This window comes from Lactuca saligna, chromosome 8, assembly GCF_052625555.1.
Source record: "Lactuca saligna cultivar CGN05327 chromosome 8, ASM5262555v1, whole genome shotgun sequence".
NCBI classification, from domain to species: Eukaryota; Viridiplantae; Streptophyta; class Magnoliopsida; order Asterales; family Asteraceae; genus Lactuca; species Lactuca saligna.
Genome location: NC_136424.1, coordinates 31,839,137 through 31,911,225, shown reverse-complemented (window position 1 = coordinate 31,911,225; position 72,089 = coordinate 31,839,137). Strand labels below are relative to the sequence as shown.

The window sequence follows — 72,089 nt, the reverse complement described above, 5'->3', positions numbered from 1 at the left end:
AACACCTTGGGGTTAAGGTGTTTAAATAAGGTGCAAACCTCGAAAATTAAGGTTTCATATCTACCAGCCTACTCGTCGAGTTTAGGCCTCCCAACTCGTTGAGTAGCTCACTTAAAATATGTGGCCCTTGTTATCTCTACTCGTTGAGTTTGGGGCTCCCAACTCGTCGATTTGCTCTATGAAATAGAATAAATTATAAGTTAAATACATACTAGAAACCATGCGTTACAACTTGAGTGTAACGCCCGTGTTTCTAGGCTTGCCATTTTTAGCAATGTAATAGTCTAGGTTAACCTTGTAACTCAACTTGAAATAATAAGAATGTATTATTTGTGAATTATTTGAATTATGTGATTTATGTGTGTATTTTCTTAATTTTTATAATTTAATGAATTAAGAATAAAATAAGCATCAAAATTAAAGTGTGAGATAAGCCCGATATCTTTGCATAAAGTTGTAGTGGTTGAAACAAGGATTCCGGAGATATAAGGAATGCCAAAATCCGAGTTATAACGAAGAAGTTATGACCTGTCGAAGTTTCGCGACAGAACCGACACGACGCCGAGTGACGTAAAATATGAATTTAAGATAGAGCGATATTTAGCCTTAGCGATCTAAACGAAAGTTGTAGATTTCGTTAAACCGAGAGCGTGCATAAAAGGAATGCCCAAACCTAACTTCGTATGAGGAAGTTATGATTTTATGAAGTTTCGACTTAGTAGTATACAGCCCGAATACTCGATTTGAGATCGAGCGGTTTTTAGCCGAAACAATCTAAATGAGAATCGAAGATCTTGTTGTTAGTAGCGAAACGATGAAAAGTTAGGCGAGAACGGACGTCAGACGAAGAAGTTATGAATTTATAACGAAGTTTTTCTGTCCCGGCCTTCTAAAAATAAATAATAAAAATAAAAGTCAAAATTAGCCGACGGAGTCTAAATGAAAGTTGTAGAGTATGGTCTGACCTTCGCGTGGATATAAAGAACGTCGAAAACGGAGCTCGTATACGAAAGTTACGCAATTTAGAAGTTTGACAAGTCAATTACGCCCCGCGTAATTTGAGTACGCCCCGCGTACTCAGTCGGATGCAACTTGTCTGACCAATACTCGAGTGCCACCAGTCGACGCACGCAGTGACGTCAAAGTACGCCCCGCGTAACCCAAGTACGCCCCGCGTACTGAGTACGCCCCGCGTAATCCCAGACCCAGCAGCCTATAAATAGAACTCGAATTCAGTTATTTTCTCTTGTTCAAACTCTTCCCTCTCTCTAAGTTTTGCCTCGATTTGCGTGTCGTTTATACCCCAAAGCCCCGGTAATATTCCCGAGCCCCGAAGTAAGATCCGAAGCCCCGAGGATCCCGAAGAGCGTTATTCCCGAGCCGAAACGCTGCCCGCGAGGAGCCCGGTTTTTGTGAAGATCTTCCAGATCTACGGAGAAACACCTCTTCTGCAAGCCGTAGTGCGGCCCGATCATCTTTTGATCAAGTGAGTGTGTAGTTATTTTCATTCCAACGCAATATTATGAAGTATTTTCTATAAAATACGTGTTATGTGTATATATTTGGTTGTTATACGTGTGAGTGTATATTCACTCTCTTCTATCTTATAGATATGATGTATTCTCTATGAAATACGTGTTATGTGTGTATGCCTCATCTATTATGTGGAATATGTATTGCTTAAAGCATGTTATACAGGTTTTTAAACTATGTATAAAAACGTATATTTTTATCTACTAATATGTTGGGTAGAACATGGGTAGATAATTGGTGTATAATAAACAGATGAGAGGCCTCAGTGTTATTGGTGTTATTCTAGTCATTCAGCAGAGTATGGATGACGACCACGGACTATTCTAGACTGTCCTGTGTAACACTAGTAGGCTCATTACCTGTAGGTGTTGTGAACGACGTGTTCACCGGTGTACTCTATCCCCCACATGGTTGCCTTTAGGACACTTATTGTTGAGGAAGCCCCTCTGCAGTGATGTCCATCCCGATGAAAAATCCTGAAATAGGTTCCTTATAATAGACGTTATTTTTAGGAACGTAAGGTGAGGATAACGGGAATGGGTAATCGGGTTTATTGTTGATTGTTGAAATTAAATATAATTATTGTGGGTTGAAAACCCTATATGCTCACCAGGCTCCCAAGCCTGACCCACTCAGTTGATTTATTTTACAGGAAGTGGCGCAAGATGGGCGAACATCAAGTTGTTTTTGTTTACAAGTCTGTATATGTATATAATTGTTGAACGACTTGTAATGTTATCGTTTATGCTTTATGACCTGTATCGGAACATGACATCCCGACTTTTGATTATGAAATGAAATCATATTTCTTTATGAAATGTTTTGATAAATATCTATTTTATCATGTTTTGTTTTTGGGAACAAATTCCGCATCTCTTTTAAAATTAAAAGGGTTTACTCTGAAAATTATTTTAAAAAGCATAAATGAAATCGGTCTTTTCTGGCCGAGATTTTGGGGATGTCACATTGAGGGAGGTATTAGAGACTTTAAGGAGGGTGAGATTTTATGCGATGTTCTCTGAGTGTTAGTTTTGGTTGCACGGGGTGCAATTTCTGAGGCACCTTGTCAACCAGAACGGTATTTTGGTCAATCCGGACAAGGTCGAGGTCGTGATGAGGTGGGAGGTTGTTAGGCGTGACAAAACCAAAAAATGATAGGGGTAAAGTATACTCCAAAAGAACATTGCTATATTGCACTAAAAGGTAGTACAAGGCAAGCAGGGTCTAACCACAGAGACACGGGATAATCAGTCTATACCTCTTTGTGTAAGGTACTTTGATCACCAAAACTAAAAGGTGGGGGGGAGGATTGTATGTAACAATTCAAATAAGTAATATAATGGACAAACAAACGATTAGCTGATTAAAGTAAATTCATAATTTTTAAGGACTCCAACTCTATGTGTAATGACTTAGTAATGTGATTCCAAGATGAAATGATATTTGTTCAATTCTACCCAAATTGGTACTTGAAAACATTAACAAGCTCTAACATTTTCCGTTCACCACATTAATTAACCAAAATAAGTTGTTTGACTAACCCTAACCTCACCAATCTAATCTAAATAAGCTCTTAGAATTAGGTTGAAAGATTGCATTAAGCTTTATGTGAATGTTCCCAAAAACATTCAATACTCCTCACAAGCTCAGGAGCATAAGAAATGTGTGAATATGATTTACACTACATTTATTCAAAAGAATTCAATTTAGTGCTAGTTACTTGCTCTATTTCACAAAACAATTACGAATTTTGAAAAACAGATAACTTGAATGACCTAACCCTAATTCAAATGGCCAATAAGAATTGCAATTAGAATCAAACATTCGATTAAGGCAAAATCAAATTCACTAGATAGAAATTAGAAACATACATCAAATCACATGATTGAAAACACAACTAAAAGTTAAGACATAAAGTTGAAGAAACTAGGGTTCTAGCCACACATGGCTAGAACAGGATTACACGTCAAAAGATGGAAATAATGTGCAATTACAACTTACAAATAAGAGAAATAATGTTTCCAGATGACAAATGATCAAACCCTTGCAAAAACCTTCGAAATCCTCTCACCAATAGTGCTCTGATATCATGTGTGTGTTTGTGTGTGTAAAAATGATGCTAATCATGTAATATGAAAGATAGGAAAAACTGTCAAAAGGCAGTTTTTGGGTCGAACACGGCCCGTATCAAAATAGGCTAAACTGACACGGGTCATGTTCAGCATGGTCAACACGGCCTATGTTAAAATAGGCTAAACTGACACGGGTCTTGTTCAACATGTTCACCAACTTCTTCTTGGTCAAACACGCCACGTGTCCATTTTTCAATGCAAATCGAACACACCCGGTGTACTCCTCTACCTCCAAAACCAAACTTGATTTTTCCAACTTTTCCGTTCTTCGCCCGATCATCATGAAATCTTCACCAATGCTTCCCGGCACCTCCCAAAGCGTGTTCTAACCTCCGGTTTACCTAAAAAGAACATGAAAGCGTGCAAATAAGGTTGTTCTAAAGACTAGCATGAATTGGATGAAATGCACGAAAATTTAGTAACAACTATGCTAAATAGATGCATAAAAGGGACTAAAAGGTGTGCCAAAAGGTGCACAAAATGCACATAACAGAGGTTTTGTGGTCTCCGTCTATGATTCAGAGTTTCCTTGGTTTAGCAGGTTACTATCGGAGATTCATCCAGGATTTCTCCAAGATAGTTGTTCCTTCTACTCGGTTGAAAAACAAGATGGTCACATTTTGTTGGGGGCCTAAGCAACAGGCAACTTTTGATACCATGAGGCAGAGATTATGCGAGGCACCGATTTTTACCCTGCCAGAGGGTGTTGAGGACTTTGTGGTTTATTGTGATGCTTCTATCATGGGTTTGGGGCAGTTTTGATGCATAGGGGTCACGTGATCGCTTACACTTTGAGGCAGCTGAACCCTCATGAGGCAAATTATCCGACACACGATTCGGAGTTGGGGGCTGGGTTTTCGCCCTCAAGATTTGGCAACATTACCTCTATGGGTTCCGCTGTACTATTTACAAGGATCAAAAGAGCCTGAGGTATCTGATGGATCAACCCAATCTGAATATGAGGCAACGTCAGTGGTTGGATGTGGTGAAGGATTATGATTGTGAGATCCTTTAGCATTCGGGAAAGGCTAATGTGGTGGCCGATGCTCTAAGCTGCAAGGCGGTCTCGACTCCGATCAGAGATATTTGTTTGAGGATGACCATGATTACTCCATTGTTGGAGCGGATTCGTGAGGCTCAGATTGAGGCTATGGAGGAAGAGCATCGGAAGAGTGAGCATATTTTGGGTCAGGTGGCTTCATTTGATTATGATATTGGGGGTTGTTGACTCTTCATCGGAGGGTATGGGTTCCGTACTGGGGAGGTGTGCATCAGGTTTTTATGGAGGGGGCACACAAATCAAGACTCTCTATTCATCCCGAGGCGACAAAGATGTATCGAGATCTTCATCCTAATTATTGGTGTCCCTGCATGAAGCGAGATGTAGCCTAGTACGCGAAGCAGTGATTGACTTGCAGGAAAGTCAAGGTCGGGCATCATCGACCTCACAGCAAGATGCAGCCGTTAGATATTCCTATTTGGAAATGGGATGATTTTACCTTGGATTTCATTACAAAGTTGCCTCAGACTGCGCACGAAGTGGATTTGATTTTGGTTCATTATGGATCGATCAACCAAGAGCGTGCATTTTGTTTCGATTCAAGAGAGTATTTCTGTAGAGAAGTTGGTGGAGGTATACATCAGGGAGGTTGTAGCGCGGCATAGGGTGCCGGTTTTGATGGTTTCAGATAGAGATATTCGGTTTACGTCCAGATATTAGAAGAGGTTCCATGAAGAGTTGGGTACTTGTCTCCATTTCAGCACATCATTCCATCTACAAACCAATGGTTAGAGTGAGCGGGATATTCAGACCTTAGAGGATATGCTTTGGGCGTGTGTTTTGGATTTCGGTGGGAGTTGGGATACATATCTTTCGTTAGTGGAATTTTCGGATAACAACAACTATTACGCTAGCATCGACCGACCTCCTTTTTTAGATGCTCTACAGGAGGAAATGCAGTACCCCAATATATTGGGGTGAGTTCGGTTAGCAATTCATGGGAAGTACCGAGGTGGTCCTCAGGACCACTGAGTTGATACGGCAGGTTCGTGGTAGAATCAAGACAGCTCAGAGTCGGAAGAAAAGTTATACCAACAGGCACCGATCAAATCTAGAGTTCCAGGTGGGGGTATGGTTCTCCTGAAGGTGTCACCTTGGAAAGGTGTCATTTGATTTAGAAAGAGGGCAACTTGGGCCCCAAGAATATCGGTCTTTTCAGGGTTTTGACCTGGGTGGGCCGGGTTGCATATTGTATGGATCTTCCCGAGGAGCTAAGTCAGATCCATAGAATGTTCCATGTCTATTAGTTTTAGAAGTGTTTAGTAGATGATTCTGCAGTGGTTCTATTGGAGGATATTCAGGTGGATAACCGCCTGAATTATATTGAGAGGTGGGTAGTGATTCTTGACCGGAAGACAAAAACCTTGAAGAACAAGATTGTTTAGTTGGTGAAAGTCCAGTGGTAGCATCACAAAGGGTCAAAATGGATGTGGGAGTTGGGGGATGAGATTAGGGAGCACTACCTGGAGTTATTTGGATCAGTGGACTTCGAGGACGAAGTCTGATTCAAATGGGGGGGGGGGGGATTGTAACATTCGTATACCAGTATGTTTCCTTTTTACCCTAAATTATAAATTCTTTACAAAAATTGGTCCTTAGTTAGTACACATGTGTACTCTATGAGTAAGCTTAGTGTGCTTACCTTAAGGTGGTCGCAGGCATCACCCATGTACATTGGGCGTACGTAGGAGTATGTAGGGCATACGCACGGATTGAGCCAAGACCTAATTTTTAGGGTTTGCATCCTATTTAAACCCCATTATAGCCTCTTTTGGACATGTTTAACCAGCCTCCACCTCCCCTTTCCCTAAAACCGAAAAATTAGAGTGATTTTGTGAGTTTTGAACCTTAAAGAGTGTTTGTTGGTGGTTTGTAAGGAGAAAAAGAAGAGGATCACTTGGAGGGGTGACTTGAGCTTGAAGATATAGGGTTAGCTTCTTATTTGCAAGCTACTGAGGTAAAAAGCTCACATCTTGATGATCCATGGTGCTAGATCTAGTTATGTTGTTATTTTATGCATTTTGAGTCCTTATAGTGAATGATGAGCTTCTTAACTTAGTCCAAAAGTATTGGTGTTAGATCTAGGATCCTTTTAGTCCCCATGTTGATAAAAATGCAACTTTATGGATGTTTTATGGTTCATACATGTATTAAGATCTTTGTTAAGTCCTTTTTGAGCTCTTGACCCCTATTAAGCCATGCATGTATGTAAAGTTTCCAACTTTACAAGAAAAGTCACCCTAAGGAAGCAAATCTGAGAGTTAGGCTTGAAGTCTCAATCGATTAAGGACTTAATGAAATAAGATGTCACCTTGGGAGTACGTTGGGTGTACCCAGTTGGTACACTGCGCATACTAGCCCCAGAAGGCGTACACTGAGCATACGAGCTGAGTACGTCTTGTGTACTCAGTAGGTGGGCTTTGGATTTGGGTTTCTCGGTTTTGGGCCCGTGTTTGGACATTAGGGGATTATGGTCTTGTTGGGCCATTAGATTTCTATTTTTGGGCTATTGCTAGTATATTGGGCTTTTTTGGATGAAGGACCACGAAGGGATTTGGGGCCAATTTGGAAGATTGGGCCATGAGTGGGCTTTAAGTGACTATTTTGGATCTTAGGCCTTTTGAGTAGTTGGATCATGCCTTGGCCTTGGGCCAAGTTAGATAAAGGGTAAAATGGTCTTTTACCATAGCTTAGACTTTTAGTTATGGGTCAGAATCCAATTATTAATTATATGTTATTTTGATGATAGAACGGTGATTTTTACGGTCCAGCAACTGGGGATTCATCGAGAGATTTAGCAGCTAGAGGCGCGTTTCCTCACTGTGTTTAGCGAGTTGAAGGCACCAATGTTGGCCCATGGTTTGATATGTTAGTAGGTTATTTGTCTTCGTGGCTCTTGCATGTGTTATGTGTATATGTTTACCGGGCGGGGCTCAATGTCGAGCGGGGCCGATGACTATTATGTATGTTATTATCTTTGTGATTATTGCATGTGTTGATTGATTATATGCTATATGTTGTATGTATACCTGGCGGGGGTAGATGTCGAGCAGGGCCCAATGATTGACAAATATGTATACCGAGTGGGGCTCGATGTCGGGCGAGGGCCTAGTATATGTTGATATATTTGATATTTGGTATTTTGGGGAACTCACTAAGCTTTGTGTTTATGGTTTTCAGTTTATGTTTCAGGTACTTATAATTCGAAAGGGAAGAGCTCGGGATGATTGTAGACCACACACCACACTATTCCACATTTATGATTTATTGTGATATTTTATGATGTATTGATACACTTTGTTCCACATTGGTTTCTTGATGATGCTTTGGGATTACGGTTTTTATTAATTTAAAAAGGAAATTTTTGGTCTTAATTTTTGGGACGTTACATATGTAGTCAACACATAATCACTCAGTTTCTCTATACACAGCCACAACCCTTGGTTTTCAAAGATCGAAAATTTATTTTAGATTGGTTCCTTTCCTGCTTCATGATCAGATCAACTAGAAAAGGGGCGATTTAGGGTCAATAGGGTATCTCGATATTTAGGTTAGGCGTGTCACGCATTTTGGCTAAGACGAAACGACTGATGCGAAGTTTCAATGTGCACGCCTAACTAAATCCCCCCATTTCATAAACCTCATGTCAGCATCCTCGATCCGACTAGGCAACAGGGGCGTATGTACATAATGTTAAGGTGGGTCCTAGGACCCACCTAATTTTGCAATTTGTATTATAAATTATACCTAGAAAATATTAAGAACTTCCTTAGAAGTTTTAAAGGACCTACCTCCAGCTTCCACCCTACAGCCCACAAGTTTGTGACGTTTGTCTATTTCCAAGTTTATACAATTAGTTGAGATTTGAGAATATTTTAATTGATAATAAAATGTATGTTGGTTCTAAAGTTCTAAACTGATATTCTCATCATTTTGCCTTCAAAATCGATGTCCCAACTCATCCATCACAAGTAAAGATAATTACAAAACATTATATTACTTAATTACTTATCTTATGAATTTGTTTATGCATTATAAGTTAAACATAAGTATATTAAATCGTTATATTGCTACCGAAATATGTTGTGTATATCAAATTAATGTTATGTTTGCTAGTTACGGTTAGTGACTATTTTGAAATCAATGTTGTTGTTAGTTACAATTAGCATGGTTAGTTCAATAGTTAATGAAAAAAATATGTTTTCGAAAGTATCGATAACGATACAATGGATATATTTCAAGATATAGGACATCATCATATATAATTGTAAGAAATTTAATATAATTATTGATATGTTTTAAAAAAAATTATTTATACGATGCGATCAGTAGGGGTGGCAATCATCGATCCAACCCGTAACCCGAAATTGACCCAACACGGAAATAAACGGGTTTGGGTTGAGATTTTTGACCCGCTAAACCGTTATATATATATATATATATATATATATATATATATATATATATATATATATATATATATATATATATATTCTCATCAGTTTTGAATATTTAATTATCGTTTAATCCTTTTCAGAATTCAAAAACTGCAAAACATCTTCGAGTCGACTTAGCGTGCCCTAGCCCTTAAGAATCCCCTAATGAAGAAGAAATTCAGTCTTTAGTCTCCAAACTCACGACTTCGCGTCTCCCGTCTTCGTCGATTGAGGCATGGAGTCATCGACTATCACCACTCGTACGCACACCACTCGTCTTCTCATCATCTGGCTGTCGCACACCACTCGTCGTCGTCACTTATGTTTATGACTCTATGTTATATATTTAAGACGTTATGGCTTCATTTTATTTGTATTTTTTAATTTCATTTTAAAATGTGTTGCTTATTAAATGGATTATACGGATTGGGTTCGTCCCACCGACCCACGAACTCATATACTTATACGAGTTATATAGATTGGATTGGGTTGATGTTTTCAACCCACCAACCCATATATTATATGGGTTAGGTTGGGTTGGGTCAATATATTATGACCCGCCAACCCGCCAACTCAAACCCAACCCTATTGTCAGGCCTAGCGATCAACCACTAGTGTTTTTTACTCTTTCATTTTTTAGGGAAACATGTGGTTTTTTAGTTTTAGATTCGTCGTTGCTAAGCTTTTAACCTCCTGTAAAGGCTTTAAAAGAATAAGTGAAGGAAAGCCTTAAAGCCTCACAAAAATGCTCTTCATCTCACCTAGAGGTGTACAATCGGTTTTTTTCCGAACCGGTTCGGTTCAAGTCAACACCGGTTCACCCTTAAACCGGTTCGGTTTCAAACTGGTTCACCATCAAATTTATCCGATCCTATACAAACCGGTTCGGTTTAGTGAAAACCGGTTCACTTCAAACCGGATCATCTTAAACCGGTTCTTCAAACATGTTAAAAAAAAACGGCAGAAATTGTATATTTTTTTGATTGTTTGTTTTATTTTTTGGGATACTATAGGTTACATAAAAAAACATCTTCAAACATCTCGAAAAACCAGTTCATAATTGGTTCAAAAACCGGTTCATAATCGGTCCAAAACCGGTTCGGAAGTCCGGTTCATTGTAAACCAGGTCGAAACCAGTCCCGTCGTTCGGAAATACAAATTGGTTCAAACCGCCGGTTCGGTTCGGCATCGGATCGGTTCTAGTTTGAACCGGTTCAGAGGTGAACCGGTTTTCGGTTCGGATCGTGAACCGGTTTTTTTGTGCACGACTAATCTCACCTATATGGGAAAAAAATTGCCAAGTTGCAATTTACCCCTTCCAGAATTTCCAACAATTAGCATAAGACATACCATCTCATATAAAGATGGTATCATTTTGATTATGATGTTGATGTTCCATAACGTGTACGAGATTCATGCACGGAAACCTTTCTCCCAAACTTTATCTTAGTTGCAAACATTCTAAAATTTCTGATCCAAGTGTCACAAAGACGTGTAAATAGCTTCTCCATGTCGTTGATACGAATATACTAAATAAAAACCAAATCGCTTCCCAATTTTAATTTGATTGAGATTGGCCGCGTATTCGACTAGTATATGAATTATCATTCGAAGTCCACTGTTTTAGTTTAAATTTTATTATTATTATCATTATTAGTTTAGCTTACCCCATAATACACATAAAAAGATTAAATAATTTGATTATATTTTAACAAATTATATCCATTATTAGAGAGAGAAGTTGGTTTTTAGAAATGTGTGAAAAATACACATCCACATTTTTTAATTGGTTCAAAAAAAGTCCAGCATTTTGTCCCTTTGTTGCCAATCACCCATCATGTAGGGTAACCTCACTACACTTCATTAACCACTCTATAAAAAATAATTTTAAAAAATCTTAAAATACTTATATAAAAAGTAAAAATCACCGATAAAGATCATACGAAAAAAAATCAATCAACCAACAAAACAGTAAAGAGTACAATCGAAATCGCATCACATAGCAAAACGACAACAAAAAGTGAGACTTTACCGGTTTACTCCTCCACGACGCCGTCGTATTCCCCCTCCTCCTCCTCCTCCTCCTCGTCCTCCACCGTAGCATCTTGGTATTGTTGATACTCCGCCACCAAATCATTCATGTTACTCTCCGCTTCAGTGAATTCCATTTCATCCATTCCTTCACCGGTGTACCAATGCAAGAACGCCTTCCGCCTAAACATCGCGGTGAACTGCTCGCTCACTCGTCTGAACATCTCCTGAATCGAAGTCGAGTTTCCGATGAACGTCGAACTCATTTTCAGTCCGGTCGGTGGAATGTCACAGACGCTGGATTTCACGTTGTTTGGAATCCATTCCACAAAGTACGATGAGTTCTTGTTTTGAACGTTCATCATCTGTTCATCCACCTCCTTCGTGCTCATCTTCCCCCTGAACATGGCGGACGCCGTCAGGTAGCGTCCGTGACGTGGATCTGCGGCGCACATCATGTTTTTGGAGTCCCACATTTGTTGAGTCAGTTCTGGAACGGTGAGTGAGGTGTATTGCTGGGACCCACGAGATGTGAGAGGTGCGAAACCGACCATGAAGAAATGGAGACGAGGGAATGGGATTAGGTTAACTGCTAGCTTCCGGAGGTCGGAGTTCAGTTGGCCGGGAAACCTCAAACAGCAAGTTACGCCGCTCATTGTTGCAGAGATCAAGTGGTTGAGATCACCGACTGAAAAGCAAAATGAACAAATAAAAGGATGTATCGTAAACGAATTGATGAAAAAACGAACTTACAACTTGGATTGCTGAGTTTCAATGTTCTGAAACAGATGTCGTAGAGTGCTTCGTTGTCGAGAACCATACATTCATCGGCATTTTCGATCAACTGGTGCACCGAGAGTGTTGCATTGTAGGGTTCAACAACTGTGTCAGAGACTTTTGGTGAAGGAAAAACTGAGAACGTAAGCATCATTCGATCGGGATATTCCTCTCTGATCTTCGAAATCAAAAGTGTTCCCATGCCGGAACCCGTACCTCCTCCGAGCGAATGGCAGACCTGAAAACCTGCAAAATTGGATCAAATAAAAATCACACAAAGCAAATTCAACATGAGATCAAACACGAACACACAACTTATGACGATTTACAGTTTTACACACAAAAATTCATATCAAAACTGATGTCGGTAAACACAAAAAATGTGTTTCGAAATGATTAGTATCTAGAGATCGGGATTCGAATTGTATACGGAGTGAAATATTATGATATATATACCTTGCAACGAATCGCAATTCTCAGCCTCCTTACGAACAACGTCGAGAACTGAATCAATCAACTCAGCGCCTTCAGTATAATGTCCTTTAGCCCAATTATTTCCGGCACCGGATTGCCCGAACACAAAGTTATCCGGCCGAAAGATCTGCCCATTGGGACCAGATCTAATACTCTCCATAGTCCCAGGCTCGAGATCCATAAGCACAGCCCGAGGAACATACCGGCCACCGGAAGCTTCATTGAAGTAAACGTTGATACGTTCAAGTTGTAGATCAGCAGTGGTTCCACTGTAACTTCCGGTGTGATCAATGCCGTGTTCATCACAGATAACTTCCCAGAACTTTGTACCGATTTGGTTGCCGCATTGTCCTCCTTGGATGTGCAAGATTTCTCTCATGATTTCTGGAGAAGATGATGCGAGAAGGAGATTGCGGTTGGATATATAGAGACGAAGGAACTGATCGATAGATCTAAAAGCGGTGGGAGAGAGAGAGAGAGAGAGAGAGAGAGAGAGAGAGAGAGAGAGAGAGAGAGAGAGAGAGAATCGGAGTTGAAAGGATCGTGGATGATGGGGGTTGACGGTGGTAGGAAATTGAGGGCCCAAATGGCGCCAGGGTATTGATATTGAAAATGCTTTTCAGGTTTAAAACTTTCCCTAATTGCAACTCTCACCCCTCAACTATTGTTTTCTCCACAAAAGATCATGTTTGAAAAAATATATTTATAGAATGATTGATAAATTGGGAATATTATAAAGATCCAATTCCCGTTAATAGAATAAAAATATTTATAGAATGAATAAACTGAGAAAATATGTAATAATAGTAAAATCGTTTTTTATTTATAAAGATCACACTCAATCTCGTGAATGTAGGAGACCAATAGGGATGATCCAACTACTTGAATGGTAAAAGTAAAACAAATGAAGAACTAAAGTTAGTAATATGTAAAGTCGGTGGAATCATACTGAACATGTCATAAATACAAGGTGTCATCAACGTGTGTTGATTGTTCACTCTAATATTAAATTATAAAAAGCTTAGTGAAATTAATCAATCATTGTGGATAAAATAAATAAAAGAAGATTTACTATTTCTAAAGATTATAAAGACAGTATGAAAGTAAAATATAAAGACGGTATATATTTAATATATACATATAAAATCAATTTCTAATTAAAGAAACCATATGATAAAATAAATTCGTATTGGCAATTTGACCCATGGCCTGCCGCCTGCAGCCTGCCTTTGAACTTATTCGGTGGCTAGTTTGTAAATAAACAATAAACAAAATGCTTCATATTCGAATTGCTAGATTATATAAAAAAGTTATTTACTAATATTAACATGCCATTTTTATAAATGTGTCATTTTTATGTTAAAGTTAAACGACTTAAATCTACAATTCATCATACAAATGAAAAAGCATATTTACCAAATTCTGTTCAAGTCTTTAACTACTTGATTCAACATTACAAACATATCATCACGAATAAAATCTGGAAATAAAAGACAATTTTTAAAAACAAATATTATTTATACGAATAATACAAGAAACTGAAGTAAATATTGAATATCACTAACGCTGCTGAAGAAGTACTTCATTGCAATACTTCTTGAAATTTAAACATTCTTCCATAAGATACTCACTGTTAGAATCAGCAAACTTCATGAGATCATATCGTTGTATAAATTATATAAAAAAAAAAAAAAATAAGTTTTATAAAAAAATAAAAAAACTTACAAGATTCTCTCTGTCATTTCTGCCACATCCCACCTTGGACTCCATGGATAATCTTGTAAAATAGCTGACTTTATAGGTTCATTACCAGGGGGAGAGTGAAAATGCTTCAAAAAAAAATAAAAAATAAAAATAAAAATAAAAAACATGTCGATAATACATTCCTATTTTTAAAGGGATATGGAACCTGAGAACTTTGAAGAATGAGAGCAGGTTGTTGCCTAGGGAACTGAAGTGGAAGTGAGAAGTGCACCTATAAAAACATAAAATATGAAATTTATTTAAAAAAAATTATGACTTTATAAAATTATAACACCAGAAATTTTATAACTTTATAAAACTGTCAAAATTGATAATACCAGAAATGTGAATACGCCAGAGCAAGCTAGAAATGTTGCCTTCCTGCAAAATACCTGGTAAAACAAATATAAAATATAAGATTTTTAATCGAATAAAAAAAAGTTTATTAAATTCAAAATGAAAAAATTTACATACTGGATCAGCTTCTAGTGGCCTTCCAAAAGGAATAGCTAATGCTGTGATGAACTTTCTTCTAACTTCAATTGATGAAATAGCATCTCTTATCTATAAAATTAATAAAAAAAAAATTAAAAAAACAAAAACAAGTAATGAAAGTATGTTGATATTTCTTGAATGTACAATGCTGTAATAGAATTGGTAAATTGAAATAGAAGAGAATAAAATATTAACTTGCGATTGAAGAATCTCCTCTAAATTTGGAAGATATTCAGCCATGCACCTTTTAAACAAAATCAAAAAACAATATTTCAAATGTCTTAGCCTCTTAGGTGTTGTTTCTTTTTGGGTAAAATAGTCATTTAAGAAAATAGAAACATGGGCTTACATTCCTTCCAACCAAGGAGGAAGTCTGAAGTCATCAATGGAGAATAAAGTCTTCAACTCAGGGGTAGATACTAATTTTAAACGTGGAGCTGAAGTCATTGCTGAATACTTTCTACCCACAGGATATATAACCTGAATTGATTCAACACAAAAAGAGAAATGATAATAAAAATATATATATATATATATAAATATAAAAACATAAAAAAGATTTTACCTGTAAGTATATTTTCTGTTGATGACGCCAGGTGGACCCTGAAACCATTTTGTTCAAATCCATCTCCAACAAAGGCACTGCGAATTTTACCTCTTCTGGCTACACTACAGTTGAATGATAACATCATTACAAAGTTAAAAATTTTGATAATGAAATAAAAGTATATATAACTCATATGAAAATCAAAATACCTTGTCAAAACCAGAGCTCATATACATTTCGATTCCCTCTTGAGAATAAATGGTGTTGATTTCAAACTTTAGTCTTTCATCATCAACATTTCCAACACGTTTTTTCTGGTATGCCATGTATAAATTTCTGCAGTGGAGAAGATAATCATTTGCATATACTAAATGGGAAATTATCCATAATGCAAATACCTAAGTTCATGAATCAGAGACAATAGCTTAGTTGGATCTTTGCAATTCCAATCGGATAAACTGTTCTTGGGTTTCAGGTCTCCTTCTCCACCAGCGTGGTATGGTCTGAAGCTTTCATCTTCAGGTCCAAAAATGATATCTGGTGCCAACAATGGGAATTGTGCATTGTAGATAACATCCCCTGTAATTACAACACCAAATCTGAATACAAAATCCGCATGAATGTGAGGATATTTCTGATCACAAAACAAAACATGTTTTTTTCTGTTCTAAATGCAGAGGGTACATCAACGAGCAAAAGAATCGGTTTCTACTGAATAACAAATCAGTTGAAAATGCAAAAAGGAAACTAGTAAACTGACATTTGATGTAATCGAGACAAAAAGGAATTGCCAAGGTAAATCGATCAAGGAAACCAGGATTTTTGGAACCAGACCACATTTGCTCGACCTGCAGAAAACGAGACAAGAAATCAAATGAGAAACACGAACCTTTGATTCTGATTTAGGGTTTTTCAAGTTCAGTTGTAGAGCTTGATGTAACCCTAAATGCGGAAATCGCGTACCTTGATGGAGTGAGGAGAATGAGTGAGGAGGTAATTGAGTTGTGCGTAGATGATCGGAGGCATACTATCAACCGCCATGGTCTCCAGATGGTGTGTGATTTTGATCCGTCGTCGAATTCCACCGATCAATTTTGGGTTTAGCTCTGCTTCACCAGAGGAGCTTCAACGGTGTAATTAATCCACCGTATGACGTAATCGTAGAAAACCAAAAAAAAAAAAAAAAAAAACGTGGTTTGATTTAAGAGCTGTTTGGTACTTTGTACTTTGTAGCCATCATTGGGAAATACGGGGTATAGTCCTTTTTTAGGATCTTTTTAAAATTTTGTCATGAAAAGAGACATTTACGTTTATAGACACGCATTCTGCGAAGGACCCTCTACAAAGCTCCATGGAAAGTGGTATTTTCGTAATTTCACTCCTCTCGACTTTGACAAAAATGGTCCCCCGATTCCTCTTCCACTTCGACAGTCTCTCCGCATCGATATGCCATTCTGATTTTCCGGCGAGAAGGAGTTTAAAGACGGCGACAACGACATCATTTTTCGGCCTAATCGATTTGAACCAGCAAAATCTGGCACCGATGGAGGGCAATTTCCCTAATATTTTCGCTGATAGATACGGCTTTCGGGTATATCACATTTCCCTCTTTGGATTAATGTCGTATCGTATTTATTTAAGATTCAAATGTTACGAAAATCCAATTCATAACCGTCAATACGTACAGATTTAGATTTGTTAGGTTTTAGGATTAACAAGCAATCAGATTTGGGAAGATCCATTCCGCGGAGGGGTATGTCACTCCGCATAGGGACCTCCGCGGATTGATGTATTGCCTCCGCAGAATGAACCAAAAAGAGGAAAATGTGTCTCAGCGGAGGTGTAGGTCACTCCGTAGAGGGGTCTCCGCGGAATGACCTGAAATTGTTTCCCCTCTTTTTTCCTACCCTTTTATATCAACTATTTATTATATAAAAAGTATGTTGCTATTTATATCATAAACCAAATTAGAAAAGTAATTTTGAAACCTTGTTTTTTATTTTTAATTATTAACGTTTTAAATTAAATGTGTATGTTTTGTAGCACGATTATCTCAATCAAAAAACATATTTAACTTTGAAATGCGTGGTAGGTACGATCATTTAATACCATTTTTTGCGACTAACACAATCACAACGAGTATTATTTGAAGCTTCGTCGTTTGGAATATTCATAGGAATGAATGTCCCCAAAGCCGGTCCAATGATTTTTCATGCCCAATAAAATAATGCCCCTATGCTACCAAATCACATATATAACAAAGATGTTCTTTAAGGTTGTTAAATGAATGTGTTGAATAAAAAATGATCATTTTAACTTTTCTTTTTACGACAAATCATCGAGAAGTTGAAAAAATCATAAAATTATATTTTTTTTTTATAATTCATGATATATCAAATAACTTGTTTAACAAATCACTCTTTTCAAAGAAGTCTTCTGTGTATCTTTTCCACATGCCCTTCAATCTTTGGCCTTTAACCTTGATGGAGAGATTGCAAATTCTATTTCCCTGCTATTTCAATGAGTTGTTTAAAAATTCTAAACTCATACTTCCAGTTTTGTATAGAGATTTGACTCAAACAAATAATTTTTAAAGCTGAAAATTGCATATTTGAATGAACCATAAGATTTGAAGTTCATAATATTAAAAATAAATCGGTTCAATACTTATAGAACAGATTTAATTAAAAAAAGCAAATTATACAAATCTTAATATGAAAAATGTCAAATCACCGATAATGAGAAAGCATAATATTTGCCAGCATCATTAGGATCTTGGTTGAAGGTTAATTAACAACATAACCTATCTATATTTTAACTAGAAGAGATGGATCTTTCACACACATTACAAAGCATAACCACAAATTACGTTTTCAAAATAACAACTGCAACTATGAAATTTTAAGCCATTAAAAACATATTTTCATGTTAAAAGTGGACGAAGTCAAGATATGATGTTCCAATTGGTAAAATTCTCTAGTAACGTATCTCCAGGAAGTATACTACCCTATTCTTATTCTATCACCGCTTCATAGTAAAAGCTTAAATTCTTTATAATCAAAATATCATTATATCAAAACATTAATAATTTCAGTAAACTAATATCACTATATAAGAATTGTAGAACATTTACCTCAATTTGAAATAAAAAATTAAAAATCAAAAGCAAATAATGAGAACATCATAACTGAAAAACAATAATAATAATAATAAACGAGAATCAGAAGCAGCACTCAGACCTTGTAACTCAAATACCAAACTGGAGTATGATTACCGATATTAGATACCAAAAAAGCGAGAAGAAGGACAACTCAATCATAACTCAAAAAACCTAGAAGGAGAAGAAGATTTTTATTTAAGAATTAATTTACAAACACAGAAGGAGAATTGAATCAATAAATTATACTCAGAAGCCATCTCCACTCTCCTCGGCTTATATTCCAACCAGACTCCTCGATTTCGATTTAAGTGTGCGAGTTTGGATTACCAAGAAAGTCCGCTGTTCTCATGCCCTTATTTCCTTAAGCTGCTAACATGTTTAATAGATTATGAACTTTGGCCCAAATAAAAATACCTACCCAATACCTATTAGAGCTATTGAAAACATGATGCCCCTTAGTCCACTGCTGCCCTGGGCCATGGCCCAGGTCGCCCTGCCCTTGGGTCGGGCCCGAATGTCCCCTATGGTGACCTTTTATTTGTGCAGTTAATGATGTTTCATGAAGTAATGTAAGGTCCTGGGAAGTGATCTTACCAGTGATCAACAGCCAACACAATCACAGAAATGAGAATAAGAGTAGAAAAGAAAAGAAATCAAGCTTGCACACATTCTATTACTGGAAAACATCTGGTACAACTCGATATACGACCGTGAACTATTAGGTATCAACAACAAAACACGACTGACTAACCCTCTATATATAGGGAACTACGACCAGAAAGAGTTTACGGTCATAAGATGTTTACGGCCGTAAACTCATTACAGACACGTAAACACACAACAAACCTACCCAAAATACTCTATCAATACGCAACCACTATTACAACGCAAAGCCTAGACCAAACCAGCAATTGGGCCTTTCAATCTTGTAACACCCGTGTTTCTGGGCTAAAGCATTAATAATGGTGTAATAGTCTAGATCAACCTTTGTAACTCATTTTGAAGAAATAAAGATGAATTATATGATTATTATGTGAATTATGTGTTTTATGCTTAATTATTATAATTTAATGAACTAACAATAAAAAAATAAACGTCGAAAATAAATTTTAGATAGAGTCGATATCTATGAAGGAAGTTGTAGTGGTCGTGACAACGATTCCGGATATATAAAGAATGCCGAAATCCGAGTTATAACGATGAAGTTATGAAACAAATATTGATGACTTATTAGCCAAAACAATATAAACGAGAGTTGATATACTCATAAATAAGAATCCATCGATTATAAATTTGGATAGATCGTGAAATAACATTTATTTGATAATACTTTGAATTCGTATATTATATATACAAGTTTTATTATTTTGATAAATACTTTATTCATTATATAAAAAAAAAAGTTCAATAAATTAATCAAACATATATTATATGTCTAGTTATTAGATTTAAAATATATTTATATTAATAAAATAAACTAAAGCTTATATGAAATAAACGATTTGGTCTAGAGTCATTATATGCATTAAATTATCTATATGCATATAATAAGAGAAATGTGAAGATGTTATATATATATATATATATATATATATATATATATATATATATATATATATATATATATATATTACAAATGACTTTTGACTATGTTATCTATTAACATTGATTTCATAACATAGCATTCAAAATGGTTTGGAACAAAATGGTTTGGAACGTGGCATTCAAGATGTTATAGAATGGATAGAATTTAATTAATAAAAGGACGTGGATGCCTTTGTTAAAAGATACATTGCATTAGGAATTGCCATAATGACATCAAAGCGATATATTTTGAATATTAAGAACGAAACATGCACTATAAATAGAACGCGAGGCATTCCAATTTTTGTTTACAACTTTTACTCCTTTACACCTTATACTTTCTTTTAAGCTGCAATAAATACCCCAAGCCTAGAATACATTCCTAGCATCATAAGAAAGCCCCGGAGAGCCCGACGGCTTCAAGAAAAAGAGTTTTTTAAGTCGAAACTCTGCCCGTGTGAAGCCCGGTTTTTGAGGAAACATCCCGATTTTATTGGAAACAATCGTTTTAGGGAACGAAGTACTGCTCGATTATCGTTAAATCATGTGAGTGTATAGTCACTTTCATCTTACACATAAATATGAAGTATTTATATAAATACGTGCTATGTGTATAATATGGGTAGATGAAAATAGATGGTGTGTGATAAAATGATGAGAGGCCTCGATGTTGTTGTTGTTCCAGTCATCTAGCGGAGTATGGATGACGACCACGGACTCTTCTAGACAGTCCGGTGGAACGCTAGCAGGCTCGCAACCTGTAGGTGTTTGTGGGCTTGATGTTCACCGGTGTACTCCATCCCCCTTATGGTTGCCTTACGGACATATATGGCTAAGGAATCCCCTTAGCAGTAAAGTCCATCGCGATGATAAAATTCTTAGACTAGGTTCCTTATATAGGTGTTTAGGAACGTAAAGTGAGGATAACGGGAATGGGTAATCAGGGTTATTATTGGTTTGATGAAATTAACAAATTTATTGTTGATCGATGTAATTAATAAGTTTATTAATATTTGTGGGTTGAAAACCCTATATGCTCACCAGGCTCCCAAGCCTGACCCACTCAGCTTTCTATTTTACAGGCAGTAGACCCAGAGCATAATTTGGATGATGATGAGGGATTTTTGGATTATAGGCAAGTAGTTGTAAGGCTTATAATGTACTATTTATGCTTTTGATATGTATCGAACATGACATCCTGAGTCTTTCTAATGAAATACATTTCTACGAAAATGCTTTGATAAATCTTTATCATATTTGTATTTTGGGAACAAATTCCGCAAACACTTTTATATAAAATGTTACTCTGATTTTCAAACAAGTATAAACAAAATCGGTCTTTTCTGGCCGTGATATTGGGGATGTCACAACTGGTATCAGAGCATTCGTTTAAGCGAACTAGGAATTTGTAGGATTTCTAGACTTAAACTTAGAATGCTAAGTGATGATTGTGAGATGAGTGCCTACCATATTTAAGACACAGGTACTAGTATATTTTAGGAAAGGTGCCTAAAATGCTTTTATGTGCTAAATGATATATGTTTACCATATATGCCATTAATTGTTCGGATCTATGGTCTGTTGTCGACCGGATCTGGAAACCTTATGTGTGTAAGATTCTAAGTGTATGACTACGATATTAGAACTAGCATGTAAACGTTTCAGAGTCTATAGTGAATAAAGATCTAAATTTACCCTATTCGGTGTATAGATCAAGATGGCAAGAACCCATAATGGAGTTGGGAATGCAAATGGGAATATGAACCAACCCCCAGTACTTGAGCAAGCAAGGGTGTGTATGGGGCGGTTTGGTTCGGTTATTGGTCAAAACCGAACCATAACCATTATGATTGGTTAATGTATTTTGGTAGCCATTGGGTATGGTTAATATTGGTTATGGTTAATGGTTTTTGTCGGTTAACGGTTTTGGTTAATGGTTAATATTGGTTAACCATAATGTTCAAAATAATATAAATGACGAAAGTATAGTGGCATAAAAGATGCAAAGAGAATATAAAAAGTCATCGGCACTAATGTTTGTAACCTAGCTTATGGTAATAGAATGAAATGTGTACCTTTGATACTCAGAGGAGATAAACATAATCACATTCAAAATAAAAAAATATTCAATAAAAAGTATAAAAAATTAAAAGAATTGACATTAATAACTTCATATATTGATAATTGATATTAACTTTGAAATAAAGTCAAACATTCATACGTGTTAAATGTGATTAAATCAAAAACTATAAAATAAAATAGCTAAACATTTATATTACGTGTTATCTGGATAAAAAATAAAACAATCACTCATATACATTCAATGTGATTAAGTCAAAAACAGTAAATAAAAAAGCAATTTTTTTTAGAAAAAATACATTCTTAATATATCATAAAGTGAAGAAGAACTAAAAACATAACTTACCTAGAAGTTTTGATTATAAATTTAAAAAAAAAAAAAGAAAAAAAAAAAGAAACTTCGAAGAGAGCTATAAAGTCAAAACAATATTTGATTAGGATTAACGGTGTGAGAAGCCTCCGATTATGATTATGAGTGTGAAGATTAAACTAATTATGAATAATGTTTACAAATTATAGAATTAGCCAATTAGGAATTACAACATTAATCAATAATCTAACTCAATGCATGATTGGAAAATTGTATGTGCTGTATGATCTACGTGATCATCATTTGATAGTTTGATTACACGTTCCTCTCCTGATAAGTGAGGATTACTTAATTATATTTTGGAAATTTAATGGGTCTTAAATAAGTTTGACTATGTTATTCTGTATATAATCCATACTTTTTATGCATTAAAATATAAAGTTAGCGGTTCGGTTAACCTATAAAACCATAACCGAACCGTTTGTTATCGGTTAACAAAAAGTAGAAACCGAACCAACGGTTTTTAAAATGGTTCGATTAATATGGTTCGGTTATATCGGTTAATTTGGTTATGGTTCGGTTTTTTGGTTATATGCTCATCCCTATGAGCAAGTACCTGTTGCAGGAGTTGCACCTAAGCCAATGACGATGGCTGGGGTACAAGCAATGATGCAGATGTACCCCAACAATCGCCAAATGGAGGAGACAAGGCGATTACTACAACAGAATAGGGAAGAAACTATGATACCTGTTGCACAGTCTGATTTGAATGAAGGGCAATTAGTAGGAGGGAACTACAGTGGGACTGCTGGTCAAGCCAACCCACCAATAGTTAGACGAAACAACCAGGATGGAGGAGGTGATGTACGTGGATGCAAATACAAAGATTTCATGGCATCCAAACCACAGTGTCTATCCGGAAGTCCGACACCGGTGGAAGTTATAAATTGGATCTCCGAAATGGAGACAATGTTTGAAAGTTGTGAGTGCAACAACAAACAGAAGATCGCACTTGCAATTCCTCTGTTAAAATATGGTGTATTGAGCTGGTGGAAGTTACTAGTTGATTCAATGCCCAAAGGAGAAGCTAGCAAGATGTCTTGGGAAGACTTTGTGGTACAACTGAAATTGCAATATTGCTCTGAGCAGGATCTTCTGGAAATCAATAATGAGTTTCAAAATTTGAAGAAAGGAAAAATGAGCGTTACTGAATACGCTGCTAGTTTCACTAAAAAGATGAAGCTTATTCCATACTCAGTCCAACTGAACTCTCTAAGGTCAATAAGTTTACACATTGTTTACCAACAGATTTTGGTCCAATGGTTAAGCAAGCAACCACATTGAAAGTCGTCATCTGGGCTGCTAAGAATGTTGAGACCTGGATAAGGGAAAAGGGTCTGGTTCGAAGAGGATGAGAAGCAAGATGGTGCGACAAGTGTAAGAAGAAGCATGCTGGGAAATGTGGCGAAGAGGTCACATGTTTTAAATGTGGAAAGCCTGGTCATTATGCCAATGAATGCACCTTCATCAAGAAAGTCTGATATGGGTGTGGTGAGGAAGGGCACATCTCAAGGGACTGCCCAAAGAAGAAAGGGAAAGCAAGGCCCAATCTCCCACCAAAGCCAAAAGCCAGAGCCTTCCAAATGACACTTGAAGCTGCAAAGGAGGAAGTGGATGTCGCTTTAGGTACTTTTCTCGTAAACGAATTGCCTGCCCAAATTTTGTTTGATTCTGGAGCCAACTACTCCTTTATTTCGCATGAATTTGGTAGAAAACTAGCTTTGCCTGTTGATAAACTAGATAATGCTTTAATAGTCGAGGTTGCTAGTGGTAAGTTTACACCTGTTAGTTATCGCATGAAAAACATCTTCATAGACTTGAATGGGAATAAGTTCCACGAAGAATTATTGCCTATTGATTTAAATGGTTTCGACATTGTGTAGGAAGAAGATAGTAAAAGTAAACATGCCAGGGAAAGAGTTATTTATGGTGTATAGGGACAAACACACAGTGAGTTCTGGAATCATCTCCACAATGAAAGCCGGAAAGTGTTTGGCCAAGGGATGTACATCATATCTAGAATTTGTGATTGATGCTAAAAAAGAAAAGAATGAGGTGCAGTAGATACCAGTGGTGTGTGATTTTCCGGAAGTCTTTCCTGAAGATCTTCCCGGATTACCCCCTGATAGACAAGTGGAGTTTAGAATAGACTTGTTACCAGGAACAACACCAATAGCAAAAGCACCATACCGATTAGCACCAACAGAGATGAAGGAGCTTATGACTCAACTTCATGAATTATTGGACAAAGGTTTCATTAGACCTAGTTCATCGCCCTGGGGAGCTCCGGTGTTATTCGTAAAGAAGAAAGGTGGGAGTATGAGAATGTGCATTGATTACAGAGAACTCGACAAGGCAACAATAAAGAACAAGTACCCGTTTCCAAGGATTGATGACATGTTCGATCAGTTGCAAGGTTCGAGATATTTCTCGAAGATCGATCTAAGTTCAGGATATCATCAGCTAAAGGTGAGAGACCAGGATATTGAGAAGACGGATTTCAGAACAAGATATGGACACCACGAGTTTTTGGTTATGTCATTTGGACTAACCAATGCTCCAGCAGCCTTCATGGATTTGATGAATAGGGTTTGTAAACCATTCCTCGATAAATCCATGATAATGTTCATAGATGACATTCTAACTTACTCGAAAAGCTAGGAGGAGCATGGTAAAACCTTGTGAGAAGTGTTAGAAGTATTGAAAAAGGAAAAGTTGTATGCTAAGCTCTCCAAATGTGATTTTTGGATTCAGGAAGTCCAATTATTGGGTCATGTGGTCAACCAAGATGGAATAATGGTTGACCCAGCAAAAATTGAAGTAGTAATGAAGTGGGAACAACCAAAAAGTCCCACGGAGATCCGAAGCTTTTTGGGATTAACTGGATATTACAGAAGACTTATCCAAGGCTTTTCTTCGATAGCTGCTCCATTGACAGCTTTGACCCACAAAGGAGCTACTTATACTTGGAGTGAAAAGCATAAGGAAGCCTTTGAGAAGTTAAGAAATTATGTGAAACACCAATTCTTTCTTTTCCAGAAGGAGTTGAAGACTTCGCAGTTTATAATGTTGCATCTGGAGTTGGGTTAGGTTGTGTTCTGACCCAGCGGGATAAGGTGATAGCATATGCATCAAGGCAATTGAAAGATCACGAAAAGAACTATCCCACTCATGATTTTGAGTTGGCAGCGGTAGTATTCGCCCTAAAGATATGGAGGCATTATCTTTATGGCACACAGTGAAAAATTTTCACTGATCATAAGAGTCTCCAATATCTCTGTAATCAGAAGGAATTAAATATGAGGCAACGACGTTGGCTATAAATACTTAAGGACTACGACTGTGAGATACTTTACCACCTCGGTAAAGCCAATGTTGTAGCAGATGCTCTCAGTCGGAAGGTAAACCTTGAAAAGAAAAGGCCAAGAACGGTGAGAATTGAAGTTGAATCAACAATTGTGGAGAGTATAAAGTAAGCTCAGGAAGAAGCTTAAGAGAAAAATGACCGAAAAGAAGAACGTTTGGGCAAAACGTTAGTGTTCGGTATAAACAGTCAAGGACTGAAGGTATTCCAAGATCGGATTTGGGTACCTAAGACAAGAGGAATAAGAGATCTTCTGATGGAAGAAACTCACAAGACCATGTACTCGATTCATCCCGGTAGCACGAAAATGTATAGGGATCTGAAACCCTACTATTGGTGGCTGACGTTGAAGCTCGATGTTACAAAGTATGTGGCCGAGTGTGACACATGTGCGAGAGTTAAGGCACAACATTAGAAACCATATAGGAGTTTAGAACCTTTACCTGTACCCATGGGTAAATGGGAAGACATCACTATGGATTTTATGACTAAACTGCTCAGAACGAATAACAGTCACGACTTGATTTGGGTGGCCGTTGATCGGTTTACGAAAAGTGCACATTTCATAGCAGCCAATGAGAAATGGTCTATGGATAAACTTGCTAATGCTTACGTGAAGGAGATAGTAAGACTTCACGATGTGCCTTTAACTATTGTATCAGATCGTGATAGTCGTTTCACGTCGAGGTTTTGGAAAAGTCTACAAGAAGAATTGAGTACGAAATTGTGTCTAAGTACAGTGTACCATCCGCAAACCGATGGTCAGAGTGAACGAACGATTCAAACACTAGAGGATATGCTGAGAGCATGTACCCTGGAATTTCAAGGTAATTGGGATGAACATTTACCTTTGGTAGAATTTTCCTACAATAATAGTTTCCACTCGTGCATCAAGATGGCACCTTATCACGTTTTGTATGGACAGAAGTGTCGAACTCCGTCATGTTGGCTTGAAGCTGGAGAAAAGTAGTTTATGGGACCTAAGATAGTCCATCAGACTGCTGAAAAGTTGAAAGTGATTAGGGAAAAGATGTTAGCAGCTCAGGATCGTCAAAAGAGTTATGCTGACAAGAAAAGAAAACCGATAACATTCGAAGTTGGTGATTCGGTTTTGCTTAAAGTCTCTCCGTGGAAGGGACTTATTGTTGGATTAGTGTCTAAGTCCATAACTATTTTGGTATGTACTTGACCCGATGGTGCATGGTCCTTTTGGGTTGCCTTCACCAAAGCAACTTGATAGGATGAATTATGGAGAGAAAGGATTAAATATAATTTATTAATATATTATGAGAATAATATATTAAAGGAGAAATCATATTGTTTAATTAATATTAATCAAGAATTAATTGGTAATTAGTTTTGTGACTAAAAGAGATTAATTAAACTTAAGGGACTGGAATTGTAATTATAAGATAATTGAAATTTGGGCTATGGATTGTCTTATATTTAGGAGTGGACGAATTCTATGGGGAAACCCACAAGAAATCGTCCAAGGCCTTAAGGAAAGGAGTCCATTGGTTGCTTAGGGCTTAAGCATCCAAATTAGGGTTTCCTTGTTGGATAACCCTAATAGCCTAACTATATATATACATCCCTTATGATCCAAAAACGTGGCTAAGCACTCTTCTAGGGTTAGAACACGTTTTTGGGCAGCCTCCATTCTCTTTCCTCTTCATCCTCTTGCTTATGGTATTTGTGAACCATTAGAGGAGTGACATTTGTGACTCTAAGCTTTCTAAAGTCAATACAAGGAGAAATTTGGATTGTTATTGCTACATAACAATCAAGGTAATATCTTAAACCTAATTATATGTTAATATCGATTTCCATATGTTATAATTAGGGTTTATAGTCTTGGATAACTTGCATGTACAATAGAGAAACCTAGATCCAAGCATTAGGGTTTGTATGAGCACATAGGATGTTCTTATGACCAAAATCCATCACTTATAAGATTTGGTAAAAGGGGAAAGTTGAGTACAAGGTTTATTGGATCGTTTAAAATTCTTCAGATAATTGGGAATAGAGCTTACAAGCTATAACTACTAGAAGAACTAGATGGTATTCATAACACTTTCCATGTGTGTTATTTGAGGAAGTTCACAGGAGATGTTCCCGACATAATTCCAATTTTTGAGTTAAGGTTGGATGAAAGCAAGAGGCTAATCGAAGAACCAGAGGCAATCGTTGACCGTAAGACTAAAAAGTTGCGACGCAAGATGGTCAATTTAGTGCTTGTGCAATGGGAACATACGAATGGGCCAAATCTCACCTGGGAAACGGAGAGTGACATGATGAGTCGCTACCCGTATTTGTTTGCTGATGTGTCATTTCGGGGACGGAATCATCATAAGGGGGAGAGAATTGTAACACCCGTGTTTCTGGGCTAAAGCATTAATAATGGTGTAATAGTCTAGGTCAACCTTTGTAACTCATTTTGAAGAAATAAAGATGAATTATATGATTATTATGTGAATTATGTGTTTTATGCTTAATTATTATAATTTAATGAACTAACAATAAAAAAATAAACGTCGAAAATAAATTTTAGATAAAGTCGATATCTGTGAAGGAAGTTGTAGTGGTCGTGACAACGATTCCGGATATATAAAGAATGCCAAAATCCGAGTTATAACAAGGAAGTTATGAAACAAATATTGATGACTTATTAGCCAAAACAATATAAATGAGAGTTGATATACTCGTAAATAAGAATCCATCGATTATAAATTTGGATAGGTCGTGAAATAACATTTATTTGATAATACTTTGAATTCATATATTATATATACAAATTTTATTATTTTGATAAATACTTTATTCATTATAAAAAAAGGTTCAATAAATTAATCAAACATATATTATATGTCTAGTTATTAGATTTAAAATATATTTATATTAATAAAATAAACTAAAGCATATATGATTAATATAAATAAATAAACGTTTTGGTCTAAAGTTATTATATGCATTAAATTATCTATATGCATATAATAAGAGAAATGTGAAGACCTTTTATATATATATATATATATATATATATATATATATATATATATATATATATATATATATATATATATATATATATATATATATATATATATATGACTTTTGACCATAAAGGAAGGTTATCTATTAACATTGACTTCATAACATGACATTCAAAATGGTTTGGAACGTGGCATTCAAGATGTTGTAGAATGGATATAATTTAATTAATAGAAGGACGTGGATGCCTTTGTTAAAAGATACATTGCATTAGGAATTGCCATATACGACATCAAAGCGAGATATTTTGAATATTAAGAACGATACATGCACTATAAATAGAACGCGAGGCATTCCAATTTTTTTTACAACTTTTACTCATTTACACCTTATACTTTCTTTTAAGCTGCAATAAATACCCCAAGCCTAGAATACCTTCCTAGCATCATAAGAAAGCCCCGGAGAGCCCGACGGCTTCAAGAAAAAGAGTTTTTCGAGTCGAAACTTTGCCCGCGTGAAGCCCGATTTTTGAGGAAACATCCTGATTTTGTTGGAAACGCTTGTTTTAGGGAACGAAGTGTTGCCCGATTATCGTTAAATCATGTGAGTGTATAGTCATTTTCATCTTACACATAAATATGAAGTATTTATATAAATATGTGCTATGTGTATATATATTGATTGTTTATTTGAGATGATTGTTGAATGAATGTTTTATACAAGTTTTAAAATAATTTAAACTATATATATATATATATATATATATATATATATATATATATATATATATTATCTACAAATATGTGTGGTATAACATGTGTAGATGAAAATAGATGGTGTGTGATAAAATGATGAGAGACCTTGATGTTGTTGTTGTTCCAGTCATCTAGTGGAGTATGGATGACGACCACAAACTCTTCTAGACAGTCCAGTGGAATGCTAGCAGGCTCGCAACCTGTAGGTGTTTGTGGGCTTGATGTTCACCGGTGTACTCCATCCCCTTCATGGTTGCCTTATGGACATATATGGCTGAGGAATCCCCTTAGCAGTAAAGTCCATCCCGATGATAAAATTCTTAGACTAGGTTCCTTATATAGGTGTTTAGGAACGTAAATTGAGGATAACGGGAATGGGTAATCAAGGTTATTATTGGTTTGATGAAATTAATAAATTTATTGTTGGTCGATGTAATTAATAAATTTATTAATATTTGTGGGTTGAAAACCCTATATGCTCATCAGGCTCCCAAGCGTGACCCACTCAGCTTTCTATTTTACAGGCAGTGGACCCAGAGCATAATTTGGATGATGATGAGGGATTTTTTGATTATAGGCCAGTAGTTGTAAATAATTGTTACAAGGCTTATAATGTACTGTTTATGCTTTTGATCTGTATCGAACATGACATCCCGAGTCTTTTTAATGAAATACATTTCTACGGAAATTTGATAAATCCTTATCATATTTTTATTTTGGGAACAAATTCCGCAAACACTTTTATGTAACATGTTACTCTGATTTTCAAACAAGTATAAACAAAATCGGTCTTTTCTGGCCGTCAAATTAGGGATGTCACAAATCTCCCCCTTGGTTTGGTGCTAGGTTGAAGTTAACCTTTATTGACTACCATAACGTTTGCTTACCCCATCGCCCCATTCCACATACGCTTATTAAGAATCTCAGCAACCATGGTCGTATATACTTTCGCAACATCATCAAAAATATCCTCCATACCCAATATGTGAAAATTGCTCAGGTGATGAATGTCCCACTTTCGGAATTGTAACAAGTCTCTTCGGTCATAGAGACGGATGCATCCATTCTTGAGCTTGATTACAATAGTTATTGTAATCTCATTGAAAATCCAACACGCCATTGAGCTTAGAGATCCATATTTATAGTTCTGAAGCACATGGAACTATTTAACCTGTTTAGTTGCAGGCCACATCACAACTTGCAGAGGTTTGTTAGTTTTAGGATCAATAATATCGGGATGCTCCAACATAATGGACTCAACAGTTTTCATGGCAGGAAATCCCTTTTTAACCTGATCCTCAAGGAAGTGATTTAACTGGGTTGCTTGTGGATTGTCTGTGAGATTCGAAAAAGGAGCTTGTGATAATTCTGTCAAATCTACCCTAGTCCATGAGTTGAAATCATGACTATCGTTGTAAAGCTCAGAGTTGCCACTCTTTCTTAGCACAATCCACATCTTGAGAGGATCATGAAATCCCCAAGAAAAAATTCCAGATCTATCGCCAAATGTATCTCTAAATCAAACAACCTCAAGATCAGTAACTGTAATTGTAGGTTCATCCCAAGAAGCATTCTGGTTAGGGTTTCTTTTAAACAATAGTTGTCCCTTCTTAGCTGCTTCTTCCTGCGCATCACATATTATTGCTGAAATATGAGGAGCTTGGGAAGGCTCATCCTCAACGCGATTATCAACCCCTGATGTCTGACCAGTTGGGATGGTAACCGGAAAGGCTTGAGTATGTAGATTAATTTTGTATTCATCAGCAGACATTTGATATTTTTCATCGAAGTCTTCCTCAAGCTTCTTCTTTAGCTCAAAATAACTTGAAGTCAAAAGACTGAAATGGTCTTGAAGATCAGAAATATGCTTTGACTTTAGAGCTTTGTTGTCACAACTGGAAATTTTGTGTCATGTAATCCATACATTCAAGCTAATGTGAATCAAAAACTTCAATCAAATACAATATACAAGCACTACAAATAGTCATCAAACAATTGGAGACCCTAGAAGTTTTGGTTAAGTCCATTTTGGACTAAGATTTCCTTATTGGATCCAAATGGACCAATAAACTTCCAATTGGACTATCATGGGCTTAGAACCCTAATTGGGCTCTAAGTGGACCCACACTTATTTATTTCAACAATTTTGGGCCATATTGGGCCTAGAAACGAAATGAATTGAAAGCTTTGAGCCATGAACACCCTAAACTAGTTCATCAAAAATAGAAAAATCATACTACATTCTTTTAAGCATAAAACACACTCTAACTAACTCTAACTTTGGGCTTAAGGGAAAAAGCCCAAATTTTTCTTTTCCCTTTCAAAAATCTCGGCCCAAGACCCAAATCCAAGAAGGTGAGGAAGAGTTGACTATTTGCTTGCCACCTCACTATTACCCATAGGACCTCCATGCATTATTTCCCATTCTTCCATGCAAATCACTTCAAGATCACATCTCTTCTTCTCTCCTCTCTCCTTGTTTCGGCCGAGAGCAACACCACACACACACAAAAATCTCTCAAACTCTCTCTAAAATTCACTCAAGGCTTCTTCTTCTTCTTCATCCAAAAACTCGAAATTTAGGTAGCATTCAAGGAAGTTCTTCCACATAATCATCATCTAAGGTAAGGTTTTGTTTAGATCTATGACTTGTATTCCTTATTTATCAAAAATCTCTTCCTAATTCATGCAAAAATTATGATCTTGCACTCTAGAAACCCCATAAACCCGAAAGTTTCATCAAGGAGTGCAAAGGCCAAAAATCACTTCATTTCTTCCATTCTTTCTTCCAAAAACCGAATCAACACCCAAGGTGAGTTTCATACCCCCTTATTTTCGGTTTTTATAAGTTTTTGTGGGGGAGAATACAAGAAAAGGTGTGATCCATCATTATGTGTATGTTGTGGTTGATTTCTATGCTTACATGTATGTTTTGTATGATTTTATGGATAGATCTAGGGTGATATGCTAAAAACCGAGACATATATTTTATCATAGCACAAAATAGACTATCACATGCAAAGTATACTAAGAAAATGGCTAAATAGCTTAACACCACTTAACTTGGGCTAAAAACTCATTTTTTGACAAGAAATGTTGAAAATACAAAGTTGAAGGGCCTAATATGAAACATTTCGAAATCTGATGGGTGAGATGAACCAAAACAGTTTGCATAATGTATTTTTCTGAAAATATACTATTTAGAGGGTTAAAAACATAAATTCCAAGCTTATTGGGCTAAATATGACATTTTCGGCCCAATAAGGCCCAATATGCGAAATTCTCTAAATTGGAGGACCAAAACTGCATTTTTCTGTAAAACAGTGGGCTATAAGTGTTCCATATGCTTTTCAAAGGTTTAAAATGCTTTCCCAATTTAAAAGGGACCAAAATTGTAAAATTTTTCCAAATTGGGTCAAAAATGTAAAAGTTGCGAAAAATAGGGGCTATAACCGAGAAAACTGAAGATTCAAGGGCTTAAACTGTTTTCTATGATAAGTTTGCTGGAAAAATACTTATGTCAATAATTTTTGGTATAAAAATGTCAAGAAAATTGATTTAAGGACCAAACCGGAAAAGTTTTTAAATAAAGGGGTAAAAAGAGTAAATTCTTCAATTAAGGAGGGGCTGAAAACAGAAAATCTTCAAGGCTAGTTAAAATATGCATTTTGCCTAATTAATGGTAATACGCTTGTCGACGAAAATACAATATACTACAATACCAAAAGTCGTTGTCAAACGAATTGGTTCGGTCTCGAACCAATAAAAATCCAAAATCACTAACACGACGAAGCTACGACATTTCGATTCATAACCATAACGATTACGATTACATACGAGTGTGCACAGACGTCTACGCACCATCTTTGGGCCCCAAAAGTGTAAAATCTTGTCCGTTGAGCCTAGCTAGCCCAACGACCTGATCTTAAGGCCCGAAGGTCTCTCTCTCTCTTACGAAGTGTTGGGTTTTACCGACCCTACATGATGTAACAGGACTTTCAATGGCAATATGCTGCTGGTCCCCAAGGGTCCTTCAGTGCTGCTAGTAAAGTCTGTAACTCACGATTGCGAGTTGGGCTTCGGGCCCTTCGCAATTGCATTTGGTCTCGGACGACGCGGGGAAACCCTGAAGGTTTCGTACCTTTTTCCTTCCCTCCGGACGTGGGACTTAACAAGTCCGGGAGGATCGAGACGCGTGAAGATTTACGAGTGACGCCTATAAGGATCGCTCGTAAGGTTGTTGACTTGTCGTTTTCACGAACGCTTGTCCCAACACTTCACCACCCTCTGTACCCTCGATGCCTCCGGAATACAACGATACAACTATAGGAAAACGTCGGGTTTTCCTGGGATTTCAATAACGATTACAAATTACCGGTCGAATTTCACAACTCTTACGATTACATTTATAGAACTCAAACAAGCATACTCATGGATCAACACATATTTTTATACCATTTTATTATTAGAAAATATCGGATTTTCTGATGGATTTCAAACAATACATCGGTTTTCAAACTTTACTTATGAACTCACCAACATTTCATATGTTGACGTTTTTTTTTAAATACTTGTATTCTCAGGTAACAGATAAAGTGAAGATGATTTGTACTCTCTGACGTTTTGCTGTGATTTAAGTAGTACCAAACAGTTATTTCTTTGAATGTAATTTTTGGAACAATGTAATGTATGTAAACGCTACCAGTTGTATCATTTCCAAATGTTGGTGATGTTTTATGTTATGTTTCATGTATATGCATTGTTATGGTATTCAATGAGTCACGATAGCCCCCGGACGTTTCCGCCGTCTGGTTCGGGGGTGTGACAGGTTGGTATATAACCTAGACCCTTTGATTGATTTTGTTTAAATTGCATGCAGTGGTTTATCATATTTGCAACTACCTCACTCGAGACATCAAATTTCCTAAAATCAAAATCAGCGGATTCAAATTTGCCCTTTAAAGATTCAATTTCAGCCACTAGTTCAGCGTTTTGTTTCATTACATAATCATAATTCTCGCATTTATTATTGTAGTCTTCCTGAAGTCTCCTAAAGTCCTTTATTTAGATTCCAATTGGGCTTTAAGTGGTTTTTGACGTTTTCTGAGTTGGTAACCTTCATATCTAAGGTCTTCTACTTCCCTTTTTAGTGAGTTGTTAAGTTCACGGAGAATTTTAAGGTTTTCTACTTCACTACCTAATGTCTCAATTTTCTCATGCAGAATTTTAACATAATCAATACAGGCTTTAGAGCATGATGGTAAACTTACCTCGGTTGTATTAAGTTCATGAGAAGAAGATACCATCAACGCAAACTGCAGCTCCATCATTTTATCTTCAGCTGCCACAGTCTCTGCCGGAGCATTATCACTGACTTGTACCAGGTGGGCATTTTCAGGTCCAGACAAGTTCAGGTGGGCATATAGGGAACTACGACCGGAAAGAGTTTATTGCCGTAAGGTGTTTACGGCCGTAGACTCATTACAGACATGTAAACACACAACAAACCTACCCAAAATACTCTATCAATACGTAACCACTATTACAATGCAAAGCCTAGACTAAACCACCAATTGGGCATTTCAAGTAAGGTCTCAACAAGTGTTTGAAATATGGAGATTTCTTTTTGAGATACAGGGGATGCAGTTAAATTTGGGTGAAACTGAATATATTTTGATATGTGGTTTAAGAGTTGGTCCTTATGTGGATTTACTCTATGACGAAAGAGGTGCGTCAAATTCAAATCTTCGTGCTCGGTTGTTCCCAAACATTACTAATGCACATTTGAGACTGAAAAATTTAGAAGACTACATTATGTCTCTGAATTATTTCTTACTTCGGAATGAAAATGTTGTAATGTTTATCCATCTTGTTTTTATGTTGAAAGGTCTCCACGAACGGGACGTTAAAACGGGCATAGAACCGTACATGAGATTTTCACCTTATACAGCACCCGCGGCAGTATACAAGTTTGTTGATAATATAGATGATTGGAAAAAATATTACATTTAAAGATTATGTATAAATACAATAATAATTATAATAAATAAACTGAAAATTGCATATTTGCATGGGGTACGTATTTCTGGACCTATACTTCGGGTTGATGCGTGGAACGTTTGAGAAAATAGAAAATTTTAGAATATTCAAGCAGGTCAATCCCGAATCCAAGAAAGTACACAAGTATATCGTTGTCGTTTTATGCTTCCGTTTAAGGTTAGTTTCTAATGCATTTAAATAATTAACATATTTTCGTTTTTTTTACGATAATAACATTGTACTTCAGTTTGTACTATATAATACCATTGTACTTTCATTTTTATACTATAATAGCATGATACTTACCTTTTTTTTCGTAGATATGGATTTTGGAAACGTTCCCAGAGGCAACCCAATATTATATACACACGCCGACATAATTGTCATGTATGATGTCGTGGAGAAGTAAAACACAATTATATTGGGTTCAATGCTGTCGAATAATCAACATGTATGTGGTATGCTTTTTTATATTAAGGGTTATATATAATTACAAATTCCAATATTTTTTCATGTTAAACTAACAATCTGATTTTTGCAGCCTAACAACCAACTTATTTATGTCGTGGAAAACCCAATAGAGCTCATGTTGTCGTTTTATATTCGCTACGTCAGTTGGACTCTTACCCATGAAGGGTCTCCCATACGACAACATAGTCCATCTATTGTTGCCTCGCCTCGTCGAAGAAAGAAGTACAAGTCGGAAACATCTTCGACTGAATCTGCCACAAATGTTTCTTCCTCGCAACAGACTGAAGTAGAAAGAACTTATATGTACAGCGACACATCAACAAGGTCAGTAAAGAAGATGAAGATGAGCACAAAGGCATTAGTGAAGCGTCTACTAGGCATCGTGGTATACTTAACTTCTAAAGTAGAATGTGTATTACATTAAAAAAAAAAAAAAAAAAAAAAAAAAAGATGAACCAGATACACGGTTTGGAGAGGATGAGAATATGGGACATGAAGAAGAGGAAGAAACATATTACCATAGTACATATTTGGACTATGATGATATATCTACTCATGGTTTGGAGGGGGAAGTTAGGCGTACACCTACGCACGTTGAGCCGCAATCGAATGTGGGTGAACATCACAAAAAACGGTGACTCATATTGTTAGGCCGCAACAAAAGAGGGGTGTTGCATGGTATCAGCGGACGCTGTTCACAGTGGTACAAAACTCATATTCAAATTATCTCTTGCTGGAAAGTCTTCATGTTGCTAGTACGTTGGGTTTTTTGAATGAATGGAATATGATCTCTTTCAACCTCAACACTACACATAGGTTGCATATACTTCCAGTGGATGTGGAGTTTTGGTCGAGGTTACTTGCAGTTACTGACTCTGTGTGGTTATTTCTTCGGTGACATTCGTTAAATTTTAACTACTTTTTTAGACGTTAATTTATATAAATAATTGTAACATTCTTATCTTAAAATATACAGTATATTGCGATATGGAGTGGCTTGCTCATGGAAAGATGGTCGGCAAACGTAAGGTGGACGATATACCCTCAAGAACTCAATTTGCAACCCAGAAAATCATTTTTGTAGGAATGTAGCAAATGGTGTTGGAAGCTATCCTAAATGGAAGGCTGTGGGTATGGTTAGTTAAGTTTAATAGTTATATATATATATATATATATATATATATATATATATACACACACACACACACACACACACACTTGATTTTGTTTGGTTGCGGGTTCTATTCCCTATAAACGTTATTGGTGTATATTGGTTTTTGACAGTGCTACATTTAAATACCTGAAAAGTACGCATTTATGATTCAACACGATCTATGAGTTGTTACTCAAAGTACTTGACTGGTGTAGAATTCAAAAGTTTTGGGGTTAATATTATCTCAGAGCTAGATGTCATTGAGTATTGGAATGATTTTCCCGATGGACACAAAGACAATGCAATTGTGGAGTTTGTTGATACTATAGACGCGCTACAGCAGAAATATATTAAAGGTAGATGGGATTGTAGAGTATTCATATGAATGTTTAGGGAAATGATTGTTCAGGGGTACCAGTGGAGATTGATAAGCCAAGTAGAGATGTGAGATTTCTCTACATAAATAAGATGACAAATATTATTTGGGATTTTATATAACTTGGTTTTAGGAACTTTGTATATATTAATATGAAATGCCTGTTTTTGGTAATTTTGTTTAATACAAATATGTGTTTTATTTATTTTTGTTGTTATATTTGTTTCATGAACTGCCAAGTCACTTCTGCGGACTGTCGTTTCACTATAAAATAATTCAAAAATGTGTATCATTTCATCTAATCTATATCACTTCATCTACTTTGTATCTATTACAATGAGTATTTGCTTCTAAGTCGTGCATATATTAATGTCTACGAGTACAGCAGTTTTGGACCATTCATGGTTGAACAAAGCTATTATGCGGGACCATTCATCACCAACAAGGCAATTAGGGGGAGCCATTAGTGGTAGACCCTCGTAACGACAATCCAACATTGTGTTAGGACCAACACCTCTGTTGTCTTCCATGAAGATGTACCATTTGTTGGATTTGCTGCATCCGATGAGGTTGGTACATTGGACGCCATTTTGTTATAGGATCCCTTTTGTGTGTAAAAGATGTGGATTTTATATAGATACAAGCTTTATCATATAACAAGATAAGTTACACAGATTTCCAAGTCAGTTATGCGGAATGATAACTCATTTACGAGGACAGACAAGTTTGTTATGTAGACTGACAAGTTGGTTACGCGGACTGAAAACTCAGTTATGCGGATTGACAAGTCAGTTACGCGGACTGCCAAGTCAGTTACGCGAACTGATAACTTAGTTATGCGGACTGTCAAATCAGTTACGCGGACTAACAAGTCAGTTATTTGGACTGTCAAATCAGTTACGCATACTGTCAAATCAGTAACTTTTGTGGACTGACAAGTCACTTCCGCGGATTGCCTAAACAATTCTGCAGAATAATGAATACGAATTCCTTTTAATTTGGACAATCATTTTCATTTTTAGAAGGAGTCGAAAGTCATGAAAATGAGTTCAGTCAATGAGGTATTCAAAAAAAGTTTCTCCAACCTGCCATTTTTTTCATAATCTGCAAAGAACCAATCCTAACACCTTCACGTGCATTAAGAAATATATGTACAATCGTTTCCAGTTTTGTTTTGTGGCATTGGGATGCATGATATGTAATCCTTTATAGTATTTTTTTGTTATTTGAAGTTCTAATATGGCTAATATTCTTATCTTTACTTTCATATTCGTACGTTTCTCACGTCTATGATATCAATCATATTCGTTGGTATGGATGAGATTTAGAACCGGAAAACCTGACCGAAACCGAAATCGGACCGGGACCGGAACCGTTAGAATCGGAATATGTAAAACCGGTTCCGGTTCCGAGTTTAAAAATTGGCTTTATCCGGGTTCTGGGTAATCCTGGTTTGGGTCCATCGGGTCCGGGTAAACCGGGTCTAAAAAACGGAACCACTTTTAGGGTTGGAACCGGTTTTTATGAAACGTTTAAAAGATGCATATCTCATTCGTTTCAACTCCGATTGACATGCGGTTTTTCCAACATATAGTTTAGAGTTTGTACATTATTTTAGACTATCAATTTACCATTTTAAGTTTTATATTCATTGACTTACAGTCCCCCGAAGTCGAGAGATTAAATCTGGAAGTTTTTAGTTTTTTAGTTTTTTTGTATTCGGTGAAAGTTTTAAAACATGCATATCTGATTCGTTTGAAGTCGAATTGACATGTAGTTTTTTTTTCAACTTGTATTTTATGGTTTGTACATGAGTTTAGACTATAATTTTGTCATTTTTGGTTTAATATTTAATGATTTACAGTCCTCCGAAGTCAGGATATCAAAACTGAAAATTTTCAACTTTTTAGCTATTTGTTTTTGTACTTTGTATTATGTGAAAATGTTAACACATGCATATCTCATTCGTTTAAATCCGGATTTGATGCGGTTTTTTCCGGAGTATATTTTAGAGTTTGGACATGATTTTAGACTATAATTTTGTTAATTTTTGTTTCATATTCAATGAGTTACAGTCCTACAAAGTCGGGATATAAATATGAAAATTTTCAAAGTTCAACCCACTAAGCAGTAAGTAATTACCAAAAAAATTCGGTTTTTCTGGGTTTTCCGGTTCTAAACCCACTTTATACGGTTCCAACCTACCCACTTTGATGTTTCCGGGTTTTCCGGTTCTAGACCCACTTTACCCGATACCATACCCGAAACCGGTTCCTACATACCGGTCTGGTTTTCGGTTCTTCAAAATCTCATTAATCGGTTTTGGGTTTTCTGGGTCCGGGTTTGGACCCACTTTCATCCCTATTCGTTGGTCACGTAACTCTAATTGAGACGTGTATAAAATTTATGTACATTGTGGTTGCTTTAGATGGAAATCATGAACCCCTTCTCATATTGTTTGCTTTGGGAACCATAAACTGTGACGAGTCATGGTTATGGTTCATGAGTAGGCTGAAAGAATATTGAGGTGACAATACGGAAGTTGGTTTCATAAGCCATATGTTTGATTCCATAGACTTTGCAGTTCAGAGAGTCTACCTGACTGATTCATAATACGACTATTGTTGTAAAGATATAGCTGAGAAAATACGCGCTTCCACCGGAAACAATACAGTTGTGGAGCAGTTGTTCTGGAATACATGTAAAGTGTATAATATGTCTGATTTTTATGCATGTTTGAACAACTTACAAAATGAGGTGAATGCTAATGATCTTGATTGGCTTGATAAAATTCCCATTGCAAAATGGGTACGGTTTTTTCCCTAAAGTATGTTTCAATGTTAAATTCATTGACATTCCCGATGTTGTCATTTGGATAAGAACAAACAGGCATGATTTACCAATAACAACAATCATTCAAATGGTTCATGACTCGATGCAAGGAGTGTATGTTCAACGTGCTACATTCGGAGTTCATTTCACATGGGATTTTCATGGTCTTCTAATACTTTATACACTTAAGGTTCTTCAAAAAATATTTATCCACTTTGATGGTTGTAGGGTTAGGCATATTGTTGGCGACATATATAAAGTGCCTAAGTATTTAACCACTGAATCCATGCAGTTAGACCGTGGTATTTGTACTTGCGGAAAATGGCAAAAATACGGTGTACCTTGTGATCATGTTGTAGCATCACTACAAAGGCTTGAATTTGAAGAAATCCAGCAAATGGTAAACTTAAAGTTAACTAATGCGGTGTATCGACATGGTTTTCAAACTGAGACGGTGAATCCTATTAAAATCCTTATGCATTGGGAAATACCAGTTGAAAGTGTTGTCATTTTACCTCCAAAACAATTTTCTGAAATCGTAATGTATGGATCACAATGAAATATTAGTTGGTACTTTGTTCTATGGGTTTCAAACTCAGACGGTGGATCCTATTACAAACTCTGCCCACGTCATCTCATCTACACCTTCTGACCTTACCTCGCGGGTAACCTCCTGCCACCAGTCCCTGACCCAGTCTCTCAACATACAAGATGCAAACCCCACCTTTGCCGCTTCAGGGCAAAAGCTTGTGCAATGGGAATTCTTCATGTCTGCAACCCATCTTCAACTCGTGATGGGTCCCTGACCCCAAATAACTTAGGCGCTCCACACGCCTTAAACTCCTAGAATGAGGGAGCTCGAGCCCCAATCTGGCATGCATCAATCTCGGCTTGAAAAGACCTGGGTCACTCCTCTATGATATCCATAATACCCTCCTTGACGATCCCAAAAATCATTGGGGTAGCGTCAAGAATGCCACGAGTCACCTTGGTTGCGATAAGATCGAGCAACCTCTCATCAATGGGCTCTGCACCGGAGCCTGACTCAGATCCCCATCCCCAACCTCGAGTGATCATCACCATCCTCAACTGAAAATACCACAAATCATAATGATAAGGATATTCGAAAAATGGAATCCCTCGACCTCATTGATTTCCTTAGAGCTTCCAGATCCAACATTGGTTCAGGTAATAGTCATGTGCTTTTAGTAGTATGAGCCCAATACTACCTTCCACACCTACCTATACATTCCCCAAGGCTCTACCTAAAACTCCAATTCACCCTCAAACAAAAGCATGACCCACATAATACTGCATAACTCGCATCCTAGGCTATCCTAAGTTTTCCTTCATCTCCATCAATCAGGACTCAAATCAATAGCAGTTTGCCCTATGCACGCAAGTTAAACACAAATAAAATCATATAGACCTTCAAATAAGCTTCCATCCTATACCACAATCCAGAAAAGGAATAGTAATAAGGCAGACTTCATCATTCTAGGGCTATGCAACCCCAAACTTATACAACTTTGAAAGCATACACATAGCAATTCTATCCAATTATCAATTTCCAGATATAACTCTAGCATGGCTAACATATTAGGGAAATATTTACTTGAGCTCGGCTGATTACACCATTGCATACTCCCTTTTCCCATATAAAGAAATCTGTTTCAAAAAGTTTTAACTTTTGGTTTAAAAAAAAACAATTTTACCGTTCCCTCAATTTGAGTTCTAACACACCCGAGAGTGTGTCTGAATCCCTCAAACCAAGGCTCTGATACCATTTTGTAACAAACCAAATTTTTTAATAAAAAATTCCATTTAAATAATAATCCATGTTCCTTAATTGTAAATACCAAATTTTTTCAAAAATCCATTACATCGATTAAATCATTCAAAAGATCAGAGTGTCCATAACAAAACGTTGGAGAGTGTGTGCGCCATCATGACGGGCCCTTGCCCTTAGATTCCGAAGTACATGAAACAACCAACAAATGTAAGTTAATTCTTAGTGAGTTCCTTATACATACCACACATACAATCATATAAGTCCACATACACCATGTATACCAACAATCATATAAGGATGCCACAGAAACCCTCATTGGTCTTACTCTGAATGTCATTGGAACCCCCACATGGCCTTAACCAACTGCCATGGGAACCCCCACATGGTCTTGCCCAGCTGCAATGGGAACCCCAATACGGTCTTCACATAGACAACACATCCACAATAACCATTACAACTACATAATATGGGCCGGCCTTGGTGCCTTAGACCCATTGATATGGTGAGGGAAACTCACCTTAAATACTCATAATAACTGAATATGTCATGGCTCCAAGTATCAACTCCACCCAAGCCCTAAACATAAGCAACTATTAGATTCAACACAATACTTAAACCGTACGAGTCAACCTTGGTCAGAGTCAAAGTCAACACTCCGAGTTTACCCAACTCGTCAAGTTCCCTGTAAAGGCAGACTTGCGATATCGTGATCCAACTTGTCGAGTTTCCCTACAACTCATCGAGTTTCCCCCCTTCCAACAAAATCGTGACAACTCCAAACCAACTCGTCGAGTTCCCTTACGGACTCATCGAGTTCTCCAATCTATCGACCCACTTAATGTATTAAGCCATTTTTCTGGTATCTAAGGACTCCAAACCTCAAATCCCTTCCAGAATGTTGTCTAGAAGGGTAAAGTTTCAAACTTTACCCTTAAGAACCAACCACAAGGCTTAAAACCCAAACTCTACTTCTTTAAATAGGGCCTTGACCCATTAACCCCCTAAACTCCCACTACAACGTTCCAAAATACAAATATGATGTCCCAAGGTGGGCAAATCACATAAAGTTTCCAACTTTACATCCGTGCATGCTAGAAACACATTCTAAGGTTCATTTTTTTGCTCCATAACAGACATATTGCATGAATAAGACATGGAGGCCATTAAAGTTTGCAACTTTAAGCGTTAAGGGGTCATGTACAGGTCAAATCTACGCCATCAACCCCCTGGAAACCTCTTCTCTTTGGACAACTCAACCAAGGTCCCAACTCTCAAGCTAAAACTTCAAGAAAATATATCTAATAAGCTACATGCCAAAGTGACGACTTTATACCTCAAAGATGTAGCCTCTGATGAAGAGTTTATGGATTTAGAGTCACTCCTCCAAGCTAGGTGCTTCACTCTTCAATACTATTTTTCAAGAACCACCAACAAACACTCTTAAGCTCACACTACTCAATATGCAAGAAGGAAAACGATTATAGGGTTTTCTCTGGGCAACGGAGGCTGGTAAGAAGGCCAACCAAAGAAGTTAAGTCCTTTATATAGGGTGCAACACCCGGAAATTAGGGTATTTTCTTCCTACGCCAACTCGTCAAGTTGGAACACCCTAACTCGTCGAGTTAGGTCATTAAAATACGTTGCTTGGAAAATCTCTACATGACGAGTTGGATCCTCCCAACTCGTTGAGTTCCATTCAAGACTTGAAAATAATTATATTTATTTCATACTTGCACCAAGCGTTACATACTAGCTCAAGAACACCACCAAGAGACTTAAATATATATTTTAGGGGTTTAGTGGCAATTGAGGTTGGTAAGGAGGCCAACCATGAGGACTTAAGGCCTTTATATAGGTGCAACACCCTAAAAATCAGGGTTTTCTCCACCAGCCGCCAACACGCCGTGTTATGGCATAAACACATTGTGTTGGCCTTAATGAAAGTCGCGTTTCTTCAACTCTAGACACGTCGTGCTGGTTCTTCCAACATGTTGTATCCAACCTTAAAAGGGGATATTATTCCCAATAATTATTCCTAAAGATTTTAGGTGTTACATAAGGTGGGAGCTCATAAAGTTGGCAACTTTATGACTCTCTTGAGTCTCAAGAGCATCATATGTTGTAGATCTAGACTTTGGTTAAAGTTCTTATCGTTGCTTGGGTTTTTGGGCACTTTTAGTTTATTATGACCTAAAATGGATTCTAGACATGTATTGACATGCATATCTATAAGCTTTCATCTTTATGATAATAAGTATATTTGAAAACCATTATGGAGTGGTTGGGTTAATATTTTTCTAAATTATGGACTTAACAGTTTGTACGTGGTGGTATTTGGCTTATTCTAGACATAGGGTTGGAGATATTGTTCTCTTTGGGTTTCTTAATTTATAAACTTGAAACTTTATCCATTTAGACCATATAATGGACCAGATTTGAACTTTGGAGCTCTTGGAATCAAAGAAAGTGGTTTAATCTATTAAGTTACTGGAATGCCCATAGGTTGCCACATCGTGACGACTGGGAATTTCCTATCTTTATGGTCGTATAATGGTCACGACATGGCCAAGAAAGGCCACGATGTGGCAGTTAACTAAAGTCGATGTTGGGCATTGACTTTGACGACTTTTGGTATGGATCGACTTGTGTTCAAATTTCTATTTTTAGAAGGAAGACTTAAGGTATACCTTGTGTGGATTCTTAGGAGGTGTTTAACACCCATATTCTGGCGTTAATATTTGTTAGTTGTGGTTGGCACGGCATTGAGTTGGGTTTTAGTCGATTGTGTGATTTAGGTGAGTTTGCTTATTGTAATTATGGGTCGAAGGCGCCAAAACCGGCCCACTAAGTTGTGTATGTATGACATTAGCTGTCTTTATGACTCTTGCATGTTTGTATGATTCAGTTGAAATAAACCCATGGCTAGGCCCATTATTGTATGATTAGGTTGAAATAAACCATAGGACTGGGCCCATGAGTATGTGATGGGTTGAAAGAGACCTTAAGGCTAGGCCTATGATTGTATTTTGGGTTGGAATATAACATAGGGCTAGGGCCAGTTGTATGTTTGGTATTTGATACTTTGAGGAACTCACTAAACTTTGTGCTTACGATTTTATGTTTATGGTTTCAAATACTTCTGGTTCCAAAGGGAAAGGTCCGACGTGACTGCATTGCACCCCCTCCATAATTTCCACTTCAACTACTTATGGGTTTTACTTTGATGTTTACATGATGCAATCACGTTGATTGATTTTGGAACAATTTATTGTTTTAAAAACGAAAATTTTACTATGAATTTTGGGACGTTACAACATAGCACCCATCCTTGTCCATGTCTGCGAAAGTGATGTTCACCTGCCTCTGATTAATACCATCGGTGTATCGTATGAGATACTTGGCAAAGATTCCTTGGACGTGCAAATCGATAAAGATGTATATAGCTATGCTTGAAGAGAGAAAACGGAGTAAGGATTTTCAGTTCGAAAGAAGAAAATGAATAAAGTAAAAGGGTTGTCGTTTTTGTCTAATTAAAAGCTCTAACAACACAATCACCAATTACATGTAGACAAATTGCGTGGGGTGACAAAGATGTCACCGATTTACCCATTCACATCTTCTAAAATGAGCGATTCAACCTTACAAAAACAACTTTATTCCCTATAAAACAAAAAAAAATGTTTAGAGACTCATTCCACCAATTCCCAAAACATTATAAGGCTAAAATGCTATTTCCCCTTATAAAAACACATGTTCCATCGAACGTTTTTTTTTTTTTTTTTTTTTAAAGTGTTGTTATTTTGGAGGATAAAACCATATTAGATCACATTTTGAAATGATACAAGTTCAAACAAATCTAAATTGTAAGTGTTTCTTTGAAAGATGATCGTTAAAATTTATGATAAACGGGCCAAAATGCTCATTAGTTGGGCCTTGGAGTCATAACTCACAACTTCCTAGGGTTTTTAACCTACATCAACATTCAACAATCTCATCGTTATTTATACGCCGCGCCTGTAACCAAACCCACCCGCATTACTGAAACGAAGCTCATATCCACCAAACGCCGACTCCAGGGTTCACGGTTATCAGGTATGTTACGGCTAATCTCATTTTACTTTCCAAGTTTAAGACCTGTCAACCCAAATGAAGATTTTGGATTTAATCTCACGACGGTCGTCTGAGAATCACGCCTTTTCGTAGGGTTTGATTAATTGATGTAGTCATCCAATAGTTCTGATGGTTTACAATCCCTTTTACTTCAATTTCATCTTATTCGTACGTAGAAGTTACACGCTGTTGGAAGTTTTGCGAGCATAGTGATGATTGTTTTATGTGTTCCGACTAATTCATGAATGGAATATCAAACCTCCTACTCATTCTGAATGCTCGCCGTTATATCTTTATGTTTCTTCTAATACTCAACAAACCCTGTTTTATTTGTGTTGATGATATCAAAGCTTTGAAATTTCTCGTTTACCTTGACGTATCTGTTTCCAATGCAATATAGGCTTCAGATATTCAATTCGATTGTTTTATAACAATAGACCAATTTTGTATCATATTCATTTTAGGTTCATATGATCGACTAAACTTCTTTAGTAAAAAAGGGTAGCAAATTTGACTCATTGGCTTGGAGTTTTCTTCAATTGCCTGTTGGGATGAATGCTTCCCCAATATCAACTTTTTCCTTCTGTGATAAATCCCGTAGTTTTTTTACTCAAAAAAACTATGGAAATCATAGGGGATGTATATTTTTACAATCACTATAGCTTATTAACCATGTTTCATTCTCCTTTCTTTCTTTTCACCTTTCTCTACACTTGAGATAGAATCTTGAGAACATTTGTTTTTTGTTTTGCTTTTGTAGAATAATGTAAAGAATGCCCAATGATGGAAAATCATATACTTGAATAGGTATTTTGGTATATCTTTTCGTACATTGTTGTTCTTTGCCATGAATCTTAAATTTTTTTTCTTCACAAGCACACAAATCACACAAAAATGTTTTTATCGTGGTAAAGTTAATGACATTGGATGAATAGCTAATACCAATTCTAAATCCTTGCATGATCAATAGCTATGAGATCTGAGGGCTTGTTTTTTTTTCATTTTACATTATATTCGTGTGATAGATTGTGGTTTTGTTTTAAAACATTTTTGGACATCTTGTTATAAGTTTTGCCTGATGAACGACGTTAATTAATTTTCTTCTTAGGCTAATGTATTTATAAGAAATAAAGCACATTCGAAGGCTTGACAAAGTCTATATTATCGAAGCTTGTTGAGCTCAAAAGTTGTGCAAGATGTTATGTTGTCAAATTTTATAAAGTTCATTGGCTATTAATGTTTGCAGGATGATACCAAAATTTGACGAAAATTTCTTGGTTTAAAGTAATTGACAGTTTTTTTTTTTTTTTTCAATATGTATTTTTTAAAATACTTTCTTCTTATATTTCATATGCCATATTATGGGATGTTCTTAAGATATATGGATGATTAAGATCATCAATTCATCATACTTGATGTTTTTTATCTTGTTCAGAGGTCAAAATGGGATAAATTAAATGCACTGATTGAGCTATTTTTGGAAATAGATTAGATGTATCTACAAGATACTCAAAGTAAGATTTATGCTCAGATGCAGCTGAATGTAAAAAATCTGCAACGGATTTTGTGATTGTAACAGTAGGTCTTTCGAGGATTTTGATGAAAGTTTTTGGTATATTTGCAATGATCAATAAAGTTTAGCTTGTGTAAATTTGTAATGATTTTTATAGCAGTTATAACAGATATTGTGGTTAAAAAAATAAGATTACCACTATACGGTATTCTAATAAACAAATTGCTATTGAGCAATGTAACATAGATAAACTTATCAATGGTGTTAGTTTTCACCTTGATTTTTTTCAAAATCATAAAGTCAGTGTTTGGATTTTAATTGTTTGATCCGAATATGACCCATATTAGTTAATCAAATCTGATTGGTTTTGGATCGTTGGTTATATGCTTCATTTTTAACCCGACTGTAATTGGTGTTGGAGGTGAAATAATTGAGGAACTGTTCTTAATCCTCCAAGCTCCCTTGAAAGGCTTTTGTTAAAACACAAGATTGATTAACCTCAAGGCAACAAGAAAGTATGCAAATCGATGTTTAAGTTAAATCTAATACTTATTGTATTAGATTTTAAGTAATATGTAACGTGATTCATGTTGTAATGGTATATTGTAATGATGTGTGAGTATTAAGTAAATATTCATGAAGTCTATAAAATATCTCTGCAACGAAAGAGTTGGGCTAAATAATTACGGCCTGTAGTAAGAAGCCTGAATAAGAAATATATATGTTTTTTATAATAAAATTATAATATAAATAAATTAATTTTATAAATCAAAAATAAAATTTAATATTTTAAATCTTAAAACATAGAAAGAATATTAAAAAAAAGGGATAATGACATGAAAGGGTAATAATCTTTCGACTTTTGTTTCATTTAGTTACTAAATTTTTTTTCGTTATCTATTTGCTATTGAACTATTGAAACTGTTCATATTTTACTCTTATGACTGACAACAGCTGGTCATAAGGGTAAAATGTGAACAGTTTCAATAGTTCAATGGCAAACAGATAACGAAAAAAAGTTTAGTGACTAAATATGAACAAAATCGAAAGTTCGTTTCCTTCTAAAAAGTTCAATGACTAAATGTGAACAAATCTTCTCTTATATTATGTTTTAGCAAATTATTTATTTTTGTTAAATTGTAGTAATATTTGTTGATGAAGAAATCTATGAAATAAAAAAAAACAAAACAAAATCCTGAAAATATATTTAAAAAAAACAAAAAACCAAAACCGAAATAAAAATCAATGGTTTGACATTTTTCAAAATAAAAAATCAAAATTTCCAATCTGAATTTGGTTTTACAAAAAAATTAACCATTCTTACTGATGTGAATTATGACCATTGGTTTGGCATCCGAAATTTGTGATATCCCATTAATATGTAGTTACAACATCGTTTGAAATCGTAATTCATAGTAAGAGGTTAAGAGTATCACCACATGAATACGTAGTTACAACATCGCATGAACTCGTAATTCATCATCGACAGGTTATGGATCTGCTGGTGTTTCAACTGGGTCGTCTAGAATAGTCCGTGGTTGCCATCTATACTCTGGTAGATAACTACATCGCCACATTGCTGGTAAAGGTTATGGTATCTCCTTTCATCCTACATCACATATTCATCCTCATTTATTTACTTAATTATCACCACCTTTCTATCATCATCTATCTCTCATCATTTTATTTAATTACACACCAACTATTTCATCTACCCGTGTTTCATCCGCAACATATTTGTAGATATAAAATAAATATACCGTTTAAATCTTTTAAAACATGTATAAAATCGTTCATCCAGTATAGACAGCAAGTATTCAAATAATATACACACATAGCATGTAATTTATATAAAATACTTCATATCTATGTGTAAGATGAAAGTAACTATATATACCATAAATGATTCCTAACTTTGAACCCCAACGTTTACTCTACTAAAGCTTCATATTCTCGGCTCTCTGAACCTAGAAGGGTCCAGATCTATCACACCAAAAAGCTCAAGATAGCTCTTCCTCTCACTCTACACACTCAAGCTCGCTAGGGTTGTCACTTATGGGAAAGGTAGTCGCAATTGAAGGCCATAAATGCCTTTAAATATGACTCGAGCCCAAAGATTTAGGGTTTATGCCAACAACGCGAACTCGTCGAGTCCATTCATTAATCCAAATCATCAGTCGCGACTTTACTCGACGAGTTGAGGCGTCAACTCGTCGAGTCTCTCTTCTTAACTCAAAAGAAAAATAATTAAATGATGATACCTGGAAATCCGGATGTTACATTTTGTTTTTTTATTTCATAGATTTCTTCATCAACAAATGTTGCTACAATTAAACAAAAATAAATATTTTTGCTAAAACATAATTCAATAGGAAGTTTGTTCACATTTAGTCATTGAACTTTTTAGAGGGAAATGAACTTTCGATTTTGTTCACATTTAGTCACTAAACTTTTTTTCATTATCAATTTGTCACTAAACTATTGAAACTGTTCACATTTTACCCTTATGACCGGTAACAGCCGGTCATAAGGGTAAAATATGAACAGTTTCAATAGTTCAATGGCAAATAGATAACGAAAAAAAGTTTAGTGACTAAATGTGATAAAAGTCGAAAGTTCGTTACCCTTTCAAGTCATTATCCCTAAAAAGAATATGTAAAAAAAAATACAAATATAAAGTCTCCAAAAAATCTAAATGGTATAAAAGAAGTTGTCAATTTTATTGTAAAAAAAACAAATTTTAAATATGGAAAAAATGAAGTGTTACGCCGCACAAAATATTAATAGAGGTCTTGCAGTTTGAATTCATTCAAAAAACAAACAGCTGCGAGATAAGTGTTTGCAATTTGAAGTCTTTTAAAAAACAAACAGCTGGAAGAGAAGTGTTGTGCGTCTTCTGCGTAGCAAAAAATGATCCAAAAAAGTTTTTTTTTAAACAAATAACAAAAAGCACCTTGCTTTTTAAAAAAAATATTATTTTTTGGCAAACATCAAAATTTTGTAATTTTAATATTGTAAAATTATAAGGTTAATGTATATGGTATTCATTGATTGAGTGAATACTTGTATTGAATTCAATTTTTCGAAACCATGAGGATTATTGGAGCTGATTGATCATATTTCATCAAGTTTGTTAAAAGGTGTTTCGTTTCAAACGCATTCATGTAGATATTTAAATAAATTATGTTTCACAAACTAAATCGGACAAAAGCTTTACACCAAGATCAAGAGTCATGGTATGCACTACGCAATGCACTAAGGTTTGCTTATGCTTAATAAAAGGTTTTTGGTTGTCATATTTATTTGCATGATTATTGATATGATGTGTAAAATAAATAAATTAAACAAGTAAATGTGTACAAGTTATATTAGCCTAAACATCTAGATCAAAAACTATATGACATCAGAAACGGTTAAAATAATATTTGTTGAACAAAAGAGTATTATTAAAATGTGTATAAAAAGAAAAATAGTGACTAAATGTTATATATAAAACCATAAATTTTCCATCCTCTCGAGTTGGTATCATATCAAAACAAAGTATTTTTTACGCTTTAAAAAATATGATTTATAGTTTACAATAATTAATATTGCTATTTATGATTAAATATTTATTAACATATGTTTGATAGACATTTTTTCATACGGAATCTCCTTGTTTTACTATGTAATGTATTTTTGCGTTTGTCTTTATTTTTGTTTGATGTTTCTTTTGACTTAATCAAAACGGAAAGACTCTTCTTCTTTTTGTATTTATTTTTGTTTGTTTCAATGAGTTAATTCCAAAAAAAAAAAACAAAAAAACATGCATAATGTATTAAGTAGCTAACATTTTTACCTATTTCACTTCTTCGTTTGTCTCTTAACTCCTCTTGTATTAAATTTATCAAACATTGTTAAATTGATTAATATTATAGTAGTCACATTTAATAATGTATACACTAATACCTACTTTTAACAGTTTATGGCTTTATGCAACAATTTTTCATACTTTTACCAAACACAAAATAACTTAGATAATACAAAAACAATCACAATTCAACCATTTAAAATGTTTGCATGTGTTGATACTATTAGCTGTTATATCTGTATATTATATACATCGAGTTGGTTAAATATTAAAATTTAAATAATAAATATTTTTTTAAAATAAAAATTTGAAAATAAATAAACATATTAATTATAATTTACTATCATATTTATTACTTTTATTACTCTACGTATATAAATAAAAGTATTATGTGACTTTTTAAATTTAAAAATTGAAAAAACTCATAAATTGACATGTTGATATTTTTTATTTAAAAAATATCATAAATTGAAAAGTATCGAAATTGATTAGAGATTAACAAATGATAAAATTATTTTCTTTTATTAGGAAGGATAAGTAGACGTAATTGTATGAATTTATTGCATAACAAATAGGTGTTCAACCATATTAAAAAAAATAGTATCTTTTTAAAAGTACATATCTGGATTAATTTTAAAGAATATAAAACGATATCATTCCATTTCATGTCTAAATAAACAAAAAAATAAGAAACCTGTATGTTTCATGTGTCTAACCAACGATTATTTTCTTTCAATTTTAATGTGCCGGAAACCAGTTTTAAAATAACATTAAAACCAATATAGTCAATTTCATCTAATTTAATTATTCAATTTTATCTTTATAATTTTTGTATTTATAATTATCTTAACGTAGGAGAAGGAATTGGTATACAGACCAAGTCACGATTTCACATTAAAGAGTGCAATGTTTCATGGGCCCCACTTTTTACTGATTCAAATGCATCGACAAATTTGACTACCAATGTTTTTTGATGTATTGGTTTCGTTTCATGCCTGGGCTACTTTTATTCAAGAAATTGCTACATAGCAAAAGTCAAAGTTTGTTTATAAAATTTATTATTCATTTAAAAAATTGAATAATATTATTTATTTTCATCACCTTATGTTCGTTTTCTATAAGTAGAGTTTGATATTAACTTGCAAATGTAACACCCAACCAACATAAGTTAAGTAGTAGTAAAAAGTTGAAAGTAGAAATTAGTTAATTATCACGTGGAAGGTCAAAAATGATGTGCATATTCAAAACCTAATGTCGAACCTATATTTTGACTTTTACAACCAAGTTCATGTAGATATAGCAACTTTTGTGTAACACATCCGACTTGTCATTCTTATCAAGTTTAACATATTTACCATGCATCGTAATAAACTCTTACAAGTCACTTTCAAAGGCTAAAAAAGTGCTAATCACAAGAAAAAACAAAGATAATACTAGAATATTACTTAAAAATAATCACATTATGTAATTCGCGAAAATGATATTATGAATTTGTGATATATTTTACCACTAACTTGGCAAGATGCATCCTCCAATGCCGGGTTTCGTTACAATTACCATAATATATAGGGTGTCAGTTGAACATTTTATGTATCTTTTAGTGGTTTAAGCCATAAATAATAATGTTTTATTAGAAACGACATATTAGATGAAATAGATTTAATTATAGAATAATCTAAATAAACAAGGATAAAAATATTAGATGTTAAGAATATTTTTGAAAAACGTTTTGCATTGTAGAATGTTTGAGAGTATATTGTGTTAAAGGAATGAGCACATGTTTTTCTAATTTTCAGTTTATAATTTTGAACAAATTATTGAAGTGTTCTTATGGTTTGGTCAAATTTACATGCTTGGTCTCTAATTTTTACTTTGTATTCAGACAATCTCTATAGTTTCATTTTATTACGGTCTTGGTCCTTATTGGATATAAAAAGACTATCCTATCCCTGTTTATTATTTTTTAATATGTTAATTTTTGAAAAAAAGATTTATATTATCAATTAATTAATTTCGTTCCCACACAAAATAAAGAAATGTTATTAAAAATATCAAGGGCCACTTCCCCCCGCCCACAACATGTCATTCCCTCTAACCTTCGTCTTCTTCGGTTAATCTATTGGTGCTATTGTCGGAATCTATAAATAAACACCTCAAATCCTAATATGAAACTCAAAACTAAATCTAAAATTTGAATCTGAAACTGAAAACCAAAACTCAAAATAAAAACCTGAAATTGGATTCAATATCTAACCTAAAATATGAACCTCCAAAATCAAAATCCAAAATTGATCTGTCTACTGATGGTACTGTAAACCAAAGCTCCAAATTCCAACTGCAATTACTACTACACCATCGTTACAATCGTTTCCAGCACATACAAATATTGAAGAACAATTTTAATAAATGTAAACCCTCAACCCACATAACCACATACAAAAGACGAAGAACAATTTCTTACAATTTGACCCTCAATTGTATTCTTATCTTTAAGAACAAAATCGAGAACAAAAGTAATGCATTAACATTGCCGTACTTGTTGAAGTAATCGAAGAAGGTTTCCTCGGTGGTCTCCCATGTTAACCCCCCAATAAATAACTTCCCTTCGTATGAATCTATTGACCCCTCTTTAGTTCCTGGATAGGGAACGGGGAAGGTTGAGTTGTAGTTTTTGAGTTTAAGGTTAGAAGAAGAGAGATAAGAGAGTTGCGGAGAGGAATCATCTCTGTGTTGTTGGAGCGTTTGAACTTATGGTAGAAGACGAGACATGGAAGAGAGGTAGGGAGAGGAACTCATCTTCGATTTCAAAAAAGACCTACTATAACTTCCCTTCGTCTGAATCCTTTGTTAGATTGCCGACGAGCATAGAAAATCACCCAGAAAACTACCACCGACACCACCGGAAAACCACCTAGAAAACTTTCATCAATCATCAATTAGGGTTGAAAATCTTTTGAGAATGTTTTCGAGAATGGATCTGACGGACGGGTCAAGGGCGTTGACGTAACTGTTCCTTATAAAGAGCTTGTATAGGGAAGCAGACGTGGTGCCGGCGGTGGAGGAGTCGGGGTCGGCCATGGAGGCAACATTGGTGATGGTAGCTAATCATGCATATGAGAAGATGAAGGATGAGGAATGGCTAGGGATGAGATAAAGTAGGTGAGATCCATTTAATTAATTAAGAATATAAATATAAATAAATAATAGAATAAATAAATGAAAATGAAAAAGAAAAAGACAGTATAGTCTTTTTATATGTGATAAGGATGAAAGACGTAACAAAGCTGTAACCTAAGGACGGACCGAATGTAAGAAAAAAACTAAAAAACAAGTATATAATTTTGACCAAACAATAAGGACGATTTTAGTAATTTGTTCTTTAATTTTTTTTTTTGGGATAAGGGCTTTATATGTCAAACTTAGATAAATTTTTGGGATCAAGGACTTTATATGTCAAACTTAGATAAGTACTCATTGCGTCGAGGTATAGCAGCGAGCCCTTATAATTGCAGCAACTTGTCATTTGGAAGGAATAAAGGACAGTGAGATTGTATTGGACAAAGTGGTACTCTAAAAATTTCATAATTTCATTAAATTATAATTTTATACATAAAATAAAATGATATATTTTTCTTTTCAGTTTTTTTGTTTGATTCAGTTTTTATAATAAAAAAAGCGAATCGAAACTTGAAAATTTAAGTTTTTCAAATACTAAAACCAAACTGTCAGGTTTTACAAACAGCTAACCTTTTTTGTTTGATTTTGATTCTTTTTCATGATACTTAGATTAACAAAAAGTAAGATAAAAACTGTTACAGAAAAAATTTATTTGTTTTGATCGATAGCAAACAAAATAATCAGTTGGTTTTTATGTTTAGAATTTAAGATAAATCATCTATTCAGGTTTGAAATTTAACAATAATAGTACTAGGTTTTCTTAATAGTAAAAACTATTTGTTAATCAATTAGTTTTTCGATTATATAATACCTCTATATACTTGATTTGCAGACTATTGTGTATATGATACTAGGTGTGAGTCCCATGTATTATATGGGTATATTTAAAACAATTAAATATGTATAAACATTTAAGAAATTTGAATTTATAAGAAAAATATTGAATTACTAAAATTATAGTGTTTTTTTTTCTCTTTTAAATTTAAACAAATTATTTAGATAAAATAATCAAAACAAATTAATGAGATTTTATTTTTAAAATTTTAAATTATAAAGAAAATCCATTAATGAAATTGATATATATTTATTATTAAATTTGAATACCATATAAAATTTAATAAAATAGGAAAACCACAAAATTACATATGAAATAAAATTTTATTTAAAATAACTACAAATTGATATGTGATAAAATGAATGAGTGTGTCATAAGTTGTAAAAAAACATTCATTTATTAAAAAAAAATATCCATACCATAGATACTTAGGATGTAACAGTAAAATAAAATCCCTAATAAATTATTTAAGCAAAGGCTACTTGTGTAAAAAACCAAATAGAAATAAAAGTTGTTTCCAAAATAAAATCTAACGAAAATCAAAATGTTAGTATTATAGTATATAGGTTAATAAATGCTAGTCAAAACTCAAAAAAGGGTAGACGACTTTCATAATTAAATTCACAACTGCATACCCCCCGGAAGATATCTAGAAACTAGAAAGAGAAATTGAGAAGAAAAATTCTAGAGAGAGAGTAAACTAAAGAAGAGTCAAACCCTTTAATCTTGTGTTCTTATTGCTCTTTTGTCTTTTAGAATCATTTTCGTCAATCAAAATCCAAATCTCCAATTTTCAATTCAACCAAATTCCCCAATTGGCAAAATAAAAAACCCCATCAATTACCGTGTTCTTATAATCATATCATATTCTCAACTCTTTATCTGTGTTGTTCTTCTTCTTCCCCTTTTTGTGGTGATACATAGCTCGCATCTCGTTCATCTTCGTAGTCGATTTCTTTGAATTTCGGATGTGGTTGGTTACACTGCGATGTTGAACAATCAAGCGGATTTTTCAGGTAAAACAACGCAGTAGAGTAATCGGAATTGTGTGAAATGGGAGGGGTCTGTACTGGTGGAACGTTGAAGCGGAGCGTAGCGGCGGAGTATGGCGATGATAAGGGGATTTTGGGGTTTTCAGGGAAGTTGAAATCGGCGACGAGTTTTAGTCGGCAGACGAAGAAGAATGATTTTGATGATTCAGGTTTATATTCTTCTTATTCGCATCATGATAATGATGATGATGATGATGATGTTCATCATAGGAGGATAACTTCTTATGATTCTAGTGAACTGATGTTCTCCATTTCAAGAGAATTGAAACCATCTACTCCAGCTAGGGTTGGGGCTATCAAGGTCTGTATGTTCAATCTCTCTCTCTCTCTCTCTCTCTCTCTCTCTCTCTCACACACACACACACACATAAGATCATCTGAAATTGGAACTTTAGGATGACTGTTGAATGTTGATTTCCGCAATTGAAGTTGAAAAATGAAAAGGGAAATCTAGAATTGAAGATGAATGAAAAAATTTGGTTTCTAGATTTGAAACAAAACCATATACAATTTCTCCACAATCTTGTATACATCGAATAACATATTCATACAACTTCTCTATAATCTTGTATATATTCTAACTTTTCTTCCATGGTGACATTGTGTTTTAGAAATTTGGACTCAAAGCTGCATTATAAACTTCTAATGTCGATTATTTGTTTAAAAGTTAAAGATTTAACTAATAATTCATATGATAAAATTACCATTTTAAGGCATTTCTTTACAAAAAAAACAATAATTGTACTAAAGTGGTGTTCTTGATGTTGTATTTTGATAGGCACCTCATGTGAGCACATTTCTTGGAAAAGCTGGTAGTGTAGGTCTTGAAGTGTTGGATACATTAGGAAGTAGTATGATAAATTTAAATGCTAATAGTGGATTTGTATCAAATATGGCTTCAAGAGGAAATAAAGTATCAATCCTTGCATTTGAAGTAGCTAACACCATTGTTAAAGGCTCCAATTTAATGCAATCACTTTCTCAAGAAAACATCAAGACTCTTAAAAAAGAGATTTTGCATTCAGAAGGCGTTCAGCTTTTAGTTTCCACAGATTCAAAGGAGTTGTTACGTATTGCAGCTTCTGACAAGAGGTAATATTTTCATCTTCATCTTCTTCTTCCTTTATTTTCCCATTTAAACCAATTTTTTTTTTTTTTTTTTTTATATATGTTCTCATAAATTATGATATGGCGTTTTGTTTTTTTGTAGGGAGGAACTTGATGTGTTTTCTAGAGAGGTTGTGAGGTTTGGGGATATGTGTAAAGATCCACAATGGCATAATTTGGGTCGGTTTTTTTCGAGGTAAATTTCCGATTGTTTGTTTTGACATTTTTTTTAATGAAATTGGAATTGGATTTTGACTTTTTGACTGTTGATGAATCAGATTGGATACAGATCTGTTAACAAATCAACAGCTAAGAGAGGAGGCAGAAATTACTATGCAAGAATTGACCAATCTTGCTCAATATACTTCGGTAATTTGCGTTATATTTATTCAATATACATTACAAAAGTTCAAAGCTTTAATATCTTATTTTATTTGTTGTAGGAATTATATCATGAGTATCATGCTTTAGGAAGATTTGAACAAGATTACAGACGTAAGCTTGAGGAAGTTGAAGCCTTGAATCTTCCTCGAAAAGGTTAGACACGTATAATTATTATAGATAAAAAATGACACTTTTTGTTATTAAGCAAGTCTCTAGTTGTCTTTTTTTGCCTTTGAGTTATTATTTTTATTTGGTGTTGATTATTTTATTTCTTTACATTGTAGGAGAGAGTCTCTCAATCTTACATAGTGATGTAAAACATCAAAGAAAACTCGTGAGAAGCTTGAAAAAGAAATCTCTTTGGTCTAAAAGTTTGGAAGAGATTGTGGAGAAGCTTGTAGATGTTGTCACCTACATCCATCAAGCAATTGTGGAGGCTTTTGATGAAAATGGTATCAAAATCTTGTATTAAATATATTTTACACAACATTCAAAACTTAGCTCATAAAATCCTTGATTAAACAAAATGCTATTTATTACTTTTAGCTCCAAGTTCAACAATGAATGACAAAGAGGCCCATAAAAAGCCCGAAACATTAGGTGTTGCGGGACTTTCTTTACACTACGCCAACTTAATCACTCAAATGGACAACATTGTAAGCTAATCTCCATTTTTTTCACTTTTTGAAATCATGATTTATTTTAGTTTAATCTTTAAATTAACATTATTGTGATTAATTATTATTATTATTATTATTATTATTATTATTATTACAGGCATCTCGCCCTATTTCATTGCCTCCTAATATTAGGGACAATTTATACAACGGTTTACCAACAAATGTCAAGACAGCTTTAAGATCTCGTTTACAAGCACTTGACTCCAAAGAAGGGGTAAATGAAATATAAGATTAACTTGTTATTATACATGAAAATTAAAAATAGATTGTATATATTTTGAGTGCGAAAAGTTTCAATTAGCGAGATTCTTACAGAGAAAGTGTGTTATATATATTTCAGATGACAATGCCTCAAATCAAGGCAGAAATGGAAAAAACACTCCAATGGCTGGTTCCAGTAGCTACAGATACCACCAAGTATGTATTTAAGAAGATGTATAACACCAATGCTTCAAATAATTCGATTTGTGTTCCTAATACTTTGAAATTGTTCAATTTTGTGTTTATAGAGCGCATCAAGGTTTTGGATGGGTGGGAGAATGGGCAAACACATGGTAATAAGCTAATCAATTCTTATGCATATCGAATTTTGATTTCTTTCTGTTTCGTAGTTGACCTAATTGGATTTGTTTTGTTTTTTTCAACAGCAACGAGTTTGGGAAGAAGACAACAGGGAGCAACAATGTTATCCGGCTTCAAACACTGTATCACGCTGATAAACAGAAGATGGATCGATACATACTTGAATTAATCATCTGGCTTCATCGTTTGATAAGCCTTGTGAGATTCAGAGACAAGGTTCCAAAATACGTTCCTGCTCGATCTCCACCTCCACCGAGTAACAATGGCGTTGTCGTAGATCCATCTCGATTGAAAAGCAATGGAAAGGTTCAACGCGTTCAGATCTCATTGGAAGATCAGAATCTTCTGGAGGAGGTGATGAAGCGGAGGATGTTGGTTCCCGGAATCAGCAAAAGTCAGGAATTCGTGATGTCGAAGAAGAAGAGATTGAAGGGTTTTGCATCTAGATCGAGTCGAAGCATGGGGAGCTCGCCTAGGAGGGAATTAGGATACGCGAATGCCGATATGTTGGATGTTTTAGATGGATTGGGTACAAGTTTTTAAGCTCTTGGTACATATATATATATATATACATTTCAAGGTTAGATGGATGGATTGGGTACAACTTTTTGAGCTGTTGATACAACACATGCTTCGCATCTTAATTATATGTGTATATATCATATAATATAATCATATATCGTAATACATATATGAGGTGGGTGTACTAAAAATTATATGAGATTATGTTGTGGGTTGATTTTTTTTTGTCACCAAAAGATTCAATTTGTAACGGTGAGATCGTTGGAAAAATATTATTATACAGTAAACATTGATAAATCCACGTAGGAGGTCTAAGACCCTAAGGATTAAACCTTAAAACATTCAAAATATTGTTGATGTTAGGAAATGGAATGTGTATGAAAGACGTTAGAAAATTAAGTTCATTAGACTAGAGGGTATGGTGCGGTTTGGGACCGCACCTTGGTGCCACATCAGTAGGGAACACCGTCCCAGGGTGCGGTTTCCTGCCATTGAGACCGCAGTGCGGCTTTTGAAGACCGCGAATTTTGATTGGTGGGTCAAATTTTTGACCGCTGAACGCTAATTTCGTCTTTTTTTTTTTTTTTTTTTTTATTATTTTTTTTTATTTATTTTTTATTTTCCTTCCTATATATATACACATATCAAACTTAATTTTTTTCACAACACAATCTTCTCTCTCTCAAATTTTTTTTTTTTTTTTTTAAAATCACCACTCTCCAAAAAATGTCATCTTCTGAAAAATTTCAGACTATTTTTGATACCGCTATTGCGTGTGTTCAAATGGCGGAACAAACATACAACGTTGTATGTAACAACGCAGCTGCAAGTTCTCAACAGAGAACACGAAGATACATTTACAGAAATCGTGAAGAAGCCAACTAACATTTGGTGCAAGACTATTTTGCAGAGAATGCCACTTACCAAGAGTATTATTTTCGTAGGCGCTTCAGAATGCTCAAAGGTTTATTCGAACGTATAGTTGAAGATGTAACGAGGGAGTGCAGTTTTTTCCAACAACGCTACGATGCTAGAGGTACACCCGGTTTCACTCCGTTACAAAAATGCACGGCCGCACTTCGTCAGTTAGCATATGGCATTCCGCCTGATGCGTTAGACGAAAGTTTTAGGATGTCTGCTAGGACAGCACGAGACAATCTCCATTTTTTCTGCAAAACTGTCATTCAGTTTTATGGTCCAAAATATTTACGTAAGCCTACACGTAATGACATCTTGCAATTGCAAGCTCATCATGCTAGTGTGCATGGGTTTCCTGGAATGCTAGGAAGCTTAGATTGTCTCCATTGGGCATGGGAAAATTGCCCTACAGCATATCATGGGCAATTTACACGAGGTGATCATGGTCACCCAACGGTGGTACTTGAAGCAGTTGCATCACAAGATATGTGGATTTGGCATGCTTTTTTTGGTTCTCCTGGTTCGATTAACGACATCAACGTTCTTAACCGTTCACCAATATTTAACAACATATACGATGGATTCGCACCAGATTCTTCTTTTCAAGTGCATGGAACGCCATATAAGTATGGTTATTATCTGGTCGATGGAATCTATCCTGAGTATGCTGTGTTTGTTAAGTCGTTTTCAGCTCCACATGGTTCTAGACGAAAGAAATTCAAGAGAGCTCAAGAAAGAGCTAGGAAGGATGTTGAGCATGCTTTTGGAGCTCTGAAGAAACGGTGGTTCATACTGAAAAAACCAGCAGCTTATTTGGGCGAGGAAAAACTTCAAGAAATCATGTATACGTGTATTATATTGCATAACATGATTATTGAAGACGAAGGAAGAGCGATATGTGCGTTTGACGAGGAAGAAATCATACCAGAGACACAGCCAATAGAAATTGGTGGCGAAGAGTATATAAACAGGAGAGCAGAGATACGTTGCACCGAAACATTTCACAATCTTCGCAATGACTTGGTGGAACACATTTACGGGGTTCAAAACATTAACCTTAATTTGGATCCACCGGATGACCCCGAAGATGAGTTCTCGGAGAACGACTTTATGTAGTTTCCTTTAGTTATTTTCTTTATGTTTTTTAAGTTTCTAGGGTTATTTAAATGTCATGTGTGTGTGTGTGTGTTTTTCCTTTTTTTTTGGTAACGCAATGTACTGTTTTTTTTTTTTCAAGTAATGAAGAATTATGTTTTTTTATTAAAATAAAAGGTATATTAAATTAAATTAGTTAAAAAAAAGAAGTTTTATTAAATTAAAATACTTAAAAAAAACAAAAAAATAAAAAAAATGAAAAGTGTGGCACCACACCCTTGGTGTGGCAAGAAACCACACTTAAGTGGTAAAAGATGACATGGCGCTGATGTGGCGGGGGAGGGAGTGCGGTTTCGGTGGCACCACTCCCTCCAGCCTTAATGGGAAAATGACTTATATGGGTAACCTTGGTTTCAAAATCATTAAAAAAAAATACTATTCAAGTTTGGTATATTCAAGTTTGGTGTGTTAAAAAAACATCATCCAAGTAAACGTTTTGTACAAAAAACACCAACAAATTATATGTTTTGTTCAAATATTACCCACCTGACTCTTACAGGTTAAATGATGATTTGGCTTAACTGTTATGACATCACATATAATTATTGACAAAACAATAAATGTTATATTCCTCATTTAAAAATCGATTTAGGGTTTCTTCGTGAACGAATGATTTCTTTTTCTTCTATGATTGCTCTTTTTCATCTAAAGTGATGATCTCGAACCGCCAAAAAGGCATCCAAGCCCAACTACAAGGCCTCTAAGGCCCAATATGGCCCGAGAACCCCCAACATGGCCTTAAGCCCAAAAAATGACCTGCTACAATCAGGTGGGCCCGAGGATTAACTTAAACAAGTCCATGCATACGTCCAGTATATGTTGAAGCCTCTGTGATCCGGATTTCAAGCCAATACGTCTGATGTACTCCTAGCGTACGCCCAACGTACTCAGCTAGGGTCAAGAACCGCCAATCTTCCGAAGGCTATAACCTCTTCATTCTAAGTCCGATTTCCTCATTTTTAGACCCTCGATATGGCTGTCTGATGCCTAAATTAGCTCTTGTGGATATAAAGAATGACGAAATCGGATTTAGAATGAAGAAGTTATGGCCTTTAGAAGATTGGCGGTTCTTGACCCTAACCGAGTATGTTGGGCGTGTGCTAGGAGTACGTCGGGCGTACTGGATCGACATCCGGATTGTAGAGGCTTCAGCATATGTTGGGCGTATGCATGGACTTGTCTAAGTTAGGCCTCGGGCCTACCTGATTGTAGCATGTCATTTTTTGGGCTTAAGGCCATGTTGGGGGTTCTTGGGCCATATTGGGACTTAGAGATGTTGTAGTTGGGTTTGGATGCATTTTTGGGCTTTTTATGGATTTAGGCCTGAGGGGGAGGGAGGCCCATCAAGGCAGGGGTAAAGGAGCCCTTTTTGCCTTAAGTCAAGAATTAGAGTTTTGGACTTGAGTTTGAGATCCTCTCTTTAGCAGAAGAAGAGCAATCATAAAAGAAGAAGACATCATTCGTTCATTAAGAAACCCTAAATTGATTTTTAAAGGAGGAATATATCATTTATTGTTTTATCACTAATTATTATGTCATTTCATAATAGTTAAGCCAAGTCATCATTTAACCTATAAGAGTCAGTTACCGGTGGGTAATATTTGAACAAAACATATAGTTTGTTGGTGTTTTTTGTACAAAAAGTTTACTTGGAGGGTGTACGAGTACCAACACAGAACATATAACAAATTTAAATAACATGTATTGGGTCCACAGCTAAAAACTGGAGTCCCCTGTGTCTACAGTATGAGTCTGGCTTTCCTACCAGGCCTACAACGAATATCTAGCTTACTCCTAAGCCCACAACATAAGTCTGGCTTGCCCTTGGAGCCCACAACTTATGTCTGGCTTGCTCCCTGACCTAATTAGTCATCAGAATGGAATACTAATGTGTGGTGAGGATTCGAGCCTTCCAGATAACCACCGAGGAGACGCGTGTCGTACTAGATGTGATGACGAGTATGTTTTCTTCTCCCTAAATTTTATTACATGTCGGTTATGATATTTATGTGCTATGTTTATGTGTTTTGTTTAGGATCATTCATGTGAACGACATCCCAGTATATGTGTTATTTGACTCAGGGGCTACCCGATCATTTGTCTCTCTTGCTTTTAGCAAGAGGTTTTCTGAGTCATCGGGCATATTGGATTCCCATTTAGAGGTTGAGATTGCTGACGACCAATCTGTCCGTGCATTAGAGATTTTCAGAGACAGCGTTTTGAGGTTGTATGGCAAGCGTTACCTTGTGGGTTTGGTTCCCATTCTATTGCTTGGGAACAAGGTTATCATTGGAATGGATTGGCTGAGCCCTAATAGGGCGGTGATCGACTGTGTGCAGCAGTTGGTACGTTTCAGGACTCCAAATGGAGGAGAGTTGGTGATTTAAGTTTAGAGGACGCAGCGTGGACCAGCTACGTGTTCGGCAGCGAGGGCTAGGCACTACCTTCAGCAGGGTTACGCAGGGTATGTCGCCAACGTTATGGATACACGGGAGGTGGGTAAGGCGACCTTGAGTGATGTGTTGGTTGTGCGGGAGTATCCGAATGATTTCCCGGAGGATTTTCATGGGATACCTCTGGAGAGACATGTGGAGTTTAGGATCGACCTAGTCTATGGTGCGGATCCGATGGCCAAGGCACCATATCAGTTGGCTCATCCCGAGATTAAGGATTTGTCTACACAACTGTAGGAGCAGTTAGACCAGGGAATCATTAGGCTGAGTAGTTCGCCTTGGGGAGCCCAATCCTGTTTGTGAAGAAGAAGGACGAGTCGCACCGGATATGTATAGATTACCGGGAGCTGAACAAAGTAAAAGTGTAGAACATTTACCCACTCCCGAGGATTGATGATATCTTCGACCAACTATAGGGGGCATCTTGGTTTTCCAAGATAGATTTACGTTCAGGCTACCACCAGATGCGAGTCAGAGATAAGGATGTACAGAAGATTGCTTTCCGGACTCGCTACGGTCATTACGAGTTTGTGGTGATGCCTTTCGGGCTCACCATTTCTCCTTCCACGTTCATGGACCTCACGAACCGCGTACACAGACCGATGTTGGACGGCCTGTGATAGTTTTTATTGATGACATCTTGGTTTACTCCAAGACACAGGAGAAGCACGAGGAGCACTTGTGTCAGGGGTTGGATACCCTGTGGTGGGAGATCTTGTATGCCAAGTTCTCCAAGTGCGAGTTCTGGTTGCACGAGGAGCAGTTTCTAGGGCACCTTGTCAACCAGAACGGAATTTTGGTTGACCAGCCAAAGTAGAGGCCGTGATGAGATGGGAGGTTCTGATGTCTCCATCTGAGATTCGGAATTTCCTTGGGTTAGTAAGCTATTATCGTAGATTCATACAAGACTTCTCCAAGAAAGCAGTACCCTTGACCCGGTTGATGAAGAAGGTCGTGGTCTTTCACTGGGGACCTAAGCAGCAGGCATTGTTCGAGATGTTGAGACAGAGGTTGTGTGAGGCGCCGATCTTAGCCCTGCCAGAGGGCATGGAGGATTTTGTAGTATATTGTGATGTGTCCATCTCAGGTTTGGGTGCAGTGTTGATGTTGAGAGGACACATCATTGCCTACGCCTCGAGGCAGCTGAAGCCTCACGAGGCGAACTACCTATCGCACGACCTGGAGTTGGGGGCGGTCGTTTTCGCCCTCAAGATTTTGTGAAACTACCTCTATGGGGTCCGATGTACCATTTACACGGACCACAAGAATTTGAGGTACCTCATGGATCAGCCAAACCTGAACGTGAGGCAACATCGGTGGCTAGATGTGGTGAAGGATTACGACTGTGAGATCCTCTACCACCCGAGGAAGGCCAACGTTGTGGTCGATGTACTTAGCTGCAAGGCGGATCCGAGAGGCGTAGGTTGAGTGTATGAAGTAGGAGCACTAAAAGTGTGAGCGGATTATAGGCCAGGTGGCCTCGTTTGACTTGTGAGTTGCTGATCCTGCATGGGAGGGTTTGGGTTCCGTATTGGGGCGAAGTACGACAAATTCTGATGGATGAGGCTTACAAGTCCAGATTTTCCATCCATCCCAGGGTGACAAAGATGTACAGAGATCTTCGCCCTGAGTACTGGTGCCCCTGCATGAAGCGGGATGTAGCCTGGTACGTCGAGATATGTCTGATCTACAGGAAGGTTAAGGCATAACACCAAAGGCCTCACAACAAGACGCAGTCGTTGGACATCCCTGTGTGGAAGTGAGAGGATATTACTATGGATTTCATCATGAAGCTTCCCAGGACCTCACGGGGAGTGGATTCGATTTGGGTCATCGTGGATCGGTTGACCAAGAGCGCCCATTTCATCCCGATCCAGGAGAGCATTTCAGCCGAGAAGTTGGCCGAGATCTACATCAGGGAGGTAGTAGCTCGACACAGAGTGCCAATTTCCATAATTTTTGACCGAGACATGCGATTTACTTCCAGATTCTAGAAGAAATTTCATGACGAGTTGGGTACTTGTCTGCACTTTAGCATGGTTTTTCACCTACAGGTAGATGGTGAGATCGAGCGCACCATCTAGACTCTAGAGGATATGTTGCGGGCATACGTCCTGGACTTTGGTGGTAGTTGGGATACCTACCTTCTCTTGGCTGAGTTTTCCTACAATAATTGCTACCACTTGAGTATTGACCCTCCTCCCTTCGAGATGTTATATGGGAGGAAGTGCAGAACCCCGATATGTTGGGGTGAGGTTGGACAGAGGGTCTTGGGGAGTACCGAGGTGGTACTCAAGACGACGGGGAGGATCCAGCAGGTCCGGAGCAGGCTTCAGACTGCTCAATGTCGGCAGAAGAGCTACGCCGACAGACGCCGATTAGACTTGGAGTTCCAGGTCGGGGATATGGTTCTCCTGAAGGTGTTACCTTGGAAATGTGTCATCTGGTTCAGGAAACGGGGCAAGTTGTGCCCTAGGTACATTGATCCTTTCAGGGTTGCAGCACGGGTGGGCAAGGTGGCGTATAGGTTGGATCTGCCAGCCGAGCTTAGTCAAATCCACATTACGACAATAAATTTCATGTCTCCCAGCTGTGGAAGTGTCTGGTAGATGACTTTGCGGTAGTACCTCTAGAGGATATTCAGGTAGATGATAGTCTGAACTACATCGAGCAGCCGGTGGCCAACCTCGACAGGAAGATGAATGATCTAAGGAACAAGAAGGTCGAGTTAGTGAAGGTGCAATGGCAGCACTGCAAGGGCACGGAATGGACATGGGATCCGGAGGATGAGATGAGGGAGCACTACCCCGAGCTATTCCTAGACGCATCAGACTTCAAGGACGAAGTCTAAAGCAAGTGGGGGAGATTTGTAACGTCCAGTTCCTGGTATGTATTTCAATAAGAATTATTAATTTTTGTGAAGATACTCGACGAGTTGGAGGCCCCAAACTCGTCGAGTAGTAATGGATTTTTGGTACGCGGGACTTGAAATTTACTCGACGAGTAGGGCTGCCATAGTGAAACCCTAATTTTCAGGGTTTGAACATTATTTAAGGACTTTAACAGTTCATTGCGGCCTCCCTCAGTCCAACAAAACCCTAATTCGTGATCTTGAGCCATTTAAGTGTGTGTGAGTGTAAAGAGAGTGATTCTTTTGTATTTCCATGAAGGAGTGGAAGCTAGGAGTGCTTGGTTGAAGTAAAAAGCCTTGGATCTAGAGTTTTCGTTGTCAAAGCAGCCTTATTGAGGTATAAAGTCTATACCTTGTCTATTCGTTTACTAGATCTCCTCATGAAGTAGTTTAAGGCCTTAAGGAGCTTATTTTGGGACCATTTATGGATGTAGGCATGTTTTGGAGTCGTCACTTTGGATCCAGAGCCTTTGAGGGACCCCATGGCATAAAGGTGCCAACTTTATGGCCATGGGAGTCCCATGCAACTTGGGAACCACTTTTTAGGGATTTTTGAGCTAAATAACCCATGCATGGACGTAAAGTTAGAAACTTTACGTGATATATGGACCCTAGGGAACCAAATCTATGAATTGGATGCATTAAGCCCTACTAGAAACGGTTGTATGGATTTAGACTATGGGGGACTCAACGAGTTGTTCATACAACTCGGTGAGTTGGATCGTGGTCCCCCAACCTTTTATGTTACTGAGTAAACTCATTGAGTTTAGGAGATGACACATCGAGGTGGACATGTTTTGGGCTTGAAGATTGAAGAACTCGACGAGTTCAAGGAGGAACTCGGTGAGTTGTTAATAAAAGGTCCTAACTATGTTATAAGGAAAAAAATCGACGAGTCCATGAAAGAACTCGACGAGTAGGATCGAGGTTTCTAGAGTTTTATGAATCATGGAACTCGGTGAGTTCATGAAAGAACTCGACGATTAGGATCGAGGATTCAGAGTTTTATGGATTATGGAACTCGACGAGTTGATGGACCAACTCGGCGAGTTGAGTCAACCACGATGTTGACTTTGACCAGGATGTTGACTGAGACTTTGACCATTCACCATAGTTGACCCTTAAAGGGGTTATGAGTATAAAAGGATAATTAAAGGAGATTGTTATGTGTAGGAGTTTGAGAGGAGTTTATCCCAGCACCGAGGACAATTCAGCTATTACACGACATTGAAGTGAGTTACCAATGTCGACCCACTAGTAAGAGTATAGTAGAGATGATTGTCTTTGTGATAAGTATCTAGTATGCCACTATCTGTTATCCTTTATGTGCTAGTATGCTATGATATTAAGTGATAGTGGTAGGGAGGGTACTAGTCTTCGGACCCGGTTGAGATATACCGATAGGGTAGGTTGGGGACCCAGATATGCATGGAAATATGTTATGCTATGTTTTTATGTGGTAGTGGTAGGGGTGAAATAGTCTCCGTAGCCGGTTAAAATAAACCGGAGGGTAGGTTGGGCACCCAGATATGCCTGGCAGGGTAGGTCGAGCACCCAGATATGCTTGACAATGGGTAGGTTGGGCACCCCGATATAACTGAGAAGGGTAGGTTGAGCATCCAAATATGCTCAGCAGGTTAGGCTGGGCTCCCAGATATGTCTGGCAGTATGTTTATTGTATGCTATATGGTATGATGGGGGAACTCATTAAGCTTTTATCTTACGGTTTTCAGTTTTGGTTTCAGGTACTTCCTCTTCAAAGGGAAAGGAGCCGGTAGGATCGCAGTGCATCACACTACATTTTCCGCGCCAGAGATCTATGAGATTCATACTCTGATATGATTTTTTATGACATGTTTTGACTATGAATACATTGGTTTTTTATATACTATTACTGTGAGGTTTCAGACAAATTGTTTTATATTTGTTTAATTTAAAATTAAATTTTTGGTCTGAATTTTTGGGATGTTACATCCTCAAAGTCCCTAAGTCTGATGATACTCGGTCTTCAGGTCACCACCCACACATAGAAAGCGATTTGGAATAGGAAGTTGCAATAAGTTATTACAAAAAAAAATGTAAGGCTTTTAATAAAGTCTTGTATAACTAAGTGCAACAAGGCTTATTAAAGACATCAAAGTTAAAGTTATGAAAAAAACAATACTTAATTTTGGATCAACAAATGAATTAAAAAAATGGAAGAAGCATAGCATATATATGCTATCTTTTTATTGATAAATAACTAAATAATTTGTATTTTTTATATTTGTAATTTTTTATTTCATTATAACTTTGTTTATCCATTACATAAAATAATGTATATATATATATATATATATATATATATATATATATATATATATATATATATATATATATATATATATATATATATATATATATAATTTACAAATTTGGTTTGAATGGGATTGCATAGGTAGAAGTGTAAACAAACCGCATGTTCAAATAACCGTTTATAAATTGTTCGGCTGAGAGTTAATTTATATTCTTTTATTTATTAATGAACAAAAATAAATACAAGTTTTCGTTCTTTTAGTTAAATAAAAATATTACAATTGTCACATTCGTTCATACATAAATGAACGTCCGTTTATGTTTGTAAGTTTAAGTTTATTTATCCTCGTATATGTTAAATAATATATTATTATATTATTATATTACATGTTTTTTTTATGTTCATATATATTCAACTAGCTTATAGTCCGTCGGAACCAATTTTACAAAACTAATTTATTTTTTATAGTAAAAACTCATAATTATTAATCAATTATTTTCACTAAATTATTAATTAAACATGATTTTGTACGATTTTCAATATAGATGAATTTAAATTTCTCCTAAAAATCAAGGATCAAATAAATAGTTGTTTAGTTTACTATCAAGATCAATACTTTAAAAAAAACAAAAATAATGAGAAAATAACAAGTATTTTATTAGAGTATTTGAAAAAAAACATAAATTATGAGAAAATAACAATTGATGCTAATAACTAGTCTTTTTGCATAGTTCATGACTGTAAACAAACATTGATAAGATGACTATATTATATGTTTTTTATGTTTATATATATTCAATTATGTTTGTTATGTTCGTTCGTATATTTTTTTAAAAAACATTCATGAATATAGACAAACATAAACAAATATTATTTGTTAAATAAGTTTTTTTTTAATTGCGCAGTTTGTTGTCCGTTTACCAACTCACTTGTTAACGATGATAATTAAATAGTGAATATGATTTTAAAAAAAATTTTATAATATGTGTTGTAAGAACACATATAAGAAATATTAATTCTCAAACCTGATTTTAAGGGGGATAAGAAGGGCAGCCGCAGAAGGCATCGAAAAAATTAGGACCCGAGTTTTAATTAAATAATATATTTAATAACTAAATATATATGAATTTATTCAAGATATTGTATAAAATTTATGTAGCCCAATTGGTAAAGTGTGTATGTAAAAAGCAAGGTGGACTCAAATCTTATTCACCACATTTTGAATTTTTAAATTAGGGTTACTGGTCATTTCTTTTTACTATATATTTTAGAAAACAACCTTTTTATGTTTAACAAATGAGATTTTAGAAATTACATGATTAACCCTTAAACTTTTTATAAAATTGTATATGTTCCCTTTTAATTAATTTATTTATTATTAAGTTAAAGTTCACTTAGTTTGTTTTCCTTGTATATTAAAAAATTGTATTTAGGATCTTATTTTTCTTCTTAGCAAAGAGCCATTAAAAAGCTTACCCTGTTTAATTATTAAGAATATTACTATAATTAAATTTGAAATACATTAATCGAGATTATTAATACATTTTATATTTAATTATTATAACATTTCTTATAATTAGTTTGTCATTAGTTAATACTTCGTATATATACTCTTATATACTTCTTAGGGTGCAAATTAAAAAATCCAAAAGAAAAAATTATCTATACCATCGTTTATGTTGGTTCTTTTGTGCGGCTAATTTGAATAAAGCCAATTTTAATGTTTATTTATAGTCCTACGTACAAGTAAAGAAACAAAAAACAACTTTTAACTAAATAAAATCTTTTGGGCTCGAGTGAAGTAACGTAATGCATTCACAACAAAAGGTCTTTTGCGGTAAAGAGTCACTCATTTGAAAATTCATAGATTTTAATATTTTTTTGAGACATAAATGGTGCCGTTTCAAAAAAAGTACAAAATAAAAATAAAAAAAGTATACATTTACAAAAAGTTGAGAAATAAAATCGATAAAATACAATAAATTTTGAAACAATAATAAAATAGGATAATAAAATAGGGATCAGATGGTTAAAATTGGAGGCGCCTAATTGTCGTAAAGCTTTAGGCAGGCACCCCATCTCGCATGTTTAATTGCGAGCAATGACCACTCATCACTTCCCATTAAAACTTGCTTTGAAGGATCATGTCTTTTCCATTTCCCTTAACCCCCCTTTTATAGCCACTCCCCACCTTACTATTTCTCTTTCCATCTTCGATATGGGACCAATTACACACGTCATATATATATACACCACACAACATCAAATGTAATTATTACCTGAAAATATTAGTTATGTATTTATATTCTCTATGGGTGTTAATCAGTGTAATATCTATTGTCATAATATC

General features: G+C 35.8%; 3 protein-coding genes, 1 long non-coding RNA gene and 2 other non-coding genes across 6 annotated transcripts; 3 read left to right on the top strand and 3 right to left on the bottom strand.

The window, feature by feature from the left end:
* Positions 1-11,101: 11,101 nt before the first annotated feature.
* LOC145008037 (tubulin beta-5 chain-like) lies at positions 11,102-13,031 on the bottom strand. The gene is made up of 3 exons (XM_078966650.1): positions 12,426-13,031; positions 11,946-12,215; positions 11,102-11,880 (listed from the first exon to the last, which is right to left on the bottom strand). Exons 1-3 carry the CDS (start codon positions 12,820-12,822, stop codon positions 11,198-11,200), a joined length of 1,350 nt encoding a protein of 449 aa, XP_078822776.1. The 5' UTR covers positions 12,823-13,031; the 3' UTR covers positions 11,102-11,197.
* An 823-nt stretch (positions 13,032-13,854) lies between these two features.
* LOC145008250 (BRCA1-A complex subunit BRE-like protein) lies at positions 13,855-16,410 on the bottom strand. The gene is made up of 12 exons (XM_078966879.1): positions 16,192-16,410; positions 15,989-16,076; positions 15,627-15,807; positions 15,438-15,564; positions 15,247-15,345; positions 15,031-15,161; positions 14,877-14,925; positions 14,661-14,750; positions 14,525-14,578; positions 14,353-14,418; positions 14,169-14,272; positions 13,855-14,073 (listed from the first exon to the last, which is right to left on the bottom strand). Exons 1-12 carry the CDS (start codon positions 16,267-16,269, stop codon positions 14,004-14,006), a joined length of 1,137 nt encoding a protein of 378 aa, XP_078823005.1. The 5' UTR covers positions 16,270-16,410; the 3' UTR covers positions 13,855-14,003.
* Positions 16,411-46,146: 29,736 nt separating this feature from the next.
* On the top strand, positions 46,147-47,955 carry LOC145012636 (uncharacterized). Its single transcript, XR_013664608.1, has 2 exons — positions 46,147-46,286; positions 47,065-47,955. It is a non-coding gene; the product is annotated as an uncharacterized LOC145012636 (long non-coding RNA).
* Positions 46,334-46,439, top strand: LOC145013672 (small nucleolar RNA Z161/Z228). Its single transcript, XR_013665219.1, has one exon. It is a non-coding gene; the product is annotated as a small nucleolar RNA Z161/Z228 (small nucleolar RNA).
* An 8,371-nt stretch (positions 47,956-56,326) lies between the features above and the next one.
* On the top strand, positions 56,327-60,159 carry LOC145009282 (protein PSK SIMULATOR 2-like). Its single transcript, XM_078967987.1, has 11 exons — positions 56,327-57,032; positions 57,510-57,823; positions 57,942-58,034; positions 58,117-58,207; positions 58,282-58,375; positions 58,507-58,674; positions 58,769-58,878; positions 59,000-59,116; positions 59,243-59,319; positions 59,412-59,456; positions 59,550-60,159. The coding sequence occupies exons 1-11, from the start codon at positions 56,733-56,735 to the stop codon at positions 60,025-60,027; spliced, it is 1,887 nt and encodes a 628-aa protein (XP_078824113.1). The 5' UTR covers positions 56,327-56,732; the 3' UTR covers positions 60,028-60,159.
* An 11,597-nt stretch (positions 60,160-71,756) lies between these two features.
* LOC145013665 (small nucleolar RNA Z279/snoR105/snoR108) lies at positions 71,757-71,860 on the bottom strand. The gene has a single exon (XR_013665212.1). It is a non-coding gene; the product is annotated as a small nucleolar RNA Z279/snoR105/snoR108 (small nucleolar RNA).
* Between the last annotated feature and the right edge of the window lie 229 nt (positions 71,861-72,089).

Excerpts from the sequence above, each read along its gene's own strand:
- LOC145008250 (XM_078966879.1), bottom strand. The coding sequence starts at position 16,269 with ATGGCGGTTGATAGTATGCCTCCGATCATCTACGCACAACTCAATTAC. Across the intron at positions 15,565-15,626 it reads TCTCTGATTCATGAACTTAG|AAATTTATACATGGCATACC; the intron begins GTATTTGCATTA and ends TCTCCACTGCAG. Across the intron at positions 14,273-14,352 it reads TCATTCTTCAAAGTTCTCAG|CATTTTCACTCTCCCCCTGG; the intron begins GTTCCATATCCC and ends TTTTTTTTGAAG.
- LOC145008037 (XM_078966650.1), bottom strand. The coding sequence starts at position 12,822 with ATGAGAGAAATCTTGCACATCCAAGGAGGACAATGCGGCAACCAAATC. Across the intron at positions 12,216-12,425 it reads GAATTGCGATTCGTTGCAAG|GTTTTCAGGTCTGCCATTCG; the intron begins GTATATATATCA and ends CCAATTTTGCAG. Across the intron at positions 11,881-11,945 it reads GAAACTCAGCAATCCAAGTT|TCGGTGATCTCAACCACTTG; the intron begins GTAAGTTCGTTT and ends TTTGCTTTTCAG.
- LOC145009282 (XM_078967987.1), top strand. The coding sequence starts at position 56,733 with ATGGGAGGGGTCTGTACTGGTGGAACGTTGAAGCGGAGCGTAGCGGCG. Across the intron at positions 57,033-57,509 it reads CTAGGGTTGGGGCTATCAAG|GCACCTCATGTGAGCACATT; the intron begins GTCTGTATGTTC and ends GTATTTTGATAG. Across the intron at positions 58,035-58,116 it reads TTGGGTCGGTTTTTTTCGAG|ATTGGATACAGATCTGTTAA; the intron begins GTAAATTTCCGA and ends TTGATGAATCAG.